This window comes from Spinacia oleracea, chromosome 3 (assembly GCF_020520425.1).
Source record: "Spinacia oleracea cultivar Varoflay chromosome 3, BTI_SOV_V1, whole genome shotgun sequence".
NCBI classification, from domain to species: domain Eukaryota; kingdom Viridiplantae; phylum Streptophyta; class Magnoliopsida; order Caryophyllales; family Amaranthaceae; genus Spinacia; species Spinacia oleracea.
The window spans coordinates 31,640,954-31,713,042 of NC_079489.1; the positions used below are offsets into that span (position 1 = coordinate 31,640,954).

Below are 72,089 nucleotides of genomic sequence, written 5' to 3' on the forward strand. Positions count from 1 at the left end.
CTGCGTTCCTTAATCCGAACGGCATGACCTTGTAACAATAAGTTCCCCTCTCCATGATGAAGGCGGTTTTCTCTTGATCTTTTGGGTGCATCAAAATCTGGTTGTAGCCACTGAACGCGTCCATGAATGTGAGCATCTCGTGTCCCGCAGTAGCGTCAACCATGGCGTCGATGTGGGGTAAGGGAAAAGAATCTTTAGGGCATGCTTTGTTGATGTCGGTGAAATCTATGCACACTCGCCAATTCCCATTTTTCTTCCTGACCACGACGACATTGGCCAACCAGTCTGGGTACTTCACCTCCCTGATATTTCCCGTATCTAGTAGCTGCTGAACTTCATTGTTGATAATTTGGTTGCGTTCTGGAGCGAACTTCCGCTGCTTTTGTTTGACGGGCTTATGTCGAGGGTCGACACTGAGTTTGTGAGTGATGACTTCTGGGCTGATGCCTTGCATATCTTCATGTGACCATGCGAAACAATCCGCGTTGGATTTAAGAAATGCAACAAGCTCCGGCCTGATGTCCTCGGGTACATCGCATCCAATAAAGACGACCTGTTCTGGTTTCGCAGGATCCAAGATGATCTCGTCGAGTTGTTCAGATTTAGGTTCTTCGTAGCTCGCTGGTTCGGAGTTGGACTGTAATTGCTATAATGAGGATTTATTTGTGGCCGATGGCTTTAGGGCCGCCTTATAGAATTCTTTGGACCCTTGCTGGTCTCCTTTGATTTCTTGAACCCCCCATCGAGTCGAGAATTTGATGGTTTGGTGATATGTCAAAGGGATGGCCTTCATGTCGTGGATCCAGGGCCTGCCCAAAATAATGTTGTAAGATGAAGGGCAGTCAATAATGTTTTGGGAAAATTCGACTTAGAGACGAACTTGCCTTGATGAAGGTGCTAACAATCGATTGAGCTAGATAATTGAAAATGGTGAGAGCAAGATGTAATAGCATAGGATAATTGCTGGTTTATTACTCGGAAAATCATGTGTGTAAAATAGACAAGACTAAGCCATTTTATAGGCATTTACAACAAGAATGTAACGTTTATGGAATAATTGCCCGTAATTAGATAATAAATACGTAATGAAGGTCGGCTTCATCAAAGGTTTGTAACGTCCGTTTTGAGCCCAGCAGTTGGGAATACCGTTCGAATAATGCAACCTTGCGCCTTGTTGGCAGCCACGTAAGCAATGCTTGCCACGTATGCCCACGTCACCAAGAGGGTATTTTTCCCCCTAACAATTGTCCCCAAACCCATTTTGAATTTATTCCGGGAAGTTCAAAAAAGGAGAAATGGGTTTCACGGAAGGAAAAAACGGAAACCGCCTCTTAACCTCCCCAACACTGACGGCGTCAGGATCATGATGACTTTTGCCTTGGAGACGCCAACCGTCCATCTGCGCCAATAAATAGGACTGTGCTTCCAACCATCCGCAATCACTTCTGCAATCTCTCTCTTCTCTTTCCCAGAAAAAACGATCGCCGCTCTTTCTCCCTCCTTTTTCAGGTAACTGCTCGGCTTCCTTCTTCTTCTTTTCTTCTTTCTTCAATTTCTTCTATGTCGCAACGAATGGGGACGAAATCCACCCGTGCGAAGAACAAGAGAGTGGTGGTGGAGTGCGATCTGACTGAGGGGCCGATTTTCAGCCCTACCCACATTCTGGACAAAAAGAATGCTCGGTCGGCCACTTGGGGGAAGAAGGATGTGGAGGCGCTCAGGGAGGAGTGTGGTTTTCCTCCGTCGGCGGTAATTCGCTTGCCACAGCCCGACGAACGGGCCGATTGGGTATCGGACGGCTGGGTGTGCTTCTACGAGTATCCCTTCAGAATTGGGTATACTTATCCCTTCTCGCCACTGGTGCGAGGAGTTCTGAGGGCACTAGCGGTGCCGCCGGCGCAACTGATGCCGCAGGTCTGGAGGGTGATGCACTTGGTCGACCACCTGGCCGGCAAACTGGACATGGAGTTCCGGGTTGAGGACCTTGTGTACACCTACAAGGTCCAGAATTATGGGGCTGGTAGGTACTTGCTGCATGTCAAGGATGACAGGGAGGCTCTTCTTGGTGCGGACAAGTCGAACGACCGCGGGTGGATGGGTCGGTTCTTTTTTGTGGAGTTGGCTAGTTTAGGGCTCGACTCCGACTTCTAGACGGTAGGGATGGAAATGGGTGGGATTTGGATCGGGTGGAGCATCACCCGCATCCATCACCCGCATCCATCCGCTCCACCCGGTCCATCCGTCACCCGCTTTACTCATCACCCGCATTCCGTCCATCCATCACCCGCGGGTGAACCGGGTGGATCGGGTGATATTCGGGTGAAAATGGTAAACCATTAAAAAATCACCACCTAATAATATGCATAATAATTAATCAAAAGAAAAATAAATTATATACCTACATTCATCTCTGAAACATATAATTATTTCTTATTACGCATAACTTATAACTAAAAAAATAAAACAAGCACTATTTTTTAATAAGTAATGTATTTATCAACACGTTTTATGTTTAAATATAAATATAAATATAAATAATATATTTAAAATAAACGGGTGACGGATCGGGTGGTAAACGGGTGATGGATCGGGTGATGGATAAAAAAAACATCACCCGCATCCGACCCGCATCCATCACCCTCTTTTCATCCATTTAATTCGGGTTTTCATCCGTTTAATTATAGCGGGTGACCGGGTTCATGGATCATCCACTGGATATTTCCATCCCTACTTGACGGGGGAGTGGATGGCTAGAGGTATTTTGTTTTTTTTTGGTGTTTTTTGGGCTTGTTGATTTGACTTTGTCTCACTTCTGTGTTTTTGTAGGTGCATCCTTCGACACAGTTGGTGTTGGTGCCGAAGCTATAGAAAAGACTGCCGTGCTGTTGGGGGTCCCTCTAAAGGACAGAGCTTTCATCGGCCTCAAGTTCGAACGCGAGGAGCCTTCTCAAGAAGAGGAAGTTTCTGAACCTGCGAACATGTCGACATCAACAGGTAAACATGGGTTAGGGTTAGTTTACATTTTGTCTGGGTTCGTCGCCCTTTTCAATACAAAATGCAAATTACAACTGTTGTGACGAGACTGAGTTCGTCAAATAAATGCTATCAACAGGTACTGGCCCGTCGACACGCTCTGGCAAGGCTCCATCTGCGGATGCATTGCTGAGGAAGAGGCTGGAGTCACTGGGAAGTGTGTCTTGAGCCAAACCCATCACTGTGTTGTCACCACCGAGGCCGCCAAAGGCTTCAACTGACACCACGGTGACGGAGGAGACCAGCTCGCTTCTGCCTGCTGAGAAAAAGCTGTCGCCTCCATCTCGGAAGAGGAAGCTTGCAGTGGAGTTCCCTGACGACTACGGGTCGGCAGATGCGCCACGGGTTCAGCTTTGGCCCGAAGTCGACCGCCTCTGGATGCCGTCAAGCCGGGAACGCCAGGAATCTTTGTCCCCAGTAGCTGCAACTGTCGAGAGCGTCTCGGATGCATGGAGGGTATGTGTTTGCTTTTTCTTGTAAATTTCTTCGCCTCTGCCATCCTCATCTTGTCTTTTTAAAAACTTTAAATAATTCGCTTTCGCACAGGCCCTGCAATCTGCTCTAGCCACACGTCATCATGTCATCATGTTAGAAGATCAATTAGTAAAACTGAAAAATGGCATGAAGAAGGCAAAGCAGGAGGCTGGTCGTCTTGGCGGTGTGGCCAAGGAGGCGACAGCAAGGGCCGAGGCGCTGCAGGTGAGTCAAGAGAAGGGGGCTGCTGAGGTCGCACAGTTGAATGCTGAGAAGGATTCGCTGGTTGCCGAGGTCGACGAGCTGAATACGTCTCTCTCCAAAGTCAAGGCGAGGATTTACGAGTGTGCTGGTTACTACACTTGGAAAATGAAGGCCGAGATGATGGAGGAGTTCAAGGCGGGCAAACATGTGAACTGGACTCCTGACAAAAACATTGCTCAGTTCAACACTGCATTCCCCGAGGACTATATCCCCCTTGGTGCCGTTAGCGATGAAGAAGACGTCGAGGAGGGTGCAACTGCAACCAGCCCCGATGTCGAGACGATGGCGGCACCAGGCGATGGCGAACAAGGGGAGAATGCAGGCCCAGCAGACCATCAGGAGTAGTTCTATCCCCCCTCCTTAAAAAATTTAAAATTTGAATGTTTGTGGTTGTTAAACAATGGCTTTTTTTTAAAACAATGTTTTGTGTGTTCGGCCTTTGGGAAGGTCGAAAAGATATTTGCGGCTGTGTTTCGCCTTGAAGGCGGCAGTCTTTTGAATGTTTTTGGGCTTGTCCAAGGGGGCAAGTCATGTAAATATTTGTGGTTTGTGAATTCTGTGTTGCTTGCTTTGTTTTTGGAAAAATGTGTTTGGTTTGGTGTCTGTTTTGCAGGTTGGGAACATACCTCGAGTTCGACTTTGGTGACGCCTCCAGCCTGTCAAAGGGGAACCTGCAAGAAATGTATGCTGTAGAAAAATGTAGAGTTGTATTCCATTATGTATCTAATGTACATTGTAGTGTACCAGGCGTTTTTGTAATGGCCTAAATTGTGTTTTGTAGTTTGTAAGATTTGTAATATGTAATGTATACAAGCATTTTTGAATAAAAGAACGTTGTTTCCTTTCACTTCGTGTTTCTAAACATGCGTGCACATCTTTGATTTCCTGTATGTTGTGTTGTGCACTTTGCTTCATCTGTTTTTTCCTTGTCGAATTTGTCACCATGTGGGCACCAGACTGTCAACACAGCAGAGCGTGAGGATTAGCCGTTGGTGGAGCCAACGGCCCTCCGATGCTTAAGTCAGTATGGAGCAACATAAAAAATGAGAGGAAATTGCGACAAGGAGAAAAAAGAAAGAGTTCAAGGAGAAATACGGGACGACGTCGAGTCGAGTCTTTATGCTCGTTATTCCTCCTAAGTGTATACTTATAATGTCGCCACGGTGTTGTCTGCAAAACGAGACGATGGCGTGAGGGTTGGCCGTTGGTGGAGCCAACGACCCTCCGATGCCTAAGTCAGTAATGGTGATAACATACAAGGAGGAAAGGAAAAAAGATAGAGGAGAGGAACTTAACTTCTTGTTACTTATAAATGTACATAGCTCGAGATGCTCTCGACTTCGTCATGCTCACTCTGTCTCGGGGGTATCGACATAATGGCGATAAATGCTAGCGTACATGTTGTGTTAGAAAAACTAGAAAGCAGAAATTATTCGAGTGTTCAGAAATGGTACAGTTTTAGGTGTGTCGCATTCCAACTTCTTGGGATGGGTGTGCCGTCTCTGTCGACTAATTCGTATGCGCCATGTCCTGTTCGTCTCACGATCTGGTAGGGACCTTCCCATGTCAGGGCCAACTTGCCGTGTCGAGGATCCTTTTGTTTGGGAAGACCTTACGCAGAACCCAATCTCCCTGCTGGAATATCCGAACCCTCACATTCTTGTTGTAGCTGTTCGCGACGGCTTGTTGGTAGGAGGCCATCCTGACCAGTGCCGCTTCCCTCAGTTCGTCAACAGTATCGATGTCGTAAGCCAAGACTGAGTCGTTCATTCCTGGTGCCATGAAACTGCTTCTTGCTGTGGGGAGTTCGACTTCAGGAGGGATGACTGCCTCGCAACCGAAGACCAAGGAGAAAGGAGTGTGGTTGGTCGCCGTCTTTGGCATCGTCCTGTCGGCCCAAAGGATCATAGGTAACTCGTCTGCCCATCTTCCTTTGGCGTCATCGAGGCGCTTCTTGAGGTTGTTGATGATGATTTTGTTACTTGACTCGGCTTGGCCATTTGCTTGAGGATATCTTGGTGTTGAGGTGTGCAAGGTGATGTTATACCTACTGCAGAATTCTTTGGTTTTGTTGCTGATGAACTGAGAACCATTGTCGCAGACGATCTCGGAAGGGATGCCGAACCGACTAAGGATATTTCGCTTGATGAACGAAATGACTTCAGTATCTCGAACTCGCTTGAAAGCTTTTGCTTCGATCCATTTGGAGAAGTAATCGGTCATTGCAACATGAAGACGCGTTGTCCTGACGCTTGTGGTAAGGGACCTACTATGTCCATCCCCCATTTCGTGAAGGGCCAAGGGGACAAGATAGGATGGAGTACTTCACAAGGTTGATGAGAGATGGACGCGAACCGTTGGCAGGAGTCGCACTTCTTAGCAAAGGTGATTGCGTCTTTCTTCATGGTGGGCCAAAAATATCCCATGGTAAGGGTTTTGTAGGCTAAGCTTCTTCCTCCGGCGTGGTTCCCACATTCTCCATCATGTATGTTGCGCAATGTCGACTCAATCTCGTCATGATCAAGGCATCTCAGGTACGGTCCTGCAACCGACTTTCTGAACAATACTCCATGGATTAGGATAAATCTGGAGGCTTTCATGCGGAAGGCTTTTTTGTGGGTGACTCCAGGTGGGGTAGTGTTGTGTTTAAGCCAGTGTATGTAAGGGTCGTGCCATGAGGGCATTTGAGTGGATTGAGACTGTTCGGTGATGGGTAGTTTATCTTTGGTGATGGCTGGATACATTAAGTGGACTACGGGGATGGAGGTGAGTTTAGGTTTAATGTTTGAGCCAAGATTGGCTAAGGCGTCGGCCTGGGTGTTTTGGTCTCTTGGTATTTTTTGTAAGGTGCATGAATCGAACTTGTTCACGAGCCTTTTTGCTATTTCCAAGTAGGCCTGCATCTTTGAGTCCTTCGCTGCATACGAACCGTTAATCTGGCTGATAATTAATAAAGAATCGCAACGTACCTCAAGTCGGCGGATATTCATGTCGAGTGCTAATGACAACCCCAAGATCAAAGCTTCGTACTCTGCTTCGTTGTTGGTAGCTTTGAACTCGAAACAGAACGATTGTACTATGGTGTCCCCTTGTGGCGACTTTAGCACGATGCCGTGGTCTGTCCCCCGTATGTTGGAGGGGTCGTTAGTATGTAGGGTCCATGTAGACGAGGATCCATTGTTGGTCAGTGTGTTGACTTCGTGATCGACTTCGTGTTGGAGGCTCGGGCTGAAGTCAGCCACAAAATCATCCAGGGCTTGCGACTTGATGGCTGTGCGAGGTTCGTACCGGATGTCGTAACAACCTAACTGTATAGCCCATTTGGACATCCTGCCAGACAACTCGGGTTTCCTCATGATTGACTTCATGGGATAGTTAGTTCTAACAGTGATAGGATGACATTCGAAATAAGGACGCAATTTAACAGAAGCAACGACTAAAGCAAGGACAAGTTTTTCGAGATGAGAGTACCTTGTTTCGGCGCTAAGTAAAGACTTACTGGCGTAATAAACAGGTAGCTGCTTTCCGTCATCTTCCCGTACTAACACTGCACTGATGGTCGACTCCGTAACTGCGAGGTATACTTGTAGTACTTCATTGTTTTTTGGTTTGGACAATAACGGGGGGTTTGATAGGTATTGCTTGAGTTGCTGTAACGCGGCTTCGTGTCGGTCAGTCCAGCTGAACTTCTCATTTTTCCTGAGGATGTCGTAAAACAATTTGCACTTGTCGGACGACCTGGAGATGAAGCGGTTGAGGGCAGCCACTCGGCCTGCTAATTTTTGTACGTCCTTCTAGTTTCGAGGTGATTGCAGGTTGATGATTGCGCGGATCTGATCAGGACTAGCTTCAATGCCTCTTTGAGTAACCATGTAACCTAAGAATTTTCTAGCAGAGACTCCGAACGAACATTTGGTGGGGTTGAGTTTCATACTGTACTCTCGCAACACGTCGAAGGCTTGCTGAAGATGCGTGATGTGATCCGAGGCTTTCTTGGATTTCACAAGCATGTCGTCGATGTAGACTTCCATTGTGTCGCCCAGTTGTTTTCTGAACATTTTGTTGACTAGGCGCTGATAGGTGGCGCCTGCGTTCCTTAATCCGAACGGCATGACCTTGTAACAATAAGTTCCCCTCTCCGTGATGAAGGTGGTTTTCTCTTGATCTTCTGGGTGCATCAAAATCTGGTTGTAGCGATTGAACGCGTCCATGAATGTGAGCATCTCGTGTCCCGCAGTAGCGTCAACCATGGCGTCGATGTGGGGTAAAGGAAAAGAATCTTTAGGGCATGATTTGTTGATGTCGGTGAAATCTATGCACACTCGCCAATTCCCATTTTTCTTCCTGACCACGACGACATTGGCCAACCAGTCTGGGTACTTCACCTCCCTGATCTTTCCCGTATCTAGTAGCTGTTGAACTTCATTGTTGATAATTTGGTTGCGTTCTGGAGCAAACTTCCGCCGCTTTGGTTTGACGGGGTTATGTCGAGGGTCGACACTGAGTTTGTGAGTGATGACGTCTGGGCTGATGCCTGGCATATCTTCATGTGACCATGCGAAGCAATCCGCGTTGGCTTTAAGAAATGCAACAAGCTCCGACCTGATGTCGTCGGGTACATCGCATCCAATAAAGACGACCTGTTCTGGTTTCGCAGGATCCAAGATGATCTCGTCGAGTTGTTCAGATTTAGGTTCTTCGTAGCTCGCTGGTTCGGAGTTAGACTGTAATTTCTATAATGAGGATTTATTTGTGGCCGATGGCTTTAGGGCCGCCTTATAGCATTCTTTGGACTCTTGCTGGTCTCCTTTGATTTTTTGAACCCCCCATCGAGTCGGGAATTTGATGGTTTGGTGATATGTCGAAGGGATGGCCTTCATGTCGTGGATCCAGGGCCTGCCCAAAATAATGTTGTAAGATGAAGGGCAGTCAATAACACAGAATTTTACCTGTTGGTTGATCCCTTGTGCGTAAACGGGTAGGGTAACTTCTCCGAAGGTGGTTTTTGCTTCGCCACTGAATCCTATTAGCACGGTGGATTTTTTGACGACGTCTGTGTCTTGGTTGAGCCCCATGTCTTTGAGGGCGTCGAGCATCATCACGTTAGTTGAGCTGCCATTGTCGACAAGGACTCGTTTGATCATGCAATTTCCAACAGGAATAGATATCACCAAGCCGTTGTGATGTTTGTCCGAGATGTCCCCTGCATCAGATTCATCAAAAGATATAGGGGTTAGGTATTTGGCGGCTACAGCTCGTACTGGTCTGTCTATCTCGTTTTCTCGGGCGTGTCTCTTCGCTGCAGAATAAGTTAAACCACAAATGTCAGAACCTCCAGCAATGAAATTTACAGTTTTAGTATGAGGGGGAGGTGGAGGAGGTCGAGATGGAGAGTTAGAGTTGTCTTTGTTAACGACGCCTCGAGCTTTATCTGACATGACGTCCTTGAGGTAACCATTTTTCAGCAGGTAGGCTACTTCTCTCCTCAATGCGACGCAGTCATTGGTTGTGTGACCGATGTCGGCGTGGAAATCACACCATTTAGAGGGATCTTTCTTCGACTCGGGTTTGCTGGACTTCGGCGGCCATTACACTACTTTCCCCATCTTCGAGAGGTGGTTCATCAGACCTACAGTGTCAACACAGAAAGAATATTCGTTAATTTTTGGAGGCAGGTCCGGGCTGCTCTTCCAGTCGGAGTCGTAGTCTTCCTCCACTACTGCTACATGCTGAGGTCGGGAATAAGGAGCAGGGCGGTTGATGGTCCTCTTGGGGTAGGGCAACCGTCATTCCGTCTTTGAGTAGTCATTGCCTTCTTTCCGAGAATGGAGAGTTTCTTCCAACCTAACTTGGGCCATTGCTTTGGCTTGAGCATCTTCGAACGTCTTGCAGGGGTATTTGATTAAATCCCTCCAGAGGTCGGTTTCGCCGTATAATCCTTGTCTGAACGCTTCGATGGCTGTTGAGACATCAGATTCAGGAACAGTCACCTTCTCCCTGATGAACCGGGCTATATAATCCTTCAGGGGTTCGTCAGGACGTTGGATTACTCGGTATAAGTCTCTTGTCTGCTTCTCTAAACACCTGCTGCTAGCAAACTGCTGGTTGAACATGTTGTCGAGGTGAGCAAAAGAGGTAATGCATCCATTCGGCAGGCTAGTCAACCACTTCAAGGCGGGCCCAACCAATGTCGAACCGAACCCTTTGCAAAGGCTGGCTTCTCTCATGTGCTTGGGGACTGGAATGGTCATCATCCGTTGCTTGTAGGTCAAGATATGTTCTCTTGGGTCGGTTGTCCCGTCGTACATGGGCATGTTGGGTGGGCTAAATCGTTTCGGGATGTCTATTGCATCAATGGGATCAGCATATGGGGAGTCGGCATAACTGTCCAGGCTAGCTTCTTTGATTGGTGTTGGTACACCAGGAATCTTTTTTATCATGGTCATTATTTGTTGGAGTTGGTGATTGGTGTTCTCACAGATGCTGTTGAGCACCGGGACGAGGGGGCTAAACGTTTCGGGAAGGCTGGCTTGGAGATGTTGATAGTAGGTACTCTGCGGGTATACGCCGTGAGGTTGGTGAGGAGTGAACTGCGGCACCACTTGTTGCATGTAAGGGGGGGTTCCTTGAGTAGCGTGGGTACCTGCAATATAAGGGAAAGGAGTTACGAAACCGTGACTAACCGGAGCAACTGACCTGTTAAGAGGAGTGTATGGAGAATAGTTTCGAGAAGAGTCGGGGCGCATTTGGGCATTGGCATTGGGAAACGCTGCTTGCGGCGCCTGACTGGCTAAAGGGACCGTCATCAACTGGGGAGGTGCCCCTGGCGCCGAAGTGACCAGGTTGACAACAGGTTGGACGACTTGCTGAGAGAAGAGTTGATCCCATGGCATTTGAATTGCTGGCGTTGGCCCTTGCGCCGGAAGCGTAACAGGCAGGGGCATTGACATGGTCACCATTGGGGGAGGCAACGGGCGAGACACCGGAGCAGAGGCGGGGGCCGTCACCATGGTGGATGTCGTCATGCCGACCTGAGGTGGGGTTACCCGGGCAACCGTCGAGGTGACAACTGTTGCCGATGTACCTGCAGAAGATGGTTGAGTTGGAGGCGGGGGAAGCCAACTCGGGTTAGAACGGGGTTGATTCGGTAATGGATCGAACTCGCGGATCTGCTGGAGAACAGGACCCCCAGGTTCGCCAAAGGGTACATGGAGGGGGTGATCTGGAGCGGCGTTAAGATCCAAGCGGCGGTTTAACCCGGAGGTGTCTCGTCGGTACTGGAACCTGGATCCTGTGGCGATGGAGGCAGTAGACCTAACTTGAGAGTGCAACGCTTCGTTCTCCTTTTGGAGGATGTTGATGCGCTGCTCCATGGCTTCGAAGCGACGAGTGATGTCATCGGATGAGCTAGCATTTCCGGCCATGGTGATTGGAATGGTATTATCAAGCTGCTCTTGATTGTCAGCCCCTCGGTGGGCGCCAAATTGTTTTGGGCAAATTCGACTTAGAGACGAACTTGCCTTGATGAAGGTGCTAACAATCGATTGAGCTAGATAATTGAAAATGGTGAGAGCAAGATGTAATAGCATAGGATAATTGCTGGTTTATTACTCGGAAAATCATGTGTGTAAAATAGACAAGACTAAGCCATTTTATAGGCATTTACAACAAGAATGTAACGTTTATGGAATAATTGCCCATAATTAGATAATAAATACGTAATGAAGGCCGGCTTCATCAAAGGTTTGTAACGTCCGTTTTGAGCCCAGCAGTTGGGAATACCGTTCGAATAATGCCACCTTGCGCCTTGTTGGCAGCCACATAAGCAATGCTTGCCACGTATGCCCACAGGGTATTTTTTTTCCCCTAACAGGTTACAACATTAGTTCTAATTGTATTAGGAAATCTAATGCGACTAGAAGTCTGCTGTACATAAAATATCCTAAGAGAATTCCATCTTTATCAAAAACAATAAAAAAAAAACTATTAAAATCAATCAAAACATCAATTGCAAAAATATAAACACAAAAATACATTAATATATACTTGTGTTTGAAATTTGAAATGAAATTAGCGAATTTAACTAAAATGAGTTCAAAAAATAAGAAAAATTAAGATAAAATCCGACCTCAACTTTCCTTGCGAACATCTAAAGTACGAAAGCCTCTTCGAGCTCCAATTGTAGCAAATCCTTAAGTTTTTGGATAGAAATTGGAGAAGCAAGGAGGTGTGAGGAGAGAGAAATCGTAGAGGCTCGTGAAGAAGAGAGGACGAAGAAGGAGACCTATTTTGTAAAATCAGAAAAGAGGAGGAAGTTTTGGTGAAATCATTAAACCCTTCACACGTGCGATATGAAAAGGAAAGTGAGGATGCTTCCTCTTTTAGGTTTGGTCCATAATAATTTAATATGGACCAGGTTCATTTAAGAGCTAGATTTTAGCCCGTGCGATGCACGGATTCTATTAAATTTTTAAGTTAAAATAAAACTCCTATATATACCGACTGCTATATCCATACATTAGATTAAACTAGAATTAAGCCCGTGCGATGCACAGATCAATAAAGTAAAATTACAGAGGGAATGCGTGATTTGTTATTTTTTTATGGGTTAAAAGTATTAACGACATGATTTCCCATCGTAAAAAAACAATTACGACGTGATTCCGTTGCAAGCCCGTCGTGAAAAGATGTCGTCATAATTGACTACCTCATCGCATATATCGATCATGTCGGTAATTACATATACTGTCATAGAATATTTCTCGTACTTAAAAGAAGGGATTTGATCCCGTCATAAATATATAGTGCTTCGTTGATGAGATTGTTTTGTTTATTTGGTAATGTATTTGCATTATATAGAACATGGTAGTTGACTCCTAGTAAAATTTATATCTTATTATCTTTTACTAAGTATTTATTTATCTATTTTGACTCCTAGTAAAATTTATCTCTTATTCTTTTTTTTAATCAGTGGTTGACTCTTATTACATTCATCTATTATTATTATATTTTACTAAGTATTTATTTATCTATTAATCTCTTATTATCTTTTACCGGATCTTTATTTATCTATTTTTTATTTATCTATTTTTATTTTAATAATTCTGAAATAATAATTAGTTATGTATGATGACGTGAAAATCCTACGTGGAGCTACAAATGATCTCCACAAAACTCCCCTTTATATATATATATATATGTATATATATATATATATATATATATATATATATATATATATATATATATATATATATATATATATATATATATGTATATACATATATATATATATATATATATATAAAATATTAGTTTTTTATTTTTGATTGAATTTCATTTTAGATTTATTATTTAATTATTAGAGTGTTTGATTTTGGATGAAATTGTATATGCGTAATAATAATAATTAATTAATAAAAATATCTACGTGGTGCCTAATTATTTACCTACGTGACACTCGACTTTTTTAATTCAAAAATAATTTCGAAATCTTATTTTTCATTGGCCGAAACCATTAGATTTCCTACGTGACGCTCTAATATTGGATAAATGTTTGATTTTGGATTGAATTTTATTTTATATTAGTGTTTGATTTTGGATGAATTTTATTTTAGTTTTATTTATTATAGTGTTTGATTTCGGATGAAGTTGTATATATTAGTAATTAATTAATTAAAATATGTACGTATCACTCAACTTTTTTAATTCAAAAATAAATTAGAAATCTTATTTTTCATTGGCCGAAACCATAAGGTTTCCTTCGTGGCATTCTAATAATTCGGCAAATATACCTCCTTTATATATATATATATATATATATATATATATATATATATATATATATATATATATATATATATATATATATATATATATATATATATATATATATATATATATATATATATATATATATATATATATATATATATATATATATATATATATATTATTTTTAACAGACAAAAATACAAAAGTTTGAAAAGTCTTCTCTCAAGACTGGAACCTAACTTATCAGAAGAAAGAAAATAAGAAAATTTACTGTCTACAAATGGGTCAATATCCTGATGCGTCTGGACTAGGTGACCTACAGCAGCAACATAGTCAGCTGCACGATTAGCCTCACGGTAAACATGTCATGAGTCTTTAGTGTCGAAACGAGTCAACAGCTGCTTGATAGCATCGAGAAGTAATTGATCTTCTAGGGACACTGCGCTTTACCCTGCAAAATATTAATAACCAGAAGGTTATCCCCTCAATAAATATATGTCTAATATTATATTCTATGGCAAGTCAAAGACCGTTACGGAGGGCCATGGCTTCAGCTACAAGAGGAGAAGTAGGTCCTAGGTTATAAGTGCGACTAACAATGTTATTTCCGAGGTAATCCCTAATCACTACCCCCGTTGCGCCATATTTATCACGAACAAAGCCATCAAAATTAATTTTTAATACACCGGGTTCTGGGGGAGACCATGCTACTTGAATAATCTTGGGAGAAAACGAGGATTGTTTGGACTGACGCTCCATGAACATAGAATCAAGTTTGGTACGAACACCCCATTCAGAAAAAAATCGAAAAGCCCTGGAATAAGTAGACATACTCAAGAAAGGAGTTTGTCGAAAGATGAGTGCATTACGAGATTTCCAGATACTCCAGAGTGACGTAACTATTTTTTTAACCACGAGTCTAATGTTTTGGCGTATGTCACGAAATAAAGGTGTAGGACAGAGGGATATTGGAAGGGAGTTCCCAACCATTGCGTAGCAACACTGGATTCCCAAAACTCTCTAACTTTAGGGCAGAGAAAAAACAAGTGGTCTTGCGTTTCCCATTGGCTATTGCAGAGAGGACAACACGTAGGTATGTCAATATTTCGATAAATTAGGTTTTCTCGAGTTGGAAGGCCATTATGAAGTAGCTGCCAGAGAAAGACTCTGAGCTTAGGGGAAATATCAAGTTTCCTAATCCACGAAAACTCCCATTTAGCTTTAGAAGAGAAGTTATGAGCTAGCCAAGTAGCCGATTTGACTGTGAACTCACCATTGGTGGATAGACCCCAACAAGGTTCATCAATAAGATCAGAAATAGGAACCGGAATACTCCTAATTATCTGAACTATGTCTGGAGGAACCAAAGATGAGAGAGCTTGAATATCCCGTTGACGTTCTGAAGAAATAAAATGATCCACTATGATGTCCAAATTTTGGATGTTATCAATATCCAAATTAAGCAAAGTTACTAAATTGGTAGAGGCACACCAATTATCTAGCCAGAAAAGAATTCCAGAACCATTACCAACTTTCCATCGTATGCCTTTTCGAAGAAGGGGCCTAATTTGGAGAATTTTGTTCCAAATCCAGGAGTCTTTAGGTTGCGACTTATATTCTAAAAAATTATTGCGCGTCAAGTATTTTGCATAGATGGTTTGGACCCACAATCTTGTGCGGTATGTTAAAATTTTCCACCCTAGTTTTGCCAGGAAGGCGGTGTTTACTGCTTCAGATTTGCGTAGGCCTAGCCCTCCTTGAGATTTAGGTTGGCAAATTTTATCCCAAGACAACATAGGAATACCTTGTTTCTCGGGGGACTGCTTCCAAAAGAAATTCCTATTAATTTGATCTAAAGAATGTGTAATCGTCTTTGGGAGACGAGCGGTAGTCATAGCAAAGGAGGGAAGAGCCTCCAAGTGGCTTTGGATTAAAACAGTTTTACCTGCTTTAGATACTATGTTAGACGACCAATTGTTCATTTTATGTTCCGCTTTAGCAACAATGTGATGAAAATTGTGCTTTGTAAATGTCTTGGAGTTAAAAAAGACACCTAGATATCTGCCCAGAAAAGATTTCGGAGTCATATTAAAATAACTAGCGAGTTGGATTTTTCTAGAATTAGTAACCTTTTGTGAAAAGACAATTGATGACTTGTGAAAATTAATCAATTGTCCTGACATAATAGAAAATTCATGTAGAGTATCACGGAGGTTTGCACAAGCTCCTACTTTGGTTTTACAGAAAAGTAAACTATCATCTGCAAAGAGCAAACAAGGTATGGTTGGGGCGGAGGAAGCAACTTTTATGCCAATTCCCATGTTCCTATCATTAACTTGTTTTAACAACTTACGAGATAAAACTTCCATACATATAACAAAAAGAATAGGGGATAGAGGATCCCCTTGTCTCAAACCTCTAGTAGGAGTGATTAAAGGTGTTGATTCATTGTTAACTCGCAAAGGCTACACATACTCAAGGGGTACGTGGGTCCTTACATATCCTATTCTTTGATTGGTTTATCATTGATCTCACCCCCAAATAAAATCCATCTTCCTCCAAAATGAAATTTCCTTAAGCTGAACTGGACCAATAAAAGACCAGGGTATGTGGGTCCTACATACCCCTGGGGTATGTGTATCATCTCCATGACCCTAGACCAATAACTGCTAAAGAATACGAAATCGAAGTGACACATCACACATGACTTGATTCAAGAAATCCAAGTATTATTAAAATCAAATGCGGACAGAGCTACCCATAAGAAGTCTCATTCTATTCGTCATAAGCTTTTTCCATGTCAATATATTAGTATATTACAATACTATTTTCGAACGGTAACGACAGTCGTATTAAAATAAGGGGGTGTTTGGTTGGGGGTTTTCAGGAAAGGGAAAGGGAATGATGGGGTTTCATTCCATTTGTTGTTGTTTGTTTGGTGGTTTTTGTCATTCCCTTTACCCTATTTTCTTTTTCACTTACCCCAAATCCCTCTACAATGATACCCTACCACCCCCCAAGGTTTGCCATTCCCTTTCCCTTGACCACTCTCTATAAATAATAAATAATAATAATAATAATAAATAAATAATTAATAATTAGTAATTAGTAATTAGTAATTAGTAATTAGTAATTAGTAATTAATAAATAATAAATAATAATTAGTAATTAATAAATAATAATTAGTAATTAATAATTAATAATTAGTAATTAATAATTAGTACTCCCTCCGTTCCTAAATGATGTATTCGTTTTCATTTTAAGCGTTCCTTTTTGTTGTATCCGTTTATATTTTTGGACATACATATCCTAAAATACCCTTACCTTTCTATCTAATTACCAAAATACCTAAAGATTCCACACCTAAATTTCTCCACCCCTATTATTTAATTCTTTTTCCTTCCCCATATACTCACTCTCTCACCTCCTTTATCACCCATCATTATCACTCATCTCTCTTACCTTATTTCTTCATTATTTTCTCTCTTCTTTTTTTATTATAATCTCTTACATACAATCATTTTTCTTACACCCAATCATTACACTTATACCAATACAAGTTAAGATTCCAATTTTTTTAAAAACACCACCCTTTTCCAAATGGATACATCATTTAGGAACGGAGTGAGTAATTAATAATTAATAATTAATTATTAATACTTTATAATTAGTAATTAATAATAAATAATAAATAATAAATATAAACAATGAATAATAAATAATTAATAATAAATAATGAATATTAAATAATAAATAATAATTAATAATCAATAATGAATAATTAGTAATAAATAATAAATAATTATTTATTATTTATAATCTTACTTACTCAGGAGAGAGAGAGGGGAGAAGAATGGACAAATCAAACAACATTCTTAAACAAAGGGTTTTCATTCCATTCTCCTTGATTCCCATTCTCATTCTCTTTCCCTTTCCCTTTCCCCTTCTCCAACCAAACGGCCCCTAAAAATAAAAATAAAAGGTTGGGTGGTAGCTAGGCAATGCGTAGCATGCCAACTACTGTATTTGCAATTTCGCAAAAAACTCTGCCAAAAAACCTCTTGCGCTTGCAGAAAACGCAACGTCATACTCATAACTCATTTAGCGAGCCTCCCAAAGCTCTCCAACAATTTCCCACTCTTTTATAAGTGGGAGAAAACCCCCCATTTTCTCTCTCTTCGATTGACTGAATCTGTCTCTCTCTCTTTAGATCTCTCTTTTTCTGATTATATCGTCTTTAGGAGAGAGAAAGAGTAAGAGATAACCACAATGGCAGATCAGACCGCCGCTAAGCCTGCCGGAGTTTGGCCCACCGTTAAACCCTTCGTTAATGGCGGTGCCTCCGGTATGCTCGCTACCTGTGTCATTCAACCCATCGATATGATAAAGGTCTCATTTTTTCTCTACTTTGATTTTTGGGATTTTGTTTTAAGATGAAATTATTTGATCCGGGGTTGTATTTGATGTTTTTGGTTGATTTTATGAATTGGGTATTATTTTTTAGCTGAAATCCTGTGTTTTGCGGTTGTATTTGACGTTTTTGGTTGATTTTATGAAATGGGTAGGTGAGAATTCAATTGGGTCAGGGATCAGCTGTTCAGGTGACCAAGAACATGCTTGCAAACGAGGGTATTGGTACCTTCTACAAGGTTTGTTTCGTGCTTTCTTCTTTCTTTCTGCCAATTTCTTGTTTGCTGTTCTTTACAAATCTGAATCTGGGTAGATCTGCTATCTAATATGTGCGCAAAAGTTCGAACTGATGTTTGATTTGTCATTTTTCTGCACTGCATTGTTGCTTTGTCGATCTCATTTCTCTTTTGAAGCCGAGAAAGCTTGGCTTGCTGGTGATATGATCGAAAACGGATTAATCGTAGAAATAGACATGTTAAAGTGATTTGTAATGTTGAATATGATTTGATTAGGTGCTTTTCTGCACTGCATTGCTGGTTGTTGGGTTCATTTCCTTTTCAAAGCTGAAGAAGCCTGGTTAGCAGGCGTTACAATGGAAATCGACTAATCATAGAAACGGATATGTTATACATGACGATTGTTAGCTTGTTGAGTGATTTGCAATGTTGGATATGGTTTCCTGCACTGAATTGTTGGTTTGTTGATCTCTTTTCACTTTTGAAGCTTAGGAATCTTGGTTTAATGATGTTATAATAGGAAATGGGGTAATCATAGAAATTGGCATGTTACATATGATGATTGTTAGCATGTTGAGTGAATTGCAGTTTTGGATGTGGTTAGTTTAGGTCTTTTTTTCCACTACATCGTTGGTTTGTTGGTCGCTTTTAATGCTTAAGAGAGCTTGATTCTCCGGCACTGTAATTGGACATAGTTTAATCATGGAATTATACATGTTATCATATGATGATTGCTACTTTGTTGAGGCATTTGCAATGTTGGATGTGATAACTTGGGGATTTTATTTGGAATAATTCGTTCAGCTATTGTAATTTTTGGCGTTTCTGTGTCATCTATCTCATATGGACTCTTTTTTTGGTGCAGGGTTTGTCTGCTGGGTTGCTTAGGCAAGCCACATATACAACAGCAAGACTTGGGTCTTTCAAGTAAGAATGATTTCTGGTTGACGTGTAGTCAATTCTGTCATCAGTTGGCTTTCTTCTTTTTTTACAATCCTATTTTTGTTCATAAGAACCATGTGTTATTGCATGTATCTCCTCTGATCAGCCACACTTCCTTGATTTTATCATCTTTTTTATGGTGATTTGGTTGATAGTGCTTAGTGCATGTGTGTCAAAATCTATTTTACGATCTTTATTCTTGAAAAAGAGTTGGTGTTGCATTTTCATGTACTGATTGATACAGTGCATGATGCGAAGATAGTATGCTCTTTAAGAGCAACTTATTGAGTGTGTTATACATCAAGTTAGTTATGATTTGAAGAAATGCTGTTCCATCTACTAAATACGAAGTAATTTCTAATTATTAGTTTTCTACTGTCTTCAGGATATTGACGAACAAAGCTATAGCTGCCAATGATGGGAAGCCTTTGCCTTTGTACCAAAAGGCTCTTTGTGGATTAACTGCTGGTGCTATTGGAGCATCTGTTGGTAGTCCTGCTGATCTTGCACTCATTCGTATGCAAGCTGATGCTACTTTGCCAGCTGCTCAACGAAGACACTACAAGAATGCATTCCATGCTCTTTACAGAATTGTTTCTGACGAGGGAGTTTTGTCACTCTGGAAAGGTGCAGGTCCAACAGTTGTAAGAGCTATGGCATTGAACATGGGTATGCTTGCCTCTTATGATCAATCTGTGGAGTTCTTCAGGGATAACGTCGGCCTTGGTGAAGGTGCTACTATTGTAGGTAAGAATGTACGGTTATTAGCATATTTACATGCTCAACTGATTGCTTTCTTTACCTGTTTATCGATAAGATGCTTATAGAGTTGAGGTTTAAGATCCGACTTCTCTATCTCGTTGCTGGAATCTTATATATTAACGACTAGCTCTAAATCTGGCCTATGATTTTGTGGTTACTTTGTTAAGATGTTATTTAAGAGCCTTCAGACCAAGAATACTTTGTATAATATCTTTCATACACTCCCTTCAATTTAATGAGTCTCATTTCCAGGTTCATCATATCTGTTAGCTCTGTAATTATGAGTTATCTATATAATTCTAAAATGTCCTTTTTTACATTATCTTTTGGCTAAATGTCAATTTCATTTATTTAGGTGTAGTGAATTCTCAATATTGTGGATTTGTTCTTGACATGATTACACTGTCACCGTTATGTTGCTGAACAATATAGTAGAGAAGTTAAAATCTCATCATTCATTCAATCCCTTTTCTTCTACTCTTACTCTGTGTCATGTTTCATGCTCTACAATGAGACATTGATGTACTGAGAAAGTTTATTGCTAAATTTGATTTTGGTTTGGAATGGAAGAAGTATTATATGGTAAAAAGTATTTCTTGTCAACTTTTAAAATAACACTTTTTGCTTACTGATAGGGAACTGCATTTGTCTTCTTTTGTGCGCTATATACTGGTGTCAAACAAATATTTATTATACTTTGTACGAAGTATATATTTGTGAGATAAGGTTCTTCCTACCATGCAGTTTTGCTAGGGAAACTTCCCCTGTGTTTCTATAGGCCAGTGGGCCCAAGTTATAACTTTTGTTTTCTTTCTATAACATGAATGCGGTGATTGATATCCCTGCTATATAGCTAATTGTGTTCTTTTTGTCATCCATATCTTGATTGTATTCTTTACCAACCAAATACATGCAGTTCAGTTTACGTTGAAATACTCAATTCCAGCCATCGTGTTATGATTGTATATATCATCTCTCATGAAATAAACCTCCTATAGAAACTTAAACAACATTATGTACTACTCAGAACATATCAATTAGTAAATTTATGGGACTTAGGTACACATTCTTCAAACTCCTCTGCCTAAAAGACAAACAAAACTTCTCAGCTATTGAAGTGCCTTTGAGTACTTTGTCAGTTTGAGTTGGTGGTGCAAAATTTCTAAGCATGAACCTTCATATTATCATACGGACCTTTTTTTACTTGGTGTGAATCTGAACCATATTTTCCCCTGCCACACAGGTGCTAGTGCTGTTTCTGGATTCTTCGCTGCTGCTTGCAGTCTACCATTTGATTATGTGAAAACACAAATACAGAAAATGCAGCCTGATGCTACTGGGAAGTATCCATATACTGGTTCGTTGGACTGTACAATGAAAACATTGAAAGCTGGTGGCCCCTTGAAATTCTACACTGGATTTCCTGTCTACTGTGTTAGAATTGCCCCACACGTCATGGTATACTCCCTTCCTCTCTTCTCTATTTGTTTCGCTGTATATTGGATTGTATGCTTGCAAGTATTTTTTTTGGTAGTTTATGCTTGCGTTCCCACCCCCACTTTTCTGATTATATTTTCACACCCATCTGAGAATCACGGATAGTAGAGATGGTCTTACCACCTCTACCTTCCAATCCTGTGATGATCATGTCCATTATATTCCGGGTAGGCTATTTTTCTGCTCATTACCTTTGCTCATTTGAAAATGAGTAAAAAACGGTGTCTTGGGCACACCGAAGAATATTAGTAGCGATTTTGAATTTTTCTTGCTTGTGTCAAAACCCAATTTTGTAACCTTCATTTTTCCCCTCCAAAGTAGCCTTTCTGTTCATTTCCTGAAGCACGTAAACTAACTCTTTGAGTGTGATCTACTTTCAGATGACATGGATTTTCCTGAACCAAATTAACAAGTTTGAGAAGAAAATTGGATTGTAGATCAGAGACAAGGTGTGATGCAGCTCTAATAGTGAACCTTAATATTCACAACTCTGATTGCTGGTTTCAGGGCTCAGCAAGCAAAGAATGTTGTTTTATCTTTTTATGGAATTAAAGCTTTAAAATTTTGCTGGAACTGTAATAAATTAGCAAAAACAATCGTATTAGAATTACATGATTCTTTTGGGATAGGTTGAAGCCATCCTTAGCCATAGCTGAATTAGTTATGTCGTCTTTTGGATGATATGTTAGAGTTGAGACTATTATTAATACATTGCGGAAGTTGTAAGCTCAGCCATAACGTGGTTGATTTCTTTGTCATTTTACATGTTATTATTCTCAAGGGAAGCTTGGAATGTTAGATATCAGCTGGAATTTATATGCTTTTTGTGAAGCCAAGTGCAATCTATATGCACTCGCAAGTTAATTGGCTTTGTCAAGCCGAGTCAGTGCAGTCCATTTCCTCAGTTCCTTTTAGAGTTTTGGGTGTCTTTTATTCCTCTATATTTTTATTTTTATTTATTTTCAAGAGCTTCTTTCAGTTGTGTTAAACCACATTTGTAAACCAAAAGGGGTATAGACATAGTACATAAACTGGGGGAAGAACCCAGAAGTCCACAACAGAGTCAGAAACAACAAATCGTGAGCTACACTTTCTTACTTTCATAACCAAAACAGGGCCACTTTGGCTCATTTTAGTTGGATATAATCCATGCTTTTGTTAGAAACATTATTTGAGAGAAGAACTAAGTTCTTAGAGATCCCATTTTAAGGCAATTAAGCAATTCTGTATCAAAAAGGGTCAAGACAATTTTTCTAACTTAAAACTTAAAATTTCCGATCATGTTGATGTCAATAATTACATTTAGACCAAAGGTCGAACCACTATCTCACCAAAATACTTATACACGTAAGTTCCAAAGAAAACGAAAGGTTTTCGGCAAAATTGTCAAAAAGTACCTTCTTTTTGCCTCACGTTGTGAACTAGTACCTTATATTTTCAGTTTTCCAAATAGTACCTTGATTTAAAAATTTGTTTTAAAAATGGTAACTTGTTGCAACATTCCGGCCAAAATCACAATTTTCCGGCCATTAATTCAACCTTCCCTCAAAAAAATTGAGCGTGTGTAACAAACCTAGCCAAATCACGCGCCTATGTTAACTTCTTCTAAGAACAGCAGAACAACAACATTAGACAAGAATTTTAGATTTACACTCATTTATTTTTTAGGGAAAGCAGCTGGAAATACTTTGAATTTGGTAAGACGATGAGCGCGTGTAAACACGCGATGCTTTCCCTCTAAAATTGTGGCAACTGCCGAATTCAATGGCCGGAAAATTGTGATTTTGGCCGGAATATTGCAACAAGGTACCATTTTTAAAACAAGTTTTTAATTCAAGGTACTATTTGACAAAACTGAAAATATAAGGTACTAGCTCACAAAGAGAGGCAAAAAGAAGGTACTTTTTGACAATTTTGCCACACAAAATAAATTTAAAAATAAAAAATAAATGCAAATTCTATCCATTTCCGATCAAGTAAATCACAACCTCGACAACTACGACAATGGGCGGCAGTTTGAAAGGAGTGGCTGTCATCTCCGGCGTCAATAATGACATCAAAGGCTCTCTTCACTTCATCCAACACCCCACCGGTTTGTCTATTTTTCTCTCTCCTCCATTTCTGCATTGCTCAATTTGTTGCTCAATTTTCATTTTTTCAGCAATTCAAAAATGCAGGGATAACACATGTAAATGGAAGAATCACTGGGCTTACACCTGGCCGCCATGGCTTCCATATTCATGCTCTTGGTGATACCACTAATGGTTGCAACTCCACTGGTAATCAATCTTATAGTCTCTGTGTTTTTAGTTTTTAGTTTTAATCTTAATTATTTTTTCGGGGTTTATGATGCTTGGTTACTTTTTTCATTTTTAGTTTGATTACTGCCTTTTTGTTAGGGGTTGTTGGATTAAATTTTATTATGGGTTTTTGTAGTTCAATTCAATCAATTTGATTAATTAGTGTATTTTTAATTGGGGTTTGATGCTTGATTAATTAATTTGTTTATTTTACTGGGAAAAGGGCCTCATTTTAATCCAATGAAGAAGGATCATGGAGCACCATCTGATGCAGAACGACATGCGGGTGACCTGGGAAACATTGTTGCTGGCAGTGATGGTAATTCGGATTCCTTTATTTCTTTTATTGTGTTATGATGAATATTTATAGCAAAATTAGATTTCTTTGTTAATAATTTGATATGATCCTGTTATTGTGGTTTTTAGGGGTTGCTGAGATTTCCATTAGTGACTTCCAGGTAAGATTGTACAAAATTATAATTTAGAACTGGTTCCTGTTCTTATTTAAGCACTAGTTGAATCAGTAAGTTTTTTGGACTGATCGGAGATATGGAGACTAACGAGTACGGCGCAATTTGGATTATACACCCGGGTGCACAGTGCTCGTGGTGCACCCTGAAGAACATTTGTTGAGTATCTAAAGAACATGAAGAATGATTTCAATGTACATATACAAATGAAATATTTGCAATATATGTACTATGGATTTGAACTATATGTTCATTTAGTATATGTTATATGAATATGAATGATATGTTCTTTGCATTTGAACTATATGTTCTTTTAAAAATAGGGTGCACAGTGAGCATTGTGCACCCGGGTGTATAAACCATATTTTGTTTCTACTTATCAGTTGTTAAGTTGATTAATGTTGGCCTTATAATTATGTTTCTACTAGTTGATTTTCATTTTCCAAGTGTTAAAGAGACTTTTCACATAACCTAGTTGTCTTTGGTATTGTAGATACCACTAAGTGGGCAACACTCAATTCTTGGAAGGGCTGTTGTGGTGCATGCTGATCCAGATGATCTTGGAAGAGGTTAGCTAGTCTTAACTCTTAAGTTATGTTGAATGTTGTTTGATACCTACGTCTTTTTCTTTGATTGTGACTTTCTTTCCTGATGTGCTTTAACTGTTTTTCCCGAATTATTAATGTCTGTGACCTTCCTTCTGCAACATATATTTATAAGGTGTTCCAATATTTTTTCGTGCTTGAACATGGAAGTGTTTTGTTCAAGTTATGCTTGTAACGGGGTCTTGACTTATTATTAATCTTGGTGTATCCGGTTGAAAGTTGAATATAAATGGAACTCCCCCCCCCCCCCCCCCCCTGCCCCCAAAGATATAAGCTCAAAGCAATTATCGACGTGTAGGATATTTATTTTATTGATTTCTCTTCCATGGACATGAAGAATTTTCATTATCTCAGTTATATACCAAGTTTCTCATGTCCTTTGTATTTTAACTTCCATTTGGATTATCATGCACCAAGTTTATGTTTTATTGTTTTGAAAAATCAATGATATGAATTAAAATGTGACTTGTTGATCCTAAGTTCCTAAGTCCTAACAGATAAATCAAATGGTGCTTTTGTTTTTATGAGTAAACTTTAACAGATTTTACTATGTTTTATAGTGGTATAAAGACTCAAAAGAGTAGAAGTCGTTGCCTTTTAAGTTTTAACTAACAGGGGAGAACGTACGAGACTGTTTGATAATGTTTGTTTGGTCATGTGAGATTATGGAAAGAATTTCTTTCAAAATCTTCTTAACAGCTTCTTTAATTTTGACTGGTAGCATAACAATAACTGTAATCATGTTACTACACCTATCTAATTATCGTTGCAGATTGAATGAGTTGATGTAATTGAGGTCATTGTGCCTCCAGTGTGACCTGTGTCATGTGGGTCTAATAGCAAGAAATTCAAGTATTTTCTTCAAGAAAATAATTAGTTGTTGAGGCCCTGGTTTCATGGTATACCTTATTTTCAAAGTTTACAGGCGAATATCTATATTAATTTTGTGGCTTATTTGCGGTTTGCTTGTACTATCCTAGTCTTTTATAACTATTTTCCTGATACAACAGGTGGGCATGAACTCAGCAAGACAACAGGGAATGCTGGTGCTAGAGTAGGATGCGGTAATTCTCTATCTGAGCTACTCTTGTTTGATCTTCTGCCTTGATTTAATTTCTGACCAGTCCCTCCTTTTTATTTAATTTTGGGGCATTCTTTCGACGTGGATATGGTTGCTTAGAAGCTTGAATTTTAGGCAAGAAATTCAAGAAATGCCCCCTGTCCTATGATTACAATTTACAAGGCTGATATATAGTGTTGCTGTATGCTCAAACCATTTTGCAGGTGTAATTGGGTTGCAATCGTCTGTTTAAATCCGATGGAAAATGTTGAACGACATATTTACGGTTTCTTTGTAAGTTTACGTAGCAATGTACGTACTATTCATGGACGCATGGTTATAACTTATAAGCAGGGTAAATATATAATGCCAATAGCTTAATTATTATTTAATTACTCTATGTAAGTAGATCAAGGAGTAACAGTAACTCACTTTGGCACGCGGCACGATTGTATGAACAAGAAGAAGCATCTCTGTAATCTGTATGAACAAAAAGAGGCATCTCTGTATGAACAAGAAGAAGCATCTCCGCATCAGGTTGTACTGCTCCAGAGTCCAGATACAAGCCATACAACAAGTCGAGATAAGTTTTCTGTCATGACATTACTCATTAGATAACAAAAAACAAACCAAAGATTAACGTAGTGTCATGAATCATGATATGAATTAGACCAAACTCCAAAGAAATTAATAAGCGTAAGGTGTACGTGAATCGTGATCCTCCTGGAACAATTTGAATCCCTTAAACTCTTGAATGTTAGGTTCGAAAACGAAAACGAAAACGAAAATGCGTTTCTCTCTTGCGCATCTCCATTAGGCATTAGAATCTTGCAATACAAGAGAAACGCATTTCCGAACCAAACGCTCAAAAAAGGGATAATCACCATCAACCTAATTTGGACCTTATGTTATGGTCTTATCACTTATGAGAATATACAACTACGTAATAATGTACAGTAATATAATAAGATAGCAGGGATGCCTACTGCCAAGGGACATTTAATACGGAGTATTTATACACAACTCAGATTTCAGATTTATGGCCGGGCCGGGCCGGGCCGGGTAAGCTATGGATTACAATTACCAAACTTTAAACTTTTCTTGCCTTGTACTCCAAGTTTTGGTTTAATTAGTAATTTCTCTGTGAACGCAATCCCAAATCTTAATAGACCTTGCACCAATCATAAAACTATTGGACTACTCCGTATGTATTTACTAAACTACGGAGTAAGTATTACGGGACAATAGACACTTGTAATCTCCACTTTTTAAATCGGACTTGAACTTAATGATGAACCTACCGACTCGTACAGTCGTACTACAAAGTACCAACATTATATTACTTAATTGCGAACTACTCCCTCCGTCCCAAAATTATTGTCATATTTTCTAAATCTGGCGTTCCAAAATTATAGTCATGTTTCTAATTTTGGATACTAAGGTTCCCACTTTTTAATGTACTGTATTAATTAAAAATGAATTGAAAACCCCACCCATGTACTATATTTCACTTTCCTACGTACTATATTCTCTTTCACGTGTACTTTATTCCACTTTTTCATGTACTATATTCTACTTTTCTTAAAATTCGAGTTTTTGGTCAAACAGGACGATAATGATGGGACCAGGCCCTGTTCTGGGGCAGCGCGGGGTGAGCAACGGGACAGGGCCCCTAAATTTTAATTTGGTATATAGTAAAAATAGTCTCCCTAATGTACATAAAAACTAAGTTGTAGTATTGGTTAAGGTCATGGCTTACAAACCACGGGTATTGGGTTTGATTCTCCTTACAATGAAATTTATTTTGCTTACTTTTAGAGCTGTACTTTTTTTATTATTATTATTATTTCTTTTTTTTGAAATTTCATCCAGTTATGGTTTTTAGCATTTTCGGAGATTACAATGCTCCAATTTCTTTCCTTCGGTTGTCGTTCAATGTTCCCCAAACCAAATCCTTCAATTAAATTTGATTCATTCCTCCCCTAATCTTTTTAAGTGATTTCATTAATGTTTTCTTTTTTTGTTATGTTTATCATTTCGACAAATTTATGTAAGAGATGGTTTTTCGTTTGATAAAAGTTGATTTTTTTTATATTATTAAAGTAATGAATTGAGGGTCCTATTTTGAGAAATTGCACAGGGTCTATTATTATGACGTGATTATAGCCCCGACACTGTATGAGACGGAGAGAGTATAAGGTTTTATTAAGAAGGGTGACCAAAGTTTGAGATTTACTGGTCATTCTATTAAGGCAAAGATGGCCCATCTAAGCAAATTATATTTTTTTTTTGACATGAAATGCGTAGCTTGTATTAATCAAAGAAGCGTCTTGTCCGCAAGAACAAGATGATAAAGGTTTGGTGGACATTCCTCCATGAATACCAAGGGCTCTTCAAAGTGAAGGGCTGCCTTAGCTATGGAGTGAGCTACTACATTACAGGTACGTCTAGCAAAGCTGAAAATACAATTATCAAAAGAACTTGCTAAACTAACAATGTCATTGACTACCACCTGTGCAGCCGTGACTTCTTTCCTCTTTCCCTGGAGCATATCAATCAGCAAAGAGCAATCTGACTCCATCTCTATAGACCGTAGTCCTGCTTCAAAAGCAAGTTTCATCCCAAAGCGAACACCTTCAGCCTCCGCCTGCAGGGCACCCATATTCCCTTCTATGTTTCGTCCCCCACTCATCATCACGTCACCAATTCCATCCCTTACAATCATCCCCAACCCGATTGCTCCCACCTTTGGCACAGCTGCATCAGTATTCAGTTTATACAAAGTGCTTTGTGGGGGTTTCCATGTTGCGTTAGGTACAGCTCCTCTCTCTAACTGGTGTTGTCCTCTTACTGTTGCTGCCTCGAACTCCCCTAAGTAAGTCAGCATCTTCGAGCACACCCTCCCAAGATCTTCCTTTCTTTTTTCAAAAACCCATTTATTCCGCATATTCCAGGCCTGCCATACCACCATCATAGCTATCTCCCACATACGATCCACTTTACATAGCTTTGCATACTCCTCACACCACACAAAGAAGTTGCGTGCCCCTTCCTGTGCTTCTAGACGAAGTGGTGACATTCGTCATAGCGTTCTGCTGCCCACACACTGGAGTACCATGTGGGTAATTGTCTCCGGAGCTTCTCCACACTGTGGGCAAATTATAGAGTACTTATAAGTAGAGGAAGATATATGTATATCAGTATATACATTGATACTCCGTAATAACGAGGTCAATTGACCCAACTTAAATCGTCAAAATTTGGAATTTCCTTGCACAATTCTTTTTATTTTTTGAAGGAATCCTTACACAATTCTTAACGAAATGAATATGGATGGGTAAGGTTACTCATCTCTTTCTTTTAGTTTACAGACTTTTCTTTCTAGGCTTCAAAATACACTTCCATAATCATTAATAATTACACACAGGGGCGGATCCAAAAAAATTATGACTTTCTTCTCCTTTAATGGGTTAAAGTTGAAAGGTAAATAGTCGAAATATTAATGCTCTTACGAAGATTCGAACCTAGATAGCCTATACTAAATATTAATTAAGCAACCATTAAGCCAAAGTTATTTCATTATTATTATGGTAAGTTACTTGTATATATATATTAACTATTTTAACTGTAATTAATTACCTCAATATCAATTTAACAATTTTTTTTAGGAAATAATGGGGGGTCTCTTTGGACCCCGGGGTCATGTAAATCCGTCCCTGATTACACATAATTAACGATTATAAAAGTTTGATATTGTGAAAGTATATGTAATACCACGAATTTTTAAAACTTGATTAATTATGCCTAATTATTTTTATTTAGCTTAAAATCGTTTTAAATCCTAAATTCGAACTTTATTTTTAATTAACAAAGTTTTATTTCGCTTGAATTTTTAATATTGTTACGCGATTTATATTTTTATTTCTTTTCTATCAGATTTTATAATTTAATTTCAGATTTATGAGCTCAAGCTATTTTTTTAAATCTTAATTACTTCATAATTTCGGATTTTAATAATAATTTCGAAACATTCTTAATTCGAAAACTAAATTTATTTTATGTTATCGATATTTTATAAAGAATTATCTCAAAACTTGTTTTAAATTAAGGATTTCTATTTTTGTCAAATCCTAAATATAACAATGGATTTTCAGAAATTTTGGCTAATTTTGTGAAATGACCAAAATACCCCTAAAGAACACAATGTCCATTTCTCTACTCTTCTCTTCACGTACAAGAATGAATTTTATTTTTTTTGTCTTCATTCCTCCCTTCCCTTATTTCAATCCACATTCATGCCTTGGTCCTCAAGGAGTGGATGATTCTTCTTCACTCTACTTAGCAATATAAACAAAGCCCATTTCTTTTCTTTTCTCCAACCAAGAACGAGTAAACAGAATTGGAAATCACCACCCATAACCACCACCATTGTCGCCTTCTTTCTCTCCTTCGTTGCACCCCTCGCTGTACCACCACCACCACAGTCACCCAGAACCACCACCGCAGTCACCCAGAACAACCACCGCAGCCACACAGAACCACCGCACCCCACCGCATATTCCCCTCCCCTGCTTCCGGGTTTCGCACTCCTCCCCTGCCCTTTTCTCCGTCGCGCCCAGCCACCAGAACCGCCTTGCTGCCACTCTCCACCCTCCATCTCCTCCGCGCAAGCTGCGCACAGCCACTCAGCCACCCCTACCTTCGCTGACCACCGCGCCCTGCCTCTCTCTTCACTCGACTCCCCTGTTTTCTCTCTGAATCGCACAACCACCGCGCCAGCTCTCTGGCGTTACCGCCGGCTTTCTGTCGTCGCCCAGGCCGCACAGAACCGCCATCCACCCTCCTTCCTTTTCTCCTCCCCATCGTGCTTGCTGCCCTGCTCTCCCCTGTTCGCGCCCCTCTCCCCCTTCCCTCGCCTGTTTCTGCCGCCTCAAACCACCATCACCGTCGCCTCTCGGCGCGGTTTCACCGCCCAGGCTGAGCCCCCAGCCTCCCTCCTCCGGTATCGAACCGCCGACCAACCACCCAGTCGCGCACCACTGCACGGCTGCACTTCCTCTTGTTCTTCTCCTTGCGTCACTTCACGTTGAAATAATCAGGAACCAAATTCCAATTTGGTTGGAACTTTGGTTTCCTAATTCAAAGCAGCCCATTCTATTTATTTGATGGCCCACTAGCCCACTACCTATTTTAGGTAAGCTTTAAATCAAATTTCATGTAACTAAACTCTTACTTTTTATACCAATGTTAATGCTAAATAAATTTTTGAAACAAAATTCGGTATTTACGTATAATTTGATTTCAAATGATTAATTTTAGTATTATAGTTCATTTAAATAGAAATATAATTTTAAAGAACAATAGCTTTTATTTTATTTACATTTTTATTTATTAATTCAATAAATTTCTTTAAAGAAATCGAACTTCGGAGCTCAGGAAGAACGGTCCATCGAACAGGAAGTATAAACTACGGTTGAGGTAACATCTATTGCTAACACCCACAATCCCCTTATGAAATGTATTTTATGAGTTTATGAAATATGTTTATAATGATGTGTTTTTATTGGATTGTGGGATATGAAATGTATTTATGAAGTGTGTTTTATGAATGATGATATTTAATATGTTTATGAATGATCTTATAAGATGATGTTACATGAGTTAATATTAATAAGATACGAAACATGATAAATACAAGTGTAATCGGTTCTGGCAGTTAGTGGGGTTACTATTTCTAGGTCGTGCACGTACCGCCGTACCGCGGGACACCCAACAAGGGAGAGTGCTCCTTGAGGGTTACCGCAAGCTAAAAGAGAAACTATTTAGGTACGGGCGTATGTCCAACAAGGGAGAGTGCTCATTGAGGACAATCGCAAGGTGGGAGACGTCCCGCAAGGCTAACTTGTCAGTTACCAAGTAAAATGAAGGTTTTATGAAAGATAGTGGGAACTATTAAAGTTTCAAGTTATAAATGATGTTTTATTATAATGCATTTATGAAAGTGTTTTACTATATTCTATTATCCCTGATTGCAAAGTAAATAAAATGAATTGAAATGAGTTTACGCTGTTAGGGTAGTATGTTACTGGGCCTCGGCTCACGATGTTGCTTTTGTTTTAGGTACGAAGAAGATCAAGGGATGCCTTAGAGTGAGGATGCAACCATCAAATTCACGATCGATGCTTAATAAAGATAATCATGTGAATAGTGCCCCATGTCAATGGGAGTGTGTGAATAGTGCCCCAAACTAGGCCGCCTCTTTGGGCTTTCTTATACCCACAAATCCAGAATTGAACAGGCACAGTTAGTGAAAAGCCCAATTATAAACTGTATCCTGAGATTATGATGTGAGTAAAGTTTACGAATCTGCTGAAAGTTGCGTTTGTTAAAAACAACCACTAGATTACTATCATCGACGGTCATAAACAAATATTGGCAATTGGCACGGATCGACCTTTTGTTACCGTCAGATTGAACAACATCTGAATTCAGAACAAAAATCAACAAGCCAAAACCAAAACTTGAATTATTTTGAACCTCCCTCTCTTTCCTTGCCTATATAATAAACTCACAAATCCCAGAACATAAATCATCACCACAAAAAGGAAATCAATTAAAAAAGAAAGAATCGAAATTTGGAATCTGGAAAATGTCAGGAAGAGGGAAGGGAGGAAAGGGGTTAGGAAAGGGAGGAGCAAAGAGGCACAGGAAGGTGTTGAGGGATAACATTCAGGGTATTACTAAACCTGCTATTCGTCGATTGGCTAGGCGAGGAGGAGTAAAGAGGATAAGCGGCCTTATTTATGAAGAGACTCGTGGTGTTCTTAAGATATTCTTGGAGAATGTGATTAGAGATGCAGTCACTTACACTGAGCACGCTCGTCGCAAGACTGTTACTGCTATGGATGTTGTTTATGCTCTTAAGAGGCAAGGCCGTACTCTTTATGGGTTTGGTGGTTAACTGTTTTTCTGATTTTGATTTTGATTTTGATTTTGATTTTGATTTTGATTTTGATTTTGAATGTAATTGGATCTGATGGTTTATATATGAAATAGATGGGTTTAGTCTTTGTCAATTGGCTCTTTAATTACCTTTTAGATTTTCGAATTTTTGTTGATGTTAATTAAATCTGCTGAAATGCACATCTGCAGTAGTTGAAAACGGGATCCAAAAGCCTTAACCTTATCATATTGTGTAATTCTGCAAATTTGTTTTCCACATATATTTGATTGTTTGATATTGTGGCTTGATTGGTAATGAAAAACGGATGATTATGATACAGTAGAAATGAAAAGAAACACAATAGGCAGCAGGCTTTGTCTATTCCAGATTCAAACAGTTAGACCTTCTGAATTTGTAGGCTGTAGCAAACAGTGAAACATAGTCAGGAATCTGAGGTTGAGGGTTCAAAATCTGGGGTACTTAAAATTTGGTAGCAACATGATGTATTGACGCATTCAGCTTTATTTTGGCTTGACTAGTCCATAATGGTTTAGCTTTTCGGCCCTCTTGCACCATCTTCTTTATGCAGGACTTTTCATGATTAGTATATCAACATGCTCGTAGTATTAGTCTCTCTTTTGAATTAGACAAGTTTGTGGCACTATGACAATATCCGTCTTTTTCGTCCTTTGTGGGTAGATGATACATAAAGAATTAAAGACAGATAGACATGGTTTTAGTTTTACAACTTTTGGGATTGCGTTCAATAGCCAACGCCCAACGGGGATGACTTCGTTTCTTTGCCTACGACATAGTTTCTGAATCTGATTAATTGAAAATAAATAAAAATTAATAAAAAGATGACCATCTTTTTATTAATTTTTATTTATTTTTAATTAATCAGATTCTTGTTCAGACTTATTTAATTTATTCACTTTACTCCTCGTTCGCATTCAAGACTCCTCAAACTTATGAAAATAACAAAATAAATAATAATAATTAAAATTGAATATGCTGTTTAAACGTTTTAAGTAGAGTCTTTGTCATACTTTTCCACTTAAATGGAAGGTTTTAAGTTAATACTTAATAACACTATTGCTCAAACTATTGCTCAGACTACTGCTAATCTTGCTCTTAGAGCGAGATTAGCGCTAGTAGAAGCTAAGACTTCCACATCATCTTTTTTATTAATCAGATTCTTGTCGAGACCCTTTCAGATTTACTTAATTTTTCCACTTCACCCCTCGTACTCATTCAAGACTCCTAAAATAAAAAAGAAAAATAATAATAATAAGATTCAATTTACAATTTAAACGTCTTAAGTAGAGTCTTGGAATTCCAAGACTCTTGCTCAGACTTTTGTCATACTCTTCCACTTAAATGGGAGATCTTAGGTTAATACTCAATAAGACTATTGCTCAGACTATTGCTCAGACTTGCGCTAATCTTGCTCTTAGGTTTATGTTTTAAGAGTTTATGTGGTGTTAGGTTGTGTAACCGTGTATTATATATACGTCGATAATAATATACGAAAGGTTAAGTCGTTTTTTCCTAATCTACTTACTCCGTATTGTTTAGTGGAATTTTTGTTGGTTTGATAAGTTTTAAAATGAAATCCAGAAGTAACTTAAATTTTGTTGTTTAGCAATCCTTGTATCATTTATTTAGTTTCGATTGAAAGGTGAAATCACGAGTAATTAAAGTTCATCTTAAAGTCGTACAGTAGAAACAAGATTATTAGTTACTCTACAAACAACTACTCCGTACAAAGTTTTTTTTTAGGGAAAAACAGGCGGTACCGTTAGTTATCTTTATTGATTAAGCAGAAATATGAAGCAATTACATCATCTAGAATACTTGGACAACCCCAACCCAAACTCGCGTATTGAACTCGAGCGGGCTTAGGTGAGCCATAGTATGGACTGCCATATTGGCCTCTCTAAAAACATGATAAAACTTAGCACTAATAAAACAACTAGCTAGTTGGACTATTTATCTAATGACCATTCCAAGTTGCGTTCCATCTCTTCGCTGCCCATTAATCAGGTCGATCACTTGCTTATTGTCACACTCAACCTCCACATCCCTTGCGTTACTTTGAGCAGCGAGTTTGAGGCCCAATACCACCGCTTTGGCTTCGACCACTACCACGCAGCCCGCAACACGTTCCCTTCCCCATCCCGAATTACCACGCCCATCCCCACACCAACATCCTTAAATAGGGCCCCGTCTACGTTCACTTTCATTGCACCCGTCCCCGGGGGATGCCACACCACACTCTCCCGTGGTTTCCCACTCCCTCATTGCGTCCTCCCCATAATATCCTTGCCCCCCCATACTCCATCCTTCCCCTCCCTTGCTTCACTGTATGCTTTCAACGCTGAAGTAGCAGCAACTACCATCTCACGTGGCAGCCGCTTTTGTTTGCCGTGGCACACCGCATTTCTTTCGTTACAGCACGTCCAAGTGACCATTGCTACTTTACTTGCCTCATCCCTCTTTAGGTTAGTCAACCACCAGTTAACCCAATCACAACCATTCTCCACCTTTGGGCACTCCCACATACAACTTAACTCCTCGTAATCCCACACACCTGCTATGAACCTGCATTCCCATATAGCATGTATAGACGACTCTTCTAGCCTCTCACATCTGTTGCACCAAGGCGGTATGCTATCTATCCTCCTATGAAGACCCACCGCAGTAGGTAGGGCACCACTGCAAAGTCTCCAGATGAAGACACAGACCTTCAGTGGGACAGCAAGGCCCCAAATCATCTTTCACATTTTCGAGACCTCCGACGGCGACGACCCCTCTCCTTGTAACCCATTGAAGAACGTTATGAATTTGTACCCCGATTTAACCGAGTACTCACCCGACTTCTCGTAGCTCCACACTAGTTCGTCTTCGAATGCAATAGAGGGTAGGGGAAATGACATCACATCTTGAGCTTCAAAAGGGAGGAGGCACTCACCCACTACGTCCTCCTTCCAGCATCCACTAGCATGATCAATCAAGTCCGCCACGAACTTGCACCCACACTCTTCATTCCGTGCAGATATAACACGGTAGGAGGGCGGATTACCTAACCACCGATCATCCCATATTCTCACTTTCCTTCCATCCCCTATGATCCACTTGCATCCCTTTTCCAAAACCCATTTTCTTCCCCTTATGCTTCGTTACACGAAGCTCGACCTACACCCAACAGACGACCGAAGCATCGAGGATTGCGGGAAATATCGTGCCCGCAAGATTCTCTATGATAGCAGACCAGGCATGTTCAATACCCTCCATGCTTGCTTGGCCAACAAGGCTGTATTAAAGTCGTTGATCCGTCTAAACCCCACACCCCCACATACCTTCCTGTGACATAGCTTATCCCACGAGACCCAAGCGATTTTGCGTGCATCGTCCTTCCCACTCCACTAGAAACGACTTATCATACTCTGGATATCATGGCACAGGCCCGAGGGAAAACGAAAACTCATTATATAGGTGGGAATCGCTTGGACAACCGCCTTTAGCAAGACTTCCCGACCCGCGAACGATAAGAGTTGTTGTTTCCACCCTTTTAGCCTCTTCCATACTCTCTCCTTCAGGAAATTGAATGCTCGAGTTTTCGACCTCCCTATTCCCGCAGGCATACCTAGGTATTTACCATGGTCATTAACCAACCTCACCTCCAATGCATCCGCCAATTCGACTTTCCTCTGGGGCAGAATGTTTGAGCTCATTGAGACCTCGGACTTTGAAAAATTAATTTCTTGGCCTGAGGCCCCGCTATTGATCCAAAACCCTACGAATTGCCTGTACATCTCGCTCATCGGCTCTACAAAAGATTATGCTGTCATCCGCGAATAAGAGGTGTGATACCTCTGGTGCTCCTCTACAGACCCAAATCCCTATAAGAGAACCCCTATTGACTTCCATTTGAATCAAGTGGGAGAACACCTCCGCGCATAGAATAAACAAATATGGAGAGATCGGGTCCCCTTGACGAAGCCCGCGACCAGGCTTAAACACGTTGGATGGTTCACCATTAATTACAACGACATGGGATACCGTAGATACACACCGCATAACCAGCCGTATCCACTCCTCCTCGAAACCCATCTTCACCAACACCTTTTCCAGAAAGCCCCACTCCACACGATCGTACGCCTTGCTCATATCCAGTTTCACCGCCATGCACCCCTTCTTTCCCGAACAGACACTGTGCATAAAGTGGAAAGTCTCATAAGCCACAAAGGTATTATCCGTAATAAGTCTCCCGGGTGTGAAGGCACTTTGGTTGGGGCAGATAATTTCCGACAACACCACCTTCATACGATTCGCAATCATTTTGGATATTATTTTGTATATCACGTTACAAAGGCTAATTGGCCGAAATTCACCCATGGACATCGGGTTTTTGACTTTAGGAATAAGCACCATATGCGTTTTATTGATCTCCCCCATCTCGTGCGACCCTCCTATCACCCCTATGACGTAATCCGCGACCTCGGTGCCAATAATGTTCCAATGTTTCTGGAAGAAATTGGCGTTCATCCCATCCGGACCCGGTGCTTTACTAGGATGCATTTGAAAGATTGCTATTCGCACTTCCTCGGCCGTAAATGGCTTACTTAGCTCGCTGTACATGCATGCCGTCACCCTGCGGTTAAAACCTTCAAAGACTACATCCGTTGAGGCCGAGGACACCGAAGTAAAAAGGTTCGTGAAGTACTCTACTGCCGTATTGGTGACCTTCTCATGATCACAGACCCACTCCCCGTTATCCCTCCGACCCCCCTTATTGTGTTCTTTCTCCTTCTCCCCGTCGCCTTCATATGAAAGTACCTTGTATTTTGGTCACCCTCTTTCAAGTTGGCTACCCTCGAGCGTTGTCTCCACATCACCTCCTCTAGACCCAACAACTTATCTATCTCCTTACAAGTTAGCTTCCTCTCCCTCGCCATGGACTCACTAGGAGCAGCCTCGTCTAGCATTGCCAATCTCACTCTAGCGTCTTTTATTTTTTTTGTTATATGACGGAACTCCTTCCAGCTCCACTTTTGGAGTGCCACCCCGCACTTTCTTATTTTCCCAAGGGCATCATTCTCTGTCCACAGGCCCGTCGTATCCTCCCACACTTCTTTCACCACCTCCTAGTAACCCGGAGAAGTCAACCACATGTCCTCAAACCGAAAAGTCTTGTTTCTACGACGCTTCTCACCACTGCGGGGCATAGTGGGTACACTAATAGGAACATGGTCCGATTTATCACTATGGTCCGAACATGTCCGTACAAAGTTACATTGCATTGTAAGTATAAAAAAATTACTCTCACTCTTGAGTCTTGAAGCAAGCTTGGTAAGACAGTTACTGATAGTGCAGTGTCTTCTCCTCTTAGCAGTTTTGAGTCTTGTTGTATGGTTTGCGCACAAACTAGCAATTGTGGTAAACTCATTCAAGCAAAGACACAATCCAGCACAAACACACCTCTAAAGTGTGCATTATTGCAACTAGCATAGCAAACTGTGACATTTAAAAAAGGGGACAATTTTCGCAAGTCTTAGCATAAATGAAGCTTTTCCTTACTCTCATTGAATCAATAAAGTTACAATCCGGGTAAAAACCGGGGCAACTACACAGTATTCAAAAAAAAATAATCTAATTTAACCAGGGTGAATAACCCAAGGTGGTTTTGATAACATAAAGTATAAACTATAAAGAGATGACAAAACATAAATCTCCAGAACAAATGGAGTGCACGTAGCAAGTGAGCTGAGAGAGCAAAGCAAAGATGCCTCTTTTTATTCAAGACATACACAAACACAGGCTTAATTATGGAATATGGATCATCTTAAGCTTCCCAGCCTCTAAGAACAGTTGCCCGAGCAACACGATTGAGTCCGAGGGTGAAGGCTCCCATACGAAGATCACAATTATGCGTCTTGCACATTTCTTTCACGTTCTTCAATCCCTTTGTCATGTATGTCTTTAGCTCATTGTTCACTCTCTCTTCTTCCCACATGAATCCTTGGATGTTCTGCATTCAATAACAAATATATACACTTGTATAAGATGATTTTTCTATTCTCCCACCTTATCAGTTATGAGTTCTAGCTTGTATAGGAGAATTTCATACCTGAACCCACTCAAAGTAACTGACAGTAACACCACCCGAGTTTGCATATATGTCGGGAAGGATGACAACACCATTCTTTTTCAATATCTGGAAAACCCAAAACTCTTGTTATACAACTACTCAACTGCAACATCATAATACAATATTTGATCCACGCTTAAACAAACCTCGTCTGCTTCTGGATCAGTTGGATGGTTTGCTGCTTCCACGATGTATTTGGCCTTGATTTCATTTGCATTCTCCCTTCAATCACAACAAACCAAACAACATTCTACGTCAGAAATCTAACTCATGTCGTAATAGAATGAAAGGAAATAGTTCCCAAGAATGGACCTGTTAATAACGCCACCAAGGGCTGCAGGGATTAGCACATCACAATCCTCAACCAATATTGAGTCCGAATCTATTGCATCTGAACCATGAAAACCTTTTACTCCACGGTTTTCTTGGACGTGTTTCAGTAAGCTGTCAATGTCAAGTCCGTTCTTGTTTTTTATCGCTCCACTGATATCACTTACAGCAACAACCTTCCCTCCTAATTCACTGATGAGTCGTGCTGCCCACGAACCCACATTCCCAAAGCCCTGAGAATAGGGAAGCTAGGATTAATTGCAGCTAACAAACACCAGAAAGGGAATATTAAAATTATCTTTTCGTTTCTAGTAGCCACTCATTGGAACCATCAAACATACAGGAACAATTTCATCGGGTCTAAAATAACATGAAACGCATACCTGTATCACAAATCTTTGACCTGATATAGTCTTTCCAGACTCGTTTAGAAGGGCTTCTGTAGCAAAAAGGACCCCCCTTCCTGTAGCCGCATCTCTACCAAGAGATCCACCAAGGTCCTAACCCCACACCAAAGAAAAGTTAAAAGAAGTCAATTTTAGTAGTCAGGAGCTGCAAGTATCACTAAAAATATCGAGCATATTAGTCAAAAGCCTGTTTTATGTATCTCAGTATCAAAATAATGCATCTAGACTTGTCATAAATTAAGGATAACACAACCAAATTATGAGCGCTGTCCAAATAAGTACAATCACAATTAAACAATCATAATACTTACAATAGGTTTTCCAGTAACAACTGCAGGTGAATGACCATGAAATTTCGAGTATTCATCCAATATCCATGCCATTGTCTAAAAAAGATTAAAAATCAAGTCTACAGTCACATTTGTCAATAATACTACAGACCTTGTATCTCACTGATGAACAAATTTGACTTTCACTTCACCTGCGAATTTGTCCCCATATCTGGTGCTGGTACATCAGTGTGGATTCCAATAAGATCATGAATCCTTTGGGTAAACACTCGCGTCAAGCGTTCAAGTTCAGAGATACTCAAGTCTGATGGGTTACATCCTATACCACCCTTGGCACCACCATAAGGAATATTTGCTACTGCTGTCTTCCAAGTCATCAATTGTGCTAATGCATTGACCTCATCTGGATCAACCTAAAACGTAAATTAATATCATTGAACATAGAAGTTACCAACAGTCACAGGTTATGAACTATATAATCTCAAATTTTAGTGGAATACAGTCACGGACAAATTTATGGCAGAGTAATCATGTAAAAACGGTGGAAAAAATTTAAAACCAAAGAGGGAAAATCTGTTGTAGTTGTCCAAATATAATACGGAGTAGTATTTTTGTTGAATAGATACTAACTAATTTTTCATTCTCTATAAATGGAGCTGGAAAGAACTGAACTAACAAGCTAAAACTGAACCAACCTCTGGGTGGTATCTGATTCCCCCTTTCATTGGGCCTCTAGAGTTGTCATGCTGAACTCTGAATCCAATAAAAGAAGCTAAAGTACCATCATCCTTAGGTATAGTACACTCAACCTGCAAGTTTGTATTGAATTGAATCAGCAAGAGACTAACCACAAGAGAAATGTGAAAAGGTACTGTTGACATTACTTGATTATCAGTAAAAAGAAAAGAAAACAAAAGTAGAAGTGACAAAAAAGTACCGAGAAGTTGATGAAAGTGACGAAATGAAGAACAAAGTGACGAGTTTATTGTTAACATTTAAGAAAGAACCACATAAAAGGTGCTTGCTTTATGAGCACAAGCACGACCCATTACATTACATAGAATAAAATACATATAGTACTCTGTTTCTTGCCAATTATTCAGTATAATAGTGCATGTTGGAGTTAGACTGAAAGGTATTTTGAAGCTACAACTTGCACGCTACTTTCATCAATAAGACAATAACCATGTATGCTCATATTAACCGTTGCAAAGGCCAAAGGGTATGTATTAGATCAGAGAAATAACAAATCAAAAGGCAACTCCCAACACAACTTTCAACTAACAGATTCGCAAGTGCTCCACAAGACAGTGATAACCAGTCACCATGTTCAAAAATTGAGGATAGCTAGATCAACATCTGATTAGAATTCAAGAGACTGTTGAGTATTGACCAATTCCAGACACTCATTCTTTTAGCTCTGAAATTTATTTTACTACTAAAACTAATTAAGTCTGTACATAACTTCAAGAAACATAAATAATAATTCAGTGATTAAAGGAAAAAATTCACTCACCTTGATTTCCCTAAATGGGATGAGAAGACTCTTTTCGAGTTTAGCATCCAACCCCAAAATTCGGGATGCAAGCTTGAAATTTCTATTAGTTGCTGCGAGTGCGTTCATGATTTTACGGCTTCAAAGTAAGCTGAAAGTTGAGATAGAGGGTATTAGTGACCTCTAGATCCAAATTAAAGATAATTATTTCAATATAAAAAGCTCATTTCATGAGGACAGAAAGATGAGCGCAACAACTCCTCAACCCAACGAAAAGATATAAAAAATAAAAAAAATTAACAAAAATAATGTAAGTCAAGGTCAAGCAGATTAAGAAAATACATTAAAAACAACTTAAGATAAACACAGCCTTAAATAACAATAGATAAATTAAATATCTAATTTCAAAACATGGCCATATGCAATTCATGGTTGAATTACCCGGAGAACATGGATGCAATAATATCTCTGCTACATGAAAAATTTGCAATGGCATATCCGCATATGCACGCTAATTATCTTTTTAACTTCATACTCTAAGAGGGTTATTTTGCATTACCATGATTGCCGAATTCGCAATTTACAGATTGAGACAAGGTACAGGGTGATAAATATGCATTGGTCATTATATATTTATAGCAAAGAGCAGGTAGTCATAACTCTTTACATAATTACTCTATCCAAGGCTTGATCAACACCTACAAAGCAATCTACAATAGTAATTACGAATGGCGTACACTTGGACATTAACGAAACTAACCAATTCGATGTGGAAGCATTTACATAAGAAAGCAACAATGAGAAATCGGCTTTAAACAAATAAAAGCAACATACGCGCAAACTTTAGGCTACAAACTCTGAAGTTGTGAATCATATAATATATCTTGAAGTTACAAGGGATCATCACTCATATAGTCATATAACCTTCCATCTTATTGGTTATGCAAAATGGATGATGATCAAATGGTCAATTGGCAACCTTCTACACCATCCAAACCAATAAATTAAACCCTATATTACCCAAAATGGTAAGACATACTCAACTACTACACAGTCATTGACAGATCTCAAATTTAAATCATCGAAGCCAGCAGAAGACACGAGTCATTAACGTCACATCAAGACTTTTACCAAGCAATTACGCGGAGATTAGTTAAGTTACCTAAAGTACTTAGTCAACCTACAGAAATTAAAGCAATGCCAGCCCCTTGCTAGCCTAACCCTCGTCTAAGCAATTGAGTAAATTCAAAGCAACACATTCTATAATTTAATTAAAAACCCAGTCTTAAGAAGTTGGTTGAGTGGACCTAACATAACCCACATAAATAAAGACTTTTCATAGCTGAATCTGAACAATAACCCAGAAAGAAAGTCACATGAAAGTGTAAATTGGATAAGATTTTCAGCATAAAAACAATTTTCTACTCTTGAAAAAGGCGAAATTAGAATTTGGATTGTACAATTAAAATTCTCAATCCAACAGCATAAGCAAACAGTAGATAAAACAAACGCCAGAAAAAAAAAATCCAAAAAAGAACAAATCCTATTAAATTGAGAACCTCGATCTTGCAGCAATCAGCAAACCCCATGTGAATTCGATCAAACAAACATCACAATATTAAATCAAAACCTAAAAAACTACAATTAAAAACTACCAAGACGAAAAAACCAATAGAATCATAAAATGAACATTAAATCAATCATACATTCATACCCATGATCAATCAGCAAAAAAACAATGCAACCCATCATTAAAAAATAAAAAATAAAAAATAAAAAATAAAATAAAATGATACAATAAAATGGTTGGATTCGGCGAAAATCACTTACCAGAGGAGGACGATAAGTGGGGAAGATCGAATTGAATTGGAGGAGAGAGAAAATGAAATTTAGGGTGGAATCGGGGAAGGTAGAGCAGAGCAAGGTGAAAGTAGAGCAGAGCAAGGATTTGAGGAATGTATTTATAGGGAGAAGAAATTAAAAGAAGAAAGAATCAATTCTTTAAACGAAAGGGAAATTGAAATTTCCAAATTGAATTGATTTATTGAAAATTGATTTTCAATTTTAAATTTTGTAATTTTCATCTTACACGTCAATCTTACACGTCAATTATATCTTTGGTCTTTAGTTAAGTGCGATGTCTAACTTGGACAACTTATTGTCAATGTGGAAACCGACGGATTTTGATTTTTTTTTTCTTTTTTTTCTTTCTGTGCATGCAATTCATGAGTTTGTTTCGTTGCGGATTCAGGATTTAAAATTTGGTAGGACATTTTAAAAGGCTACTAATATATAACATTTATTAAATATAATATAGTATTTAAAATATGGTAAGGCATTTCTTCAATACGTCGTTTAAAAAATGGTATTAAATATAATATTTAAAATATGATAACTGATAACTTGATAAGGCATTTCTTCTATGTGTTGTTTTTAAAAAATGATATTTAAAAGCGATTTGTTTACCGTGTAAATATATTCATCTTTAAAGCCACCACCGGTTTGTGATCGTGCTAAGACACGTAATAACTATAAAAGTATAATCATGTTAAATCAATATAACTAACACTTTGTAGATAATCAACATCACAATTGACCTGAATATAATGTTTGGATCATATGTACAAAACTTACAAAATCAAATTAAGAAACTAATCAATAGCAACAATATAGTTCTAGAAAATCATGTATGGTCTTTGGCAAACCTAAATGGAAAAATAATTTATGTGGTTGATTTAGATTTACAGAAGTCCTAACGTAAATAATATATGCTTCTCGTCTCATTTGAAGAATTATCACGACGACCTACATTTCTTCATTTTTTTCTTGAGAAACATGTAAAATAAAAGGAAATGAATTCATTATTGAGACGCTTACATATTACTTGAATATTGCTTTAAAATATCGTCTACAACTTCATGACTATGAATAAAAGATTATGGGAAATGAAGGTAGAGATATCCATAATTAAAATCAACAGTGTATACTTTCATATGTTACAAAGTTTTTAACATGTACACGAAGCAATTATCTAAAGACAATTACCAAGTAACGTGATAGACATTATAACAATATTATCACCAACTTTCGTATGGACTCTAAATTTGAAACATTAATGTAGTTCTCAATTTATTAGACTTATAATGTCCTACTTATTGGTACAATGTTGTTGCATGATAAAAGACATTTAAACATTTATATGCATGTGAAGTGTAGTTGACATGATTCATAGCAAATAGGCATATCTGCATATGTGTGTCAATATTTAACATTGTAGCACTATTTCGTAAATATTTCACCTAAAACAACAACAACAAAAAAATCAACGAATTCATATTAGAAATATTTATATAATAACAAAATTTTAAAAAACTTTCATCACATTGAACAAAAACTCTTACGCGACGTTAATAAAATACATGTTTTTTATTTAAAAAATATGTAATTTTGAATATCGTTATTCAATCATTTACGATAAAGTTAATTAAAATACCATCAAAACGAAGAATAAGTGAGAGCGCTAATCTACCCCAAAAAGTTTATATCAAACTCTATGTGGAGTATTATTGCAAGTTTAACTTATCCCCTTATATACTTTAGCCTTTATTTTAAATACAACTAGTGTGTGGCCCGGGCGTTGCTCCGGATTTTACTTTTAGTCGGGTTTACGTTTTCTAAAAATGTGCCTAATTTTAAAAGATTGTATTTTACATTTATATGTGAAAATATGACAAACATTGTAGCTAGCTGAGTTGGTAGGAAGTGAAACTTTTAATCCATGAGGTTTGATGTTCGATCCTTGCTACATACATGCTTTTTTGGTTGTCAATAACATACCATGATGCTTATTAGTGGTGACATGGCGCAATACGGAGGGAGTCTAGGTGTGTAATCCCCCGTAATTTTATTATATTTTATTTATATATTTTAACGTATATTTAATATATTTAAATATAATTTACGAATTTTAGAAATGAATATGTAATTAAAATATAATTATGTTATTACATTTTGAATATTTTAAATGATTTATGAAATCAAAATTGATTTTTGAATTTTACGTTAAAACGAATTCGGATTTTGAAATCACGTTCTATTGAAATTAGAAAGCAAATCCTAACCATTTCGGATTCAGCAACCTAAATTCTACTCCTAGCCCAATTGGGCAAAGCCCAAACCAACAAAACCCCAAAACCATACTCCCTTCTCTTTTCTAATTCACGTAAAAAAAATCAAGCCCTTCTCTCTCTCCCCTCCATACTCACGTGAAACCAAAGAAAGAGGAAACCCTCCATCCTTCCTCCAATCTCACGCACCAACACTCAGCCGTCCTCTCTCCCTCCACGCCGTCGCCGAGCCGCCGCCGCAGCACGCCTCAGCCGCCGCCCAGCACGGTAACACCCTCCTCTTCATCCTTCTTTTTCGTCTTCTCTCTTTCATTCCCTCTGTTTTTCGAGCCACCTTAACCCCTTCGTGTGTCGCAGCAGCCCGAGTCGCACAGCCGCCGCCAGGTCGCGCCGCCGTGCCCAGCCCTGCCGCGAGCCACCTCCGTCCGCCAGCTCTCTCTCTTTCCTCCTTCTTGAATTGGTTACTTTCTTAAACCCTAAGTAACTAATTATTTTAAATTAAAGCTTGTTAATTTAGATTATGTTCTTAAATTAAATTTATAATTTTTATGGTGAATATGATTTTCAGATTTGATGTTGAGATTAAAAACGAATTAATTTTCAGTTTTGATTAATTAAAATTAAATTGGGGCTTAATCATGATTTATTAGTTTGAATTATGTTTTCTTGAATTAAAGCTATGGGTTTTGTGATTTAAATTATAAATTTAAGACTATATGAATTTTATAATAAAGTTATTGATTTTCAGATTATCTAATGACATTGAAATATTGGTTTTGATGGTTTAAAGTATGAAATTCAAGGTTTTTATGATTTTTAATCATGATAGGTTGAGTATGAATTATTGAATTGGTTGTTTTGAGATACTAGGAACGTAGATTGACCTTGGTGAAGCTTTTAAATGAATTTATATTGCTGAAAATTTAAAGTACGATGTTTGCAAAAAGTTTTCAACGAATTTCAATCACTAGTTCAATAATTATGATGCTAGGAAATCAAATGTTTAAGTTTTGATATTGGGGAAAGTTCTAAATATGTTTAGGATGCATTTAGAATGCTTTATTATGGTTGCCAATGATTAGAAATTGATTGGGATTACTTGTTGGATTGTTTAGGCGGAGAATTCTCTTTAGGCGACTTTTGAAAGTGTTAAAGTGGCCTATCAGTTTGTTTACACAAGGTACGTACATACATCGTGCTTGGAATGTGTGCTAATTGTTGAAACCATGTTGAATTTGTTGTTGAACTTGGTTATGTTGATATTATTGTTGAACTTGGTGATGTTGATATTATGGACGAACTTGGTTATATGGAATGTGCATGTTTAATACTGTTGGACAAACTTATTGAACTTGTTTTGCACTAAGAGAACTGTAACATGTTAGTATGGATGATTGATACAAACATGTTGGTTGGGAACACTAGATTATTCTATATGATTGGTTTGGATCGATTGGTTGTTGTTCCCTTTTTAGCTTTTCACTACTTTATGAGGGCCGAGGACCTTGTTTAGTAAGTTGAAACTTTATACCCATATACAGGGTTGATCATGGTTAAAGGAAAGGTTGGGTAAATTGGAATGAGTCTTGATTGATGCCTTTATGATCACGTACTTAATTCCAAGATAAAAACCGTTGTGAACGAATGTGGATTATATGCCTTATGTGATTGTTGAGTCATAACAGAGTCTCAATTTGTAAATCATGTAAAGTGAAACTGAGTAGCAATAGCTTTAGACTGTGCACGTCTAAAGTGACGGACAAACAGGAGTTGGGGTTCATGGTGGTAGCCCATGGCCTTTATCTCGGACCGGATTGATCACCGTGTCCTATTTTTATTCAAATGTTCCTCGATATCGCATGTCTCTGAGGTTACGGAGTCGCGCCCGTACCTCGTCTTCCTTAGTGAAGGCTGTCGGACGGCCAACTCGGTCCATTGTCTATTTCAACTAAAATAATATTATTGTTGTAGGTCTAGCCTAGTCTAGTCAAGTATGGTCGTCAAATTATCATGTTATGTCTGCCCTTGTTTATGATCATTAGTATCATGTTAGGGTTGTTCGTTAATAGTACCATGTTAGGATTATTATTGTTTTAGTATGTAGTACTCAGCTTTTCTGATTACGTGCTTTGTTTGTGTGTGTTGATCATGGCTATGCCTTATTGATCCTGTGATGACCCAACTTTGGTGAGCAGTCTCTAAGGATCAATAAGCGTTGCCCATCTACAGGTTTGAAGATGATGCATCATTGGGATCGGGATTAGAGAGCTTGTAGTTATATTTGCTTTATTAAGTGATTTGGTTTGTTAACTTAAAATTGAAATTTGTCGTACTATTCGTATTTCCATATTTCAGTTAATTGGTTTTGGACCTAATATGTAATAAGATTATTTATGAACCTAAAAGTTAGTTTTATGTTTTTCGCTGCAAAATTCTGAATAAGCCGTTACGTTTTCACACGGGCGATAATACTTTGATAATTCCCTACAGCTATATTTAAAAAGGGTTTTTAGAAAGTGGGAATTGTCGGGGTGTTACATAGTGGTATTTTTGAGCTAAAGGTTTTACTGACATTTCGTGTCTACCTTTTTAAATTTTAGGCGCCTAACTAACTAATTAGTTACGTAAAAAGAATTTCGTTGAAGTAAACTACAACTAGTGAATAAATTGGAAGTTATTAGTTAGAAATGTTTGAATTTATTTTAAAATTAACTCTTGAATTACATGCTTTGAAATACGTTCTTGTTTATGTGACTTCATGTATTTCGTTTTTTTTTTAAAATTTAAATTAATATTTTCGTAATTATATATTAAAAAAAAAAAAAAATTTACTGCTGCTGCTACAGTACCGTGAAACAAAAATAAAAAAAATATTGTATTTATTTATTAATTATTTGTCATTTAAATAATTATTCGTTTAAACAAATTAATTCTTATAAATCATTCTCGTTTTATTCTTTTATGCTTCAATGTTTGATATACTATGTTTATTTTGAGAGATGAGTAGCATAGGAAAGGGCATATAGAATAGAAACATTGTGTCTGCATTATGTCAACATGATTGTACTTTTGTGCCTGCTAACTGTCGTGTCTTTCCTATGCTTTGCCATTAATACATATTCTTACTTGTTGTGTATTGTGGGATCATACGGTAAGCGAGAGTACTAATTACTAACATAGAAACTATGTTTAATTGTTATAGATCACTAATCATGTCTGGCATACAAGGAAATAGAATAGGGAGCAATTCTAACCCTATTGTTCTAAGCGATGATGAAAATAAATGGATTACTAGTCTGATATTAACAGTTACACCAGCCATGAACTTGTTCTGCGTCAAGTTTTAAGAGCAGGAGAACCTGATAGTGATGATGAAGCCCTTCGTGAATTTGATCGTGCTAGAGGGCAAACTAGGGTCGATATTTATCAAGCTGTTTCGAGACCTGAAAGCGATTCGGAGCCTGAGTTTGAGCATGAATTTGGGTTTGAGTTCGAACATGAATTTGAGTTTGAGTTCGAGCATGAATTGGAGGTTGAGCCTGAGTTTGAGTTTGAGCCTGAACCCGAGCCTGAACATGAACCTGAACCTGAGCCTGAGCCAGAGGAAGCTAATCATCAACTTCAAGGTCTACGAAGATCCTCTAGGCCAAGAAAAGAAGCTTATTATTTTGATATGGATGACGATGATGAACTTAAATATGAGTTATTCACCCTAGAAGGTTATAGCGAATCAAAGGACAAGTCTGATGATGTTTCCCTTTAGCTTTGCTTACATATTTAGTTGTGTGTGAGAAAAATGTTGGACAATCCGCCCAACCATAGTTTATGTTTATATCGTAGAACCTTTTTACTTTACTTTGAGAACAGGTGTGTGTTAATATTTAGGATTGTTATTGACATTCTTCTGAGGAATAAAAGTTAGATTATTGACTATCTAAAGGATCAAAGTTTATTACGGGCACGCAAGGGGAATGTTTTCTTCTTTTATTCTACCTTATTATTCGTGATGATTGAAGTTATTCCTTGTCTCTCAGTTGAATGTTTTGCATGATTGTTCATTTCGTGTGCATTTTGAATGTTGATGTGATATTGCATTGCTAGAGGATAATATAAGTAAAGTTTTGAACCCGAATTAGAGTATATTAATTTCAGGTCGCGCTCTAGGATGGCCAATAATAGTGACCTAGCTGCTGCTATTCGCCTCTTGGCGGAAAAAACTAACCCAGGAAAGAACTGAGCGCCCCGATTCTGCAGGGGACATGTTTGAAAGGCTTGCGAAAGTTAAGCCACCATACTTTAAGGGGCAGGCAGACCCCACCTTCCTTGAAAACTGGGTCAGGGAGTTTGAGAAACTATTTGGGGCGGTAAACTGTCCTGAGCATATGAAATTTGGCCAAGCTGTCCTCTACCTGAAAGATGAGGCCGACCTTTGGTGGAGGGAAAATGGGACTAGACTAAGTGCTGCTGAGGGATTCAATTGGGATTCTTTTATTTTTGCCTTGAGGGGGAAGTTTTATCCTCCTTTTATGAGGAAGCAGAAAGCCCAGGAGTTTATCAACCTTAGGATGGGGAATATGACCATTGCTGAATACTACAGTAAGTTTATAGCTTTGTCGAGGTTTGCACCTGAGGTGGTAGCTACTGAGGAACTAAAGGCTCAGAGGTTTGAGCAGGGGTTAACCGATGAGATCCAACTGGGATTAGGCGGGGAAACCTTTACGTCCTTAGACATTGTGTATGGGAGAGCTGCTCATATTTATGGCCTGCAGACCAGGAGAGACAAGAAGAATGTTGTTGTTGGGGATAAAAGGAAAGAGTTTAATGCTGGGGGAAGTCAGGGGAACTTCAAAAGGAATAGAAATGGGAATGGTAATGGTAATGGTAATGGTAACGGTAATTTCTAGGGAAGAAACAACCAGGGTAATAACTATAACAACAGAAACCAAACTGACAGAGTGTACCACTGCAGGAGGTGCAAAAACAACCACCATGGGAAGGATTGTAAAGGGGAATTGGTAATTTGCAACTATTGTTTTAAGAAGGGACATAGAGAGTTTGAGTGCTTCACAAAGCAGAAGAAAGAGCTGAATGGTAGTGGGAGTAGTAACCAAGGGAAACAAGGGTTTAACCATTCAGGGAACCAAGGTTCGAAGCCGTCTGGGGCACCAAATAACCAGGGAAACCAAAACAAACCTGCCAATGGGAACAACAATAACAACAAGACTCCCGGAAAGCTGTTCGTAATGAGTAGAAATGAAGCTGAACGTTCTGCAGATGTAGTTTCGGGTACTTTCTCTATCAACTCCTTACCTGTTAAAACATTGTTTGATTCAGGGGCAACATATTCTTTTATTTCGACCTCTATTGTTAAAACTTTGAAGTTAGTAGATTTTGAGGCAATTAATTTACCTGTTAGTATGCCTAATGGTGCAACAATAAGGTGTACGAAATTATTTAAGAACTTGCCTTTGAAGATAAAATATTGCACTTTTCCATCTAATTTGATAGAATTTAGTTTGGGGGACCTAGATGTGATTCTGGGGATGGATTGGCTAAGCTTATACAAGGCCAGGATAGATTGCGAGATTCAGAAAGTAAGCCTAAAGAACCCTACTGGGAAATCAATATCATATAGACGTTTTGGGAAGTCTAGGAACTTTGGGGTGATCTCCGCATTGCAAGTGAGGAAATTGGTAAATAAAGGGTGTGAGCTATTTTTCTGTAGTGTCCAAGATGTGAGTAAGGAAGTTGGGGTAAAGATAGAGGATGTCCCAATCGTAGGAGAATTCGTAGATGTATTTCCGGATGAGATTCCAGGTATGCCACCGGCTAGGGCCCTTGAGTTTACCATAGAGTTAAATCCCGGAACCGCACCTATATCCAAAGCACCTTATAGGATGGCACCCCCAGAAATGAGTGAGCTAAAGACACAATTGCAGGACTTGTTCGACAAGGGGTACATTAGGCCTAGTGCATCACCGTGGGGAGCTCCAGTATTGTTTGTCAAAAAGAAAGGTGGGAGTATGCGGCTATGTATTGATTATAGGGAGTTGAACAACGTAACAATCAAAAACAAATATCCTTTGCCTAGGATAGATGACCTGTTTGACCAGTTGAACGGGGCAAGTGTATTCTCAAAGATTGATTTGCGTTCGGGATATCACCAATTGAGGGTAGCTGAAAAAGACATTCCTAAGACTGCATTTAGGACTCGTTATGGCCATTATGAGTTTACAGTAATGCCTTTTGGGTTAACCAATGCACCCGCCATATTTATGGATTTGATGAATAGGATTTTCCATGAATTCCTAGATAAGTTTGTGGTGGTATTCATTGATGATATTCTGGTCTATTCGAGGAATGAAAAGGAACATGATGAGAATTTGAGGGTTATCTTGGAGACGCTTAGGAAGAACCAGTTGTATGCAAAGTTCTCTAAGTGTGAGTTCCGTCTGGAAAAGGTAGCATTTTTGGGACATTATGTATCAAAGGAAGGAGTCTCTGTGGATCCTGCCAAGATTCAAGTTGTGAGTGAGTGGCCTACTCCAAAGAATGTGTCTGATATTCGGAGTTTCTTAGGTCTAGCTGGTTATTATAGGAGATTTGTGAGAGATTTCTCAAAGATAGCAAGACCCATGACCAACTTGATGAAGAAAGAATCAAAGTTCGAGTGGAGCGAAAAATGCGAGGAAGCCTTCCAAATTCTCAAAGAGCGTTTAACCTCAGCACCTATTCTGACCTTGCCTGATGGGAATGAAGGGTTTGAGGTATATAGTGATGCGTCGAAGAATGGGTTGGGGTGTGTGTTACAGCAAAATGGGAAGGTGATTGCGTATGCGTCGCGTCAATTAAAACCATATGAGGCTAATTACCCTACCCACGATCTAGAGCTAGCTGCGATTGTTTTCGCTTTGAAAATTTGGAGACATTACCTCTATGGGGCAACATGTAAGATCTTCACAGACCACAAAAGCCTAAAATACATTTTCACCCAGAAAGATCTCAACATGAGACAAAGAAGATGGTTAGAGTTGATCAAGGACTATGATTTGAACATTCAGTACCATGAGGGGAAAGCAAATGTAGTTGCCGATGCATTGAGTAGGAAATCTAGCCATAGTATGAATGTCTTGGTTGTGCCTGAAGAGTTGTGTCGAGAGTTGCAGAAACTTAGCCTGGAAATAGTAAATCCTGGGGAAACCAAAGCAAAACTGAGTGCATTGTCATTGGGGTTGTCCATATTCGAGGAGATTAGAGAAAGTCAAGCTGGGGATGAGTACTTAGGAAAGATCAAAGAAAAGGTGAATCAAGGGAAAGAAGTAGATTTCAAGATTCATGAAGATGGTAGTTTGAGGTTCAAAAGGAGGTGGTGTGTACCACAGAAGTGTGAAGAACTCAAGAGACTTCTTATGGATGAGGGGCATAATACTCCATATTCTGTGCACCCTGGGGGTGACAAGTTGTACAAAGACCTGAAGCAAATCTATTGGTGGCCTAATATGAAACGGGAAGTTGCTGAGTTTGTGTCTAGATGCCTAACCTGTCAGAAAGTCAAAATAGACCACAAAAGACCCATGGGGAAAGTTCAACCCTTAGAAGTGCCTGGATGGAAGTGGGATTCCATTTCTATGGATTTTGTTACTGCCTTGCCTAGATCAAAGAACGGAAATGATACCATTTGGGTGATCGTGGACCGTCTAACAAAATCAGCCGTGTTTATTCCGATTAAAGAGACATGGAAAAAGAAACAGCTTGCAAAGACTTACATTAAGCATGTAGTGAGGTTGCATGGGGTCCCAACCGATATTATCTCAGACCGTGATTCAAGATTCCTCTCGAAATTTTGGCAAAAGGTCCAGTTGAACCTTGGGACAACTTTGAAAATGAGCACTGCTTTCCACCCTGCAACCGATGGTCAGACTGAGAGAACTAACCAGACTATGGAAGATATGTTGAGGGCTTGTGCGATTGACTTTAAGGGTAGTTGGGAAGACCATCTAGACTTGATCGAATTTTCATACAACAATAGCTACCATGCAAGCATTAAGATGGCACCTTTTGAGGCACTATATGGGAGAAAGTGTAGAAGTCCCACCTGCTGGAATGATTTCAGTGAGAATATAGTCTTGGGAACGGAATTCATTGAGGAGACTGTCAGGAATGTAAAAATGATTCAGGCTAGAATTCAAGCTGCCCAGGATAAGCAAAAGAGTTATGCTGATTTGAAAAGAAGAGATGATGAATTTGCAGTAGGTGATAAAGTGTTCCTGAAAGTATCACCAACCAAGGGTGTGATGAGATTTGGGAAAAAAGGGCCAGCTAAGTGCCAAGTACGTAGGCCCATATGAGATTCTGCAACGAATATGGAAAGTAGCATACAAGTTAGCCTTGCCAATGGAGTTCGAAAAGATGCACGACGTGTTTCACATTTCCAACTAAAGCGCTATATCCCTGATGAGCGTCATATCTTAGAGCCTGAGAGAATCCAGATTGATAGTAGCCTCACATACGAAGAAAGGCCTGTGAAAATCCTTGACAGAAAAGTGCGTAGTACACGCAATAAGGACGTCAGCATAGTGAAAGTGCTTTGGTCGAACCACGAGTACGAAGAGGCAACGTGGGAAGCCGAAGCTGAAATGAAGATCAAATATCCAGAGTTATTTTCTGAGGTGAGTTACGAGGGCGTAACTCGTTTTCTTTAAGGGGGTAGAATGCGATAGAAATTCGCGCTTTTTACCTATTTTTATGATATTTTATGTATTTTATGCTTATTTCTAGCAACCTTTACATGTTGATGCAAGTAAATAGATCCTCCGCATAAGAAAATGTGTTCTTGAGTATTGCAAGTAACGCTTAGTTGGAAAAAGAGTGCACAAGAGTGGCACAAAGTACTTCTACAATAAGAATAAGTTGAAAAGTTTGGAAAGAAATGTGAATTTCCGTGTCAAGTTTCGGGACGAAACTTCTTTTAAGAGGGGTAGATTGTAATCCCCCGTAATTTTATTATATTTTATTTATATATTTTAACGTATATTTAATATATTTAAATGTAATTTACGAATTTTAGAAATGAATATGTAATTAAAATATAATTATGTTATTACATTTTGAATATTTTAAATGATTTATGAAATCAAAATCGATTTTTGAATTTTACGTTAAAACGAATTCAGATTTTGAAATCACATTCTATTGAAATTAGAAAGCAAATCCTAACCATTTCGGATTCAGCAACCTAAATTCTACTCCTAGCCCAATTGGGCAAAGCCCAAACCAACAAAACCCCAAAACCATACTCCCTTCTCTTTTCTAATTCACGTAAAACAAATCAAGCCCTTCTCTCTCTCCCCTCCATGCTCACGTGAAACCAAAGAAAGAGGAAACCCTCCATCCTTCCTCCAATCTCACGCACCAACACTCAGCCGTCCTCTCTCCCTCCACGCCGTCGCCGAGCCGCCGCCGCAGCACGCCTCAGCCGCCGCCCAGCACGGTAACACCCTCCTCTTCATCCTTCTTTTTCGTCTTCTCTCTTTCCTTCCCTCTGTTTTTCGAGCCACCTTAACCCCTTCGTGTGTCGCAGCAGCCCGAGTCAAACAGCCGCCGCCAGGTCGCGCCGCCGTGCCCAGCCCTGCCGCGAGCCACCTCCGTCCGCCAGCTCTCTCTCTTTCCTCCTTCTTGAATTGGTTACTTTCTTAAACCCTAAGTAACTAATTATTTTAAATTAAAGCTTGTTAATTTAGATTATGTTCTTAAATTAAATTTATAATTTTTATGGTGAATATGATTTTCAGATTTGATGTTGAGATTAAAAACGAATTAATTTTCAGTTTTGATTAATTAAAATTAAATTGGGGCTTAATCATGATTTATTAGTTTGAATTATGTTTTCTTGAATTAAAGCTATGGGTTTTGTGATTTAAATTATAAATTTAAGATTATATGAATTTTATAATAAAGTTATTGATTTTCAGATTATCTAATGACATTGAAATATTGGTTTTGATGGTTTAAAGTATGAAATTCAAGGTTTTTATGATTTTTAATCATGATAGGTTGAGTATGAATTATTGAATTGGTTGTTTTGAGATACTAGGAACGTAGATTGACCTTGGTGAAGCTTTTAAATGAATTTATATTGCTGAAAATTTAAAGTACGATGTTTGCAAAAAGTTTTCAACGAATTTCAATCACTAGTTCAATAATTATGATGCTAGGAAATCAAATGTTTAAGTTTTGATATTGGGGAAAGTTCTAAATATGTTTAGGATGCATTTAGAATGCTTTATTATGGTTGCCAATGGTTAGAAATTGATTGGGATTACTTGTTGGATTGTTTAGGCGGAGAATTCTCTTTAGGCGACTTTTGAAAGTGTTAAAGTGGCCTATCAGTTTGTTTACACAAGGTACGTACATACATGCGTGCTTGGAATGTGTGCTAATTGTTGAAACCATGTTGAATTTGTTGTTGAACTTGGTTATGTTGATATTATTGTTGAACTTGGTGATGTTGATATTATGGACGAACTTGGTTATATGGAATGTGCATGTTTAATACTGTTGGACAAACTTATTGAACTTGTTTTGCACTAAGAGAACTGTAACATGTTAGTATGGATGATTGATACAAACATGTTGGTTGGGAACACTAGATTATTCTATATGATTGGTTTGGATCGATTGGTTGTTGTTCCCTTTTTAGCTTTTCACTACTTTATGAGGGGCGAGGACCTTGTTTAGTAAGTTGAAACTTTATACCCATATACAGGGTTGATCATGGTTAAAGGAAAGGTTGGGTAAATTGGAATGGGTCTTGATTGATGCCTTTATGATCACATACTTAATTCCAAGATATAAACCGTTGTGAACGAATGTGGATTATATGCCTTATGTGATTGTTGAGTCATAACAGAGTCTCAATTTGTAAATCATGTAAAGTGAAACTGAGTAGCAATAGCTTTAGACTGTGCACGTCTAAAGTGACGGACAAACAGGAGTTGGGTTCATGGTGGTAGCCCATGGCCTTTATCTCGGACCGGATTGATCACCGTGTCCTATTTTTATTCAAATGTTCCTCGATATCGCAGGTCTCTGAGGTTACGAAGTCGCGCCCGTACCTCGTCTTCCTTTGTGAAGGCTGTCGGACGGTCAACTCGGTCCATTGTCTATTTCAACTAAAATAATATTATTGTTGTAGGTCTAGCCTAGTCTAGTCAAGTATGGTCGTCAAATTATCATGTTATGTCTGCCCTTGTTTATGTTCATTAGTATCATGTTAGGGTTGTTCGTTAATAGTACCATGTTAGGATTATTATTGTTTTAGTATGTAGTACTCAGCTTTTCTGATTACGTGCTTTGTTTGTGTGTGTTGATCATGGCTATGCCTTATTGATCCTGTGATGACCCAACTTTGGTGAGCAGTCTCTAAGGATCAATAAGCGTTGCCCATCTACAGGTTTGAAGATGATGCATCATTGGGATCGGGATTAGAGAGCTTGTAGTTATATTTGCTTTATTAAGTGATTTGGTTTGTTAACTTAAAATTGAAATTTGTCGTACTATTCGTATTTCCTTATTTCAGTTAATTGGTTTTGGACCTAATATGTAATAAGATTATTTATGAACCTAAAAGTTAGTTTTATGTTTTCCGCTGCAAAATTCTGAATAAGCCGTTACGTTTTCACACGGGCGATAATACTTTGATAATTCCCTACAGTTATATTTAAAAAGGGTTATTTTAGAAAGTGGGAATTGTCGGGGTGTTACAACGTGACACATATACGTTTTCACAAACTCCTTTTAATATATTAGTATAGATACGTTCCAAAATATATTATTTAGTTCTAGAATCATTAACATGTAATCTAATCCTTTAGTGAAAACATAATTCCAAAATCATGAATTTATTATTTAGTATTTTTCCCTTTAATGGAGTTAAAACTAATAAACACTGTTATATAAAAATAAAATCACAAAATTGATATTGTTAATTTCATTGGACATCACTGTATATTGATCTTATTAATTATATTCTTTTGACATTGATTAACATTTCCATTTAGAAGATTTCATTAGCTCTTGACTAAGTCCAACTTATAATTATGAACATAGCCATTATTTGCATAATTAAACAATTTTTTGAGAGATATAAATAATTGAGATAAAAGGTCCAACACAATTTTTAAGCACATATTCTTAGCATCCATAGTCAATTTTCATAAATCATCGATCATTTTTTCAAAGAAGATAGACAATTCCCTTCGTAGTCTTCTTGCTGGAAACTTCTCGATGACGAAATCTTCTTCCTTGGGAAGATATCTCGGTGCTCATTTCTCGTCCTTCAAGCCAACAAAAGCAGACTACAATACTCTTCTTCAAAAGAATATCTCGCGTATCAATCTATGGCATGCTAATTTCCTATCAAAAGCAGGTAGAACCGTTCTCATTCAAAGTAATCTGGAAGCACTTCCAGCTTATGTCTGTTCTTCCTTCCTCATTCCTCAAAAAACTTGTTCGAACCTAGACTCTATCCATCGTAATTTCTTCTGGAAGCAATCGCCGACGTCTACCCATACCCCACTCATTTCGTGGAATAAAATTTGTCAACCTAAAAGTATTGGGGGGGGGGGGGTTGGGCCTTCGGAAAACGAGACCTCTAAACCAAGATTTTCTAGCAAAACTTGGATGGAAGATCCTTCAAAATGAACAAAGTCTTTGGGTCTCCCTCATTAGGAAAAAGTACCTTACGAACACGACTTTCTTTGAATGTACTCCAAAACCAAAAGACTCGTCTATCTGGAAACGTATCCTCAATCAAAGAGAAATTCTCCGTAAAGGAATTCGTTGGAAAATTGGAAATGGGAAATCTATCAATTTCTGGCTAGACAACTGGGTTATCCAGGATAATCTTCTCAATCACCTGAATCTGAACATTATTAATGTTAATAAAAATCTACTCGTATCTGATTTTATTCTTCCCAATCATGACTGGAATCGTACTAAACTAGCTACTACGGTCCCCCCGACCTTAGCCTTGAAAATCCAAGGTCTCCCTATTCCAACTACGAGCTTGGATGATACTCCAATTTGGGGTGCTACTTCCTCGGGGGACTTTTCTGTTAAGTCTGCAACTTGGTTAGCCCATGGGTTGGCTCCTATCCCTCTAAAATGGGATCATATCTGGATTTGGAAATTAGACATACCACCTAAGATGGCCATTTTCCTATGGCAGATTTGTCACAATAGCATTCCAGTCCGTGACACGCTTCATAAAAGAAATATTCGTCCCTTTGATGTATGCCTCTTGTGTGAAACTTACATTGAAACCATTAGTCATCTATTTATGCAATGCCCATCTGCCAAACTCTTGTGGGACCTACCGTTAACTAAAAACTGGTCAGATTATTACACACTCTCGCATGACCTTCTTGAAAACATGCAGTTTCTAAAGAATTACCCTGTCTCCCTATGTAAATTCTCTTTCCTCATATGGTCACTGTGGAAAGAAAGGAATAATTGTATTTTCAAGAATACTTCCTTTAATCCCTACAGAGTATTCCACAAAGCCAGCTCGACTTATCAAGAGTGGCAGTCTCGCCTCCTTCTAGATCACCACCAGCTAAAGGGCACCCCTTTCACCTCTCCCACTTCCACTATTCCTACCCCACCTTCCCCTCCTATCATGGTTCGCTGGCTTCCTCCTCCGACGGGTATCTTCAAACTCAATTTTGACGGCTCTAGTAAAACTTCATCAGCAGCAACAGGTATTATCATCCGCAACAGTACTGGCAATCCGATTTCGGCTTGTACCTACAACCTCGGTCATACCCAGGCTTTCATGGCCGAAGCTATTGCCCTTCACAAAGGACTCAATGAAGCTAGGCGTCTCAACATTGCTCACATTCAGATTGAAGGTGATAATCTTCTGGTCATCAACTCTGTTAAAGGAAATTGGGCGCCTCCTTGGAAGATTCATAACATCATCAAGGATATTAAGCATCTCCTCGACCTCTTCGACACTTGGGAAATCAAACACATTTTCAGAGAAGCAAACTCAGCAGCAGATTGGATAGCAAATGTAGGACACCTCATTGTTGGCGAAATGTATATAGATCCTAAGACTAGTCATAGTTTATCTTCCATCCTTTGTAATGACTACTCAGGAGTGACTCTCGTGCGCAGAGGCTCCTAAGTATATTCTTCTTATCTTTCAAAAAAAAAAAAAATTAAATCACTAGTCCTTTCTATATATGTATAAATAGCAACCTCGTACGTCCAACTGTAGAGAGATGTAAGCTTATAAATGGAGAACGGTTAAGTAAGGTGTATGATTTTATTGAAACATTCCATATATAGTTTAAAAGAACTGTATCCTATGTAATTTTATTAAGTCTTCCCATATCATTTATCAACACAATAAACAATCTCAATTGGTGGCAAACTTATCCCTTAAACTTAATTTCATGATTTCTATCATGTTTCCAATAAACTAATTGAAGTGTAATTAATAAATTTGCAAATTATTTGATATGTTTGCAAATGAAAAATACTTCGTGTATATACTTCATTTGTTAGTGAGTTAATTCTACCTTATTTCCTACTCAGTACTTCGTAGAAACTTATAAAAAAATGCGTAACAAAATAAAGTTGAACCCAATACTTCCAGCACCTCTTTCTGCTATCTTTGTTATCGTCTCTCTTCTCATTTTCTAAAATGACACTCTATTTTTTAATTTAAGTTTCTGTTATTAAATTATTGTTGTAGAGTACGTAAGTGATTTTAATTTCCCTACAAAAAATATAATACTTTGATTCTCTAAAAATACCCACATGATTATTTATTGTATCATTTTTTTTTCATTTCATTAGTTTGACAATATTAGGATTAATTGAAGTTTTCTTAAATGCTGAATAAGATTAATAATGGTTTTAGCATTTTATTATTTATTATTATGGATTGTTGTATTCATGTATTCTTATTATAATTAATTATATAGTGTTTTTTTTTTCATTTCATTAGTTAGTATATTTTTCTTTCATTTGACCAGATTTATGATTGTTCCCCCTTTTCTTTTATTAACTTGTTTAGCCATTTATTCTCCTTGCCTTTTTCATTGTTTCCTAATTTAGAGAGTAGTTGAGAGGTTAGGAATACGGTTTTAGAGGCCTCTCATTATCCATCACTTTGCTTTATATAGATTTTTTATTTTTGAATGAACTTAGATTAAAAAAGAACAAAGAAATGTTTAAAAGACAGGGAAAGTTTTACAAAAGTTCAACAAAATAGAGGAGATGTTAATAGCATCCAGACAAAATGACGGAAAAGCTTCTAAACAACGACCTTACAAGTGAACCAAACTAAAGTTTATGTTGCACTCTATTTATTATAACTACGTTTGTTTTCCATAAAATGTCCCCGAAATTTCGCGTAATAAACCAAATGTATACTAATTTTCCAAAATACACAAACTACCTCTATTTTTCATAAATTCACCAAATGCCCTATTTTTTAACGCAAGTCTAACACCATTAGTTTTAATGATAATTAATTAACTCCTAATTAAGCTCACTAACCCCCAATTAATCTAATTAACCCTAAAGTAAACATAATTAAACCTAATTAACTAAATCCAAACCTCACATCCACCCACCTAACCATTCTTGAGCCGCCAACGCTAACCGAACCCACCTAACCCGTCGTAGCCCCAAACGCTGACCGAACCCACCTAACCCGTCGTAGCCCCAAACCCCTTCTCATTCACCAATCACCACCACCATAAATTACAAAACCCTTATCTTTCCAGTATGACACAAATAATTAGCTCCAAATCATCAAAATTGACAATGCGATTCGTTTAATCTGCTAAACAACAGAAAAAAATGAAAATTTTAATTTCTAAATCGAATCAAGCATCCCAAAACAATGCAACATTCTGCAAGGTAAAGTTGAGAAAAAGATCCTTTTATTTTCGACTTGATTCGGGCTTAGGCTTATATAAAGGAGAGAGAGATTTAAGGCATACAAAATTGGCGATTTACAACAATAACCTTGCTTTATGGGTGTCCATTTTTTTGTTTTACAGCATAAGCAATCAACAAGGGTGGAGACGACATTAATCGAAAGACAACCGCGACACTGATGGTAGATCGAGTGAGTGAGGAAGAGTGAGAAAGTTAAGGGGTGGAGAAGAAGTCGAAGCTGCTGCAACCTCCTTACCTGTTCCACATGCACCACCGCCCCTGTATGTTGTGTAGGGATGACAATTGGGCGGTGCGGGTACGGGGACCCCCTCCCCCGCACCCGCCAATTTTTTTACACCCACCAACTACTCGCCACCCGCAGCGGGTACAATTTTCTCGTCCACACCCATCTACGCGGGTACATTTCTATAACCATACCCGCTCCACCACCCGCGTGGATATCCATCAACCTCTTTTACCCGCCTATACACGCCTGTACCCGCATATAATACATCCTTTTTTTTTTACAGCAAATCTCACTGTAATGCTAACATTTTCTATCACATCAGTGTTTCTGTTGTAATATTTTCTATATTTAGTACAACAACCCTACAAAAGATCCAAAGATGCAAACTAAAAATAAAAGTTTTTCAAGAACGTTCTAAATTAGAATAGTACATTACATAAAACGACAAATACAAAAAATTAATAAAGTCTCCATAAATTACATTAAAAGAAAACTCAAACATCAAATTTTCAATCAATACACACAAAATTTTCTCCCATATTCACTCTTGCATTATCTTCATCTTCAAACTCGTCCTCTTGATCATATATATTCAACACCTTAACAATACCACCACTTGCATAAATTTATATAACTAGAGTGTAACTTTAATTTTATTATAACATAAATAATTTAATAAATTAATGTTACCTTTAATTTCCACCCAAATCCAATTTTGAGAACACATAAGAGCCTCCACCGTATCTAGATGAAGTCGGCTACGATTAGGATCAATTACACGTCCGTTAGTACTAAATACAGATTCTAACGGGACGGTAGAAACATGAATGCTCAATATATCTCTTCCTATTGCTTGTAGAACAGGATACTTGTTGCCATTTGTTTTCCACCAATTGAGAATATCAAAATTAGGATCCGGTGCTACAATTTTTTCATCTAAGTACTTCTCCAAATCAGATTTTACCCCAACACCATAGTCTTGTGAAACAAATTGTGCATACTCTTCCATGTACACTGGACCCATACTACTTGTAACATTTGTTGAAGGCACTTGGCTACTACTTGCTCGATTTGTACCATTTTTGTTCTCATATTCCTCCACCAACTCCTTTAGAAAACCACAAATCTTGTTTACCTCAATTTCAACATCACATTCATTGTAAATTTTATGAAAGTAAAACCGAATGAGATTTATCTTGAACCTAGGATCAAGTATAGTTGTCACACCCATAAGACCATTAACTCTACCCAATATTTATTGTATTTCGCTACCATCACTTGGACCAAATGTTTTATGTAACTGATAGGTGAGGACAACCACTTGTTTAATAAGAGTTTAATCTCACAAATACTGGGGAAATAGATATTGACAGTAGGATATTTGGAGGCAGAAAATTGATGTGTAATATCATTAAAAACTTTCAATAGCTACATATTTTCACAACCTTATCCCAATCTTCATTATGTGGTGGATTTTTGTACAAATTATCTCGAACACTTAGAACAACAAACACCTCCCTAAACTTCATAGCAACCTCAAGCATGTCATACGTCGAATTCCTTCGAGTTTTACAATCAAGTACTAGTTTTTTTGAAAAATCAGGAACAACTTGCTTAGCTACTTGTTCAAATTTTTGAGCTCTCTTATGAGATGAGGTCCAAAAGACAACACTGTCCCTAATTCTTTCAATACCCTCTTTAAACACAACACTTAACCCATCTTGAACAATCAAATTAAGTATGTGAGCACAACAACGCATATGAAGAAAACGCCCATGCAACATCAATGAACCATAAGGAAATTCCCCACTCCAAATATCCATCATTGCATCAGTTGTAGTGCAATTATCAACCGTTACAAAAGACAATCTAAGATCAAAATGCCAAAATTGATGCAATCTTTTAAATACTCAGCAAGCACCTCAGCCGTATGAGGTGCTGGGACATATAAAAACCTATTAGATTAACATGAACACACAAATTCAGGTAAACAGAAGACTACGATATTACTATTATTCTATTAAGAAGCTCAAAAATAAACTTGCATAATTATCACATAATACCTTGCATAAATGAACACAAAAGACTACATTAGAAAAAACAAATGCTAAGCAAGTAAGCATAAAAATATGGAGCAAGATGAAACCTGATGATTCGACTTTGAAGCTTCCATGAATTATCAATGAGGTTACAGCCATGTATCCCTTCTTTTGATGATTTGCAGTCCACATGTCAGTAGTGATTGCAATCCTTCCTTTTACTTTCCTTAGACAAGCACTTATCTTCTCTTTTTCAACTTTGTATCTTTGGAGAATGTCTTTTTTTGTTATGTTGCGGCAGGGAACCTTGAAGCCTGGTTGGAGAGTCTTCGAGTACTTTCTAAATCTATAATGCTCAACTATACTTAATGGATATTCATGGAGAACAATCATTTCTTCTAAGTCTCTTCTCCCATCTTCTTGGCGGAACTCAGCGTCTAATTTGTACCACAAAGACTACCAACTGATCCAAATAACCTTGTTTGTCGAAGATCCATATATTTCCTTTTTAAACATTTTGTTACATGCTCTTTCAAGTGACTTGTTCCCGCTCTCGGACCTCCAGCCTGTTGCTTTGAATAATGTTTGCATTATGCTTTTATCTCATTTCCTACCTTTTTCCTTGTAAAACTAGCCCAAGCTTTTGATGTATGTCTACTGGTTAGGGGCAAAACAGAAGGATCAACATCATTTGTTGGATCTTTGCTCTCTTCGATTTCTTCTTCATCACCTTCACAAGTATCCACTATTGTGTTTAAGCTACGACTTGCCGTAGTGGACGGTTTTGAGGTAGATTTTTTATTGACATTACTCTTGCTAGTCATTCTTCCCTGTGAAATTTAAATGTATATACAATCAGAGATTTTCCAAATTTCAAGGCAGTAGACAATAGTAAACATCAATGCATAGAGAAAAAGGACTAAACATGATTGTTTCATCTCCAAACACCAAACGCACAGATGTTAAATTGATTAAGCACAACAACATGTCAAAAAAAAAACGAAAAGAAAACCAACTAGTTTCTGTATATTAAATTGATTTTATTCAACCTAAATTAAAAATGTCATTTCTACGATCAATAATATATCAACAAGAATCACAATTCAAAGGCATTGACCCATGACAAGTCCAAAAAAACAGAAGTTTAGTGATGAAATAACAAAAAATTAATTAAATAGCTGATTTATGGAGGTAGTGAGGTAGCAGAGAGACAATGTTAAGTATGAGCCACATTATATTGATATTAAATTGATTTTAAATTGATATTAAAGACTTTAAATCAACTAGTTTATGTTTAATAATAAAGCATTTATGGGTTTCCTATCTCGTACATTATATTCATGCTTTCAATAATTTCAATCAATTATTTATGTTTTTGTTTTTGTTTCAATAAATTCAATCAAATGTTTCTACTTTCAATAAGAACAGAAAAAAAAAAGCTACTTCAGTATTTCACCCAAAAAAAAAACAGAACAATTACGACTAATATTAAGCTATTACGATTTACGACCAAATCAATTTGCCGTTAATAAAAAAAAAGAACAATCACCAATTACAACCAACTTCAATACTTCATCAATCAACAATAGATAACATCAGAACAATTGATTCTAATATTAAGTTATTTCACCAAATCAACAAAAAAAACACAGAAAATCGAATCAAAAATTAAGAAAAACCCAACAATAGATCCAAACCCAACATACGAGAAACCTGAAATTTTGATTTAAATATAAGCAAAATATCGAACCGGATTACATGAAGTTACACAACTCGGTGGAGGAATGGAGGTCCTGGAGGAAGGCAGTCGAGAGGAGTGGACGACGAGGGAGGGATGCGGCGCAACTCGACAGAGGAGTGGAGCCGTGTCACTGTGTGGACTGTGGAGTACGAGAGAGTAGGGAGAGATGGAGAGTGGAGAGGGAGATTCAGGGACTCAAGGAGACAGGGAGGCGTGAGTGCGTGCGTGACTCATTAGGGATTTTAGGGTTTCCTTTCTAACTTAATGGGTTAAATAATCTGGGCATGCATAAAAACTATAAAATTCAATTAAATTATGCGGGTTATGGGTAGGCGGGCGGGTAGGAGGCATGGCGGGGAAGGCGGGTATTGAGCGGGTATCCACCACCTACCCGTTACCTATGGCGGGTATGGATTTCATACCCACCCGCCTACCTACCCGCCAAAGTTGTACCCATCCGCGCCCCAACTAGGGCAGGTGCGGTGTGGTATTCGCAAATTTTTACCCACCTGCCATCACTAATATTGTGCTATAACCCCTCGGATTTGCATTTAAATCAGTAACCCCATTCTCAAATTCCCTTCTAATCAATCTCTCCTCGATCTCCTCCTTGAAGTCCCTTTTAAATCAATAATACTTCTTGGATTGGAGGGTTTTAGTGACGTTGAAAGAGAAACCGATGAAGGGGATATAGGAGGAGAGATAAACTGATGAAGGATGAAGAAGGAGAGACAAAACGAACGCTATAAATCAAGATGAGTGAAATGCGAATGACGGTAGTGGTGGCTGGAGGAGAAAGAGGCTTACATGGTGTGGAGGGGAGGAGAGGGAACATAAGAAGTCGTAGGTGGTGGTATGTGAGAAGGGGGTTAAGCGCGTGGTGACAGGTCAGGTGGTTCAACCGACATCAGTGGGCCCAGAGAAAGTTAGGTGGGTGTTGTGGTGGGGTTATGTGTAGTTTAGGTTTAATTAGGTTAATTGAGTGTTAATGAGGTTAACTAGGAGTTAATTAAAACTAACAGTGTTAGACTTCCATAAAATTAGAGCATTTGGGTTGGTGACACTATGTTTAGGTTGGTGAGCATGCATTTTAGAACATTGAAATTGCTAATTTGTACGTGATCATTTCGCTTTAAGTCAAATTAAAGGAACCTAGTCCAGTTGTCCAAAAGTATCTTTGTTAAACGTGATTAGAACTTGTATATTATTGATTTAGCATGTTGGGTGATGAAAGCCATAAACAAATAAAGTAAGCATCACAATAGAAAATCAAGTGCAAGAATGTAAAGATTATAAATCACCACCTAGAATGGACTAGGTGTAAACCAAATGAATAATAAAAGTGCAAATTTTAAAGGTGCAGAATTGAAAGATGTGATATTAACATAAGCAATAAAGTAAGCAATAAAGTATTGAAATTGCATAATAGAAATTTCATAAATGATGTTGGAAATCCAAACGAGAAACACTTGTTCAAGTGTGACTTGGCTCCTCATGGATTCAACTTAAAAAGTATCATCGATTTTGTATTTGAATATTTAAATAGAACTTTGAATAATGAATTTGAACTTGAATATAGAACTTGAATTTTGAAATTAGGAGGCTAAACTCTTAAAATTTACAACTTTTATGCTTAAAAATTTCATCTTTAATATGCTTCGTAATCTCATATTTAATATGCTTCGTGACTTGAAATTGATTCTAGTTTAAAGAAAAATTGTTCTCATTTAAACATCATCGAACTTGAATATTGAAATTGTATTTTGAACATGAAACTTAATGGTTCACGAGTTCTAGTTTGAAGAAGAAATTACACTTCTTAAAACATCATTGAACTTGCATAAAGTTAAGGTTTTTTTAATATTTTTATGATGTTGTTATAAGGAACACTTTCAATAATGAAAGTCTCAACTTACTAATCATGTTTTATTGAAACAAAGCTTAAAGATTGAAACTCGAAACTTGAAAATGGAGTATGGGAGACCATTTAAGGGGGATTCAAGTATGAAACCCCTTAAAGGTTACTTCTTTTGTATAAATCCTAGTTTACATGAGTTAGAACTCATTAAACATCATTGGATTATTGAAAAACATTGAAGATTAATGCATAGAAATTAGTAATAATGAAGTTTTGGGACTCGGATTACCTAGTTTTGCTAGGTTGATGCTTCCAAGGTGGTTTCCCAGTTTCTTAAGTATTTAGACATTGTAGATTTTTGGAAGATTGAATTTTGGAGAGATTTGTATTTAGAGGAGCAATTCGAGTATTACGACGTTATGGTTACTGTTTGATTTTTCTTCTCTCCCTCATTTGTGTAAAAATGGGGGTTTTTATAGGAAAAATGCTGGAAAAATTCAAACTGGTCTGCGCCTGGCACAGGAGACCTGCTGTGCCAGTCGTAGCGCTATTTGCCAAAGGAAGTACAATGTCGACGGCGTAATCCTTTTGGGCGCGTTGGCAGCTCTACGATTGTACTTTTGGACATCAACGATAAGATTCTTTGCTTGGAGAATAAGGTTTGGAATTTTTACGACTTGAATGCGCATTTTCAAGATTTTTATACATTTTGAACTCGATTTTATAGGTCGGATCCCGGGATGCTCGATTTTGTGGGTCGATGCTCGAATTTGAATTTTAATGGATTTTTGATTGGAAATAGGCTTCGGAGACCAATGGTGGTGCCCGTTTCGAGGGATTGTGTTTGGATTTTGGAATTGAATTTTGTACCAAATTCCAGGAAGGGGACGGACTTGGGGATCGGATTTTGGATGATTAGACTTGGATTTAATTCATTGTACTTTAGCAATTGGGGCTTCCACTTAGAGTTGCGCCAACCTTTGAAACTAGGTTAATGGTTTCATCATCGACCCTAAGGGGAGACACAAATTAGGTATATATCTACAGTTGCACGTGACCTTGCCTAATCTTTAAATATGATAAAACCGTAAACAATGAGGTAAGGATAAATTCAGCATCTTCATAATTGAATAAACTAGATTTAATCCCGTGCAATGCACGAGTTTGATACAATATAATTATTGTCCATTAAAATGATTAGTAATACCGAAATAACTGAAGAAAATCCAACAGCCAGCGCAGTAGGCCACTCCCAAGACTTAGTTTCAAGTTCAAGAATTCTTCTTCAGAGATTGAGAATGTCGTCATTCTTTCCCTCAGTTTTTCGTCTTCGGTGGGAGAAGGGAGAAAACCAATGATGCGGACATTTTATTTTTCAAAGATTTTTACACCTAAAGGAAATAAAGCATATTCATTACCTGTTACTCCAATTTCACGCTTACATTTAATGTGGTTTATCAGATACTGTAATCTATGCACATCATCCATTAGGGTAGAATTGTTTAACATTTATGCTATTATTCGTGCAGAAGTGGATGCATTGACCAGCTTGGTAATTGCAAGTGATTATTATGAAGGATCAACCTGCCGTCCAAGTATTTCAACCAGGTCCAATGCTAATGAAGTACCTCAATTACCAGCTGAAAGTCTAGGGCATCCTATCATTAAAAGTGATTCTTTAGGCAGGGGTACATTCGTACCCAATTCAATGACATTAATATTGGTGCCAAGACTCCCTTATAGCACTTTACAATCTCTCTATATTAATCACCAGCAAACATTACCTTTGATAGTTTGATTGTATCACAAGATATTGTATTGTACTAAAGCTTTGTCTACCTATTTTATTTATAAATTTTCTCTTTACCTCGCCACATGTATAGGAAATTTCACTTCATAACGTTTACATAGATGCACACAGAGTATTTGGACCAAAGTTGGTGCCAAGTAGCTACACCTAGCCATACCGCGCGCAAAATCAAAGTTTTGTAGAACTTTTGATATTGTAAAGCTCGAAATGGTTAGGTCTTAAGTTATCAACTTTTACTTCGTTTTATTTATATTTTATGCTCAAATTTGATAATTGTCAATGTATAAATTGTCTAATTCGCTACAAATTTTTAATTTTTTGTCTACCTTGTTTCAAAATCATGGATACGTCTCTGGTAGTAACTTCAATTTTGCTCTTTTTGAAGTGTTAGGATTTTGATATTGGAAAAATGGGGAAGATTTAATGTTCCAATGGAAAAGTGTGAGAATCAAATGACCTAATGAATTTAATTGGTTAAAATAACCACTAGACACAAATTTTGATAGAATATATAAGGCATTCATGTAATACTCCCTTCGTATTTAAATAGAAGTCACATATGGGCAGACACGTGTATTAAGAAAGAATAGTTGAATGAAATAAAATAATAAATCAAGTGGGGTTGGGGTAAATATTTTAATGAAGTAAAACAAGTGAGGACCATTAAATTTTGGAGGGGTGAGGCTGTGGGGGGATGATAGTTTCTGAAATTAATTGTTTAATGTGGTGGTGAGTCATAGAGAAACTAGATATATTATTTATTTAGATGGTGGGTTAGAAAAGTTACTAAAAATGGAAGTGTGACTCCTAATAAAATACGTACAAAATTGGTAAGTGTGACTCTAATAAAACACGGAGGGAGTAATATAAAAGGAAATGTAAAAAACATTTTGGGACACTCAAAAAGGAAAACGTAAAAAACAAAAAGAGACGGAGGGAGTACTAATTAATCAAGCAATGTGCAACAAGATGGGTAATAAAACATTAAAACCTAGACCTAGCTTGCAAGTCTAGTGTGTTGAACGATGATTGGGGTACATCGTAGGAGTCACAGTGCCTTTTCGGGAAAATATGTTTTTTGGTGTTACCACACGTTTCACCCTTAGGGCTAATCCGGATTCGGGGCGATTTATAGGTGGATAGATTCCATTACCCTCCCAATTGTTGTTGCGAGAGTTCGAACACGTGATTCTTCCTACCAAGTTCAGCCTCATCCACCGTTGAACCAATACGCAATTAGTCTTTTCTGGAACATATTGATCTAACGCTTTCCCTTTTTTGTATTAGTTCGAGATCTCAATTGTTGTGTGACATGGGGCTTGCCCGTGTCATCTGTTTGGCTAGGTCATATGGCAGGCCAAACCGTGTACTAATTGGATAATTTGTTGTGTTAATTTATTTAATCAAACGCATTGGAGTCAAGTGTTAAGTGTCTAGAGTTAAGTGTCAAGCGGTCAAGTGGGTCAAAAGTTTGTTTGTTTTAAGTTTGGATTTTTGTTGAGGATTTCGTTAAAGGTAGACTTCGATTTTGGGCATTTAATGGTTTCTAGTTGTACATACTAGCTTCTTAGTCATTTATTAAGGTTAGTTATTTATTTTCGTTGCAATTGAATAAGCCGTACTTTTTCATGGACGACGTTACTAATAATTCCCTATGAAATTATTAAATGGAAAAATAGTTAGTTAAAACATAGAGAATTATTGAGGTGTTACAGAAAATCTGAGAAATTTCCTCACAAGATGAGTGAAAACATTTTATTCACGTAATGATCGAGGAGATTTTCCTCATTGATATGATCCTTAAGGAAATATTTTTAGTCAAAAGTTTCACTAATGGGAAAATTATATCCATGAAAAGGATTACTCTGCCTATTTTTTTTTAAAAAAAATGCTCTTCCTATTTTTTCTCTTTTTATTCGGTAATTAATATTTTAAAATTTCACAAGTAGCCACGAGTTATTGGGTTTTTGCATCGTTAGTGTTTAAAACATATAATTATTAAGACCAATCCTTACTTGTAGGAATTACTGTTATGTTTTACATGACTGAATACACATATAAATTATAGTTCTAATAAAATGTATTCACTTTTAGATCATCTAAAATGTTTGTGGATACAAATTAAGTCAACCATATATAGTTTTTCTCTTTCTCCCTAAAAATAACAAAAAAAAAATGTTACGTTTTGTATAAATAGAATGGACATATCCATCAAATTTGCTAAAATCAAAACACATTTTTCTAAAGAAAAATATCTAAATAAATTTGATCATTATTTTCTTTAATTTAAATAAAATGAAGCACATAATTGTAGTGTATTTGGGTTTGATTATGACCATGGCGCTCATAACAAACAACCAATTGGTTGCAAATGCTAATGTAATAGGCGTTGGGGCCCTTTTATGCGATGCTGTCCAACCTCCTCCTTATTGCCAAAAAGACCCAAAGCCTAAAGTTGGGGATAGTACAGCTCACAGAGGCAAGGGAAGGCCGGGAGACAAGGGATGAAGCTAGTTAAAACATATAAGTAAGGTGCACGTGGGTGCATTATTACATAATAAAAAGAATGCTAGCTAGATTTTGTTTCCAAAATTGACTAATGAACTACTATACAATACAATTTATTTATAGAATAAGAACTCCTTAAAATAGTTTCCAGTTGGGGGTACGTAATTGCTCATAAAATTCGACTTAAGGTATTATTTTTTGTATAATATAATGGTTGTAAGTTTTTGATTGCTATGTAAAAATTTAATGAAACATGTAACATTGCTATTCATCAAATTGTAGTTTTTTTTTTACTTTTTTGTTTTATAATTTTGAAAGTTATATACTCGCTATATGTTTTAAGTTGGATAACCAAC

The 72,089-nt window shown here is 38.1% G+C and overlaps 5 protein-coding genes across 9 annotated transcripts; 3 read left to right on the forward strand and 2 right to left on the reverse strand.

Moving 5' to 3' along the window:
• The first annotated feature begins 17,556 nt into the window (after positions 1-17,556).
• On the forward strand, positions 17,557-22,150 carry LOC110788046 (mitochondrial dicarboxylate/tricarboxylate transporter DTC). The gene is made up of 6 exons (XM_056840074.1): positions 17,557-17,934; positions 18,111-18,194; positions 19,057-19,118; positions 19,519-19,880; positions 21,139-21,353; positions 21,773-22,150. Exons 1-6 carry the CDS (start codon positions 17,815-17,817, stop codon positions 21,827-21,829), a joined length of 900 nt encoding a protein of 299 aa, XP_056696052.1. The 5' UTR covers positions 17,557-17,814; the 3' UTR covers positions 21,830-22,150.
• A 1,174-nt stretch (positions 22,151-23,324) lies between these two features.
• LOC110788044 (superoxide dismutase [Cu-Zn] 2) lies at positions 23,325-29,106 on the forward strand. 5 transcript variants are annotated; one of them, XR_002533230.2, is made up of 9 exons: positions 23,325-23,484; positions 23,570-23,671; positions 23,916-24,011; positions 24,119-24,150; positions 24,656-24,731; positions 25,778-25,831; positions 26,052-26,139; positions 26,234-28,268; positions 28,348-29,106. XR_002533230.2 is itself a non-coding variant. In XM_021992684.2 (7 exons), exons 1-7 carry the CDS (start codon positions 23,397-23,399, stop codon positions 26,078-26,080), a joined length of 477 nt encoding a protein of 158 aa, XP_021848376.1. In that variant the 5' UTR covers positions 23,325-23,396; the 3' UTR covers positions 26,081-26,219. The 5 variants fall into 5 exon arrangements, 1 of the variants encoding a protein (XP_021848376.1); XR_002533229.2 differs by having other exon boundaries at positions 26,237-28,268; XR_008930287.1 differs by having other exon boundaries at positions 26,052-26,121.
• On the reverse strand, positions 26,225-28,906 carry LOC130469609 (uncharacterized). The gene is made up of 2 exons (XM_056838992.1): positions 28,211-28,906; positions 26,225-26,419 (listed from the first exon to the last, which is right to left on the reverse strand). Exons 1-2 carry the CDS (start codon positions 28,904-28,906, stop codon positions 26,225-26,227), a joined length of 891 nt encoding a protein of 296 aa, XP_056694970.1.
• Positions 29,107-32,403: 3,297 nt separating the features above from the next.
• Positions 32,404-32,903, forward strand: LOC110788043 (histone H4). Its single transcript, XM_021992682.2, has one exon. The coding sequence runs from the start codon at positions 32,477-32,479 to the stop codon at positions 32,786-32,788; it is 312 nt and encodes a 103-aa protein (XP_021848374.1). The 5' UTR covers positions 32,404-32,476; the 3' UTR covers positions 32,789-32,903.
• A 5,424-nt stretch (positions 32,904-38,327) lies between these two features.
• LOC110788042 (glutamate dehydrogenase B) lies at positions 38,328-43,476 on the reverse strand. The gene is made up of 10 exons (XM_021992681.2): positions 43,277-43,476; positions 41,468-41,597; positions 40,647-40,760; positions 40,143-40,364; positions 39,973-40,047; positions 39,638-39,754; positions 39,237-39,487; positions 39,071-39,146; positions 38,904-38,990; positions 38,328-38,804 (listed from the first exon to the last, which is right to left on the reverse strand). The coding sequence occupies exons 2-10, from the start codon at positions 41,573-41,575 to the stop codon at positions 38,619-38,621; spliced, it is 1,236 nt and encodes a 411-aa protein (XP_021848373.1). The 5' UTR covers positions 41,576-41,597; positions 43,277-43,476; the 3' UTR covers positions 38,328-38,618.
• Positions 43,477-72,089: the final 28,613 nt, after the last annotated feature.

Excerpts from the sequence above, each read along its gene's own strand:
- LOC110788046 (XM_056840074.1), top strand. The coding sequence starts at position 17,815 with ATGGCAGATCAGACCGCCGCTAAGCCTGCCGGAGTTTGGCCCACCGTT. Across the intron at positions 19,881-21,138 it reads TGAAGGTGCTACTATTGTAG|GTGCTAGTGCTGTTTCTGGA; the intron begins GTAAGAATGTAC and ends CCTGCCACACAG. Across the intron at positions 21,354-21,772 it reads GAATTGCCCCACACGTCATG|ATGACATGGATTTTCCTGAA; the intron begins GTATACTCCCTT and ends ATCTACTTTCAG.
- LOC110788042 (XM_021992681.2), bottom strand. The coding sequence starts at position 41,575 with ATGAACGCACTCGCAGCAACTAATAGAAATTTCAAGCTTGCATCCCGA. Across the intron at positions 39,147-39,236 it reads CTTGGTGGCGTTATTAACAG|GGAGAATGCAAATGAAATCA; the intron begins GTCCATTCTTGG and ends TTGTGATTGAAG. Across the intron at positions 38,805-38,903 it reads GTTACTTTGAGTGGGTTCAG|AACATCCAAGGATTCATGTG; the intron begins GTATGAAATTCT and ends TATTGAATGCAG.
- LOC110788043 (XM_021992682.2), top strand. The coding sequence starts at position 32,477 with ATGTCAGGAAGAGGGAAGGGAGGAAAGGGGTTAGGAAAGGGAGGAGCA.
- LOC130469609 (XM_056838992.1), bottom strand. The coding sequence starts at position 28,906 with ATGTCACCACTTCGTCTAGAAGCACAGGAAGGGGCACGCAACTTCTTT. Across the intron at positions 26,420-28,210 it reads TTCACTTTGAAGAGCCCTTG|AAAACTTATCTCGACTTGTT; the intron begins GTATTCATGGAG and ends ATGTCATGACAG.
- LOC110788044 (XM_021992684.2), top strand. The coding sequence starts at position 23,397 with ATGGGCGGCAGTTTGAAAGGAGTGGCTGTCATCTCCGGCGTCAATAAT. Across the intron at positions 23,485-23,569 it reads CTTCATCCAACACCCCACCG|GGATAACACATGTAAATGGA; the intron begins GTTTGTCTATTT and ends TCAAAAATGCAG. Across the intron at positions 24,151-24,655 it reads TTTCCATTAGTGACTTCCAG|ATACCACTAAGTGGGCAACA; the intron begins GTAAGATTGTAC and ends TTGGTATTGTAG.